The following is a 72,089-nucleotide window of genomic DNA, read 5'->3' as shown; positions in this document are numbered from 1 at the left end:
TCTTAAAATGAAAAAAAGTGAGATTTTGAAAACCACATTAATTCTTAATTATCCTCTTTTTAATTTAAAAAAATGCAATTTAAAAGACCTCTCGTTTCGAAAAATTTAGGATTTCCTTTAAGATCGAAAAATACGGTTCGAAGAGTCGCCACCAATCTTTGATTAGGGTGTAATTGGGCACCCAAAAATGCTTTGTCATTTTAAATAAAAATTAATTTTAATTAAAATAGCAAATTGAGGTTTGCGTTACCAAAAGATGAGTTGGGATTCGGTTACGTGTGAGGAAGGATTAGCATCCCCACGACGACCTAAATCGGTATCTAGTCGATTAATTAACAGCTTTGCAATGAACTTTACAAATTCGAACTTAATTTGATTTTTGATCCCATAAAACAAAGATGTGAATTTAATAATATTCAAAAGCACCCAAATAAATTAAATTAAAATTACAAAGTCATTTTAAAAAGATAAAGAATGTTCGATTATTTATAAATATCGAGACCAGATCTTAAAAGCTATAACAACCTTTTCTCGATAAATTTAAATAGAAAAATATTTCTTTTTCTTCAATTCCCAAAATTTAAAGTGATGGATAGATTTTTAGGCGTCACTAATGGGATACACTTTTATTTTAAAATCATTAAAAGCGGACCTCAAATGCGTTATGACAACCCACTTAAAATAATTTTAAATTAAAAGAGTATTATCCTTAATCCAATTATGAAGTGTATCGAGTGGTAAATATGAGGTTAACATACAAATTATGCAAAAAAGATGTCATATGAGTTACTGATGAATTATTTGCCTACTCATACATATATAAACATATCATCATGCGAAACAAATATAAACAACTAATTAAAGAAAACAAACCTAACAAGTGGACTAAATTAAAATAAATTTAAACTTAAGGACTAAATCTAACAAATAAAGTAATCTAAATAATATTTAAAAACATACATCTATGACATGAACGTAAAAACATAGGAAATATTTAATGAATGCCTTTTTTTGCGTATATATATATAACCTTTATTATTTAAACAACAAAAATCATACAATATATAAAACATGAAAAAAATAATGATAATAATAAATAGAAACACATACATGCGGCATATTGCATATATATTTTAATGTAATTATAACCCTATTCGTATTTACAAGAGGAACATGCACATTCGCTCTTGAAGAATAGCCACTTGTATGCTTTGTTTTTGTGTGTTGCCTTGAAATATTACCAATGCCAGTAATGCTTCGTTTTTTTTGTTGTTTTGCTATAAAATGGATCACTAAGGGAGGGTATATTTTTTAGCTTATGTTCTCTCCATTAATTTCAGTATCTCTCTCGGCTGATTTTTTGTGTTTTTTTTCTTCAAAATCGTTTATGGTTGCCTTTGAAAAAAATGAAAGAAAAATCTCTTGTATTGCTTCGAAAAAATTGGGGGAAACCCCTATTACATCCTGTTTATGTGGGTTTCAGAATACCCAAATTACAAGAAATAATTTTCTTTCGTGTTTTTCCCCTCAGAAAATGGATTTCTTTACACTGTTTTAGTTTCAATCAGATAACCAAACCCTCTCCCCTTTACTATTGAAAAACTGAGAAAAAAAACCCCTTGTGTTGGTGATCTTTTTTTTCTTTTCTCAATTGCTTCCCTTCAGTTTTCCAAACCGTTCCCCCGTGAACCTCTCCAAAAATGGTTTATTACGTTTCCCCCTTCTGTTATTGTTGAATACCCTCCGTCAAAAACCAATGATGGACATGTTTTTGTGTTTTTCCTCCCCCTTCAGTTTCCAGTAGTTTTCTCAATAAAAAACCGATCCTCACCCTAGTATATCTTTACAAACTGCTAAAAACCAACGTTAACTTCTCTCTTTTTTTCTCTGCATGCAACTGCTGTCCATTGGACTCATTTGGGCTCGATTCGGGCTTGTTGTAAAGCCCGGACAAAAACTAGTGTCTACGATGTGTTTGGCAATAAATGAGTCATATTTTTCTAAAAAGATTATAAATACATTATTTAATTAAAATATTTATTGATTATTATATCGTTGAAAATGAAATGTATATTTATTATAACTAATAAAATAACATTTTTATTACATAAAATGAATATATTATATCAACTTGGACATAATTTAAAATGATTCAATAAAATCCTTTATTAACTTATTATCTTTTTTTACAATCTTATCAAATCAGGTAAATCCATCAAATAAAGTAACGATTGAATAATTGCATTCTTCAATAATAAAAAAGCAAAAAGAAATATTATTAAATTAATATTATGCTTGGAAAATAACATAAAATTAATATAATATTTCAAAGAAAAAGAAAAAACAATTTAAAAAATAAATAAATACTAAAAGGGCATAATTTCTAAATCTGAAAGATTAAATCTATTACATTGTTTCGAATCAAACTTAAATTTATAAATTATATACATTTTAAGAATAAAAAAATATAAATATATGATATCACGTCACAACTCCATCTAATATCTTAACAATTAATAACATATTTATAATTATTTTTAAATTAAATGATATACTTATTTTTTAAAATAATCTAATTATTAACATACACATAATTAAATTCGAGACAAAACTAAGTTATCACAATAACTCGTTTAACAAGTTAATAAATTTAAACTACAAATCTCATTGTCTCGATACTCATAACCTCATATTTTAATTATTATGTTCATATTATCTTTACCATTCGATTTTTAATTTAATTTTTTAGAATAGGTATGAATTATCTGTTAAAAATAATGATTCATATACAAAGAGAATATTATCACTGAGATTCATTTATTTATTTTAAAATATTTTGCTGGTCCAAAACTCCAAATTTTATTTTTAAATAAGACCTTGATAACCATGCTTTTCAACTAAGAACGTACTATATAGCAAATTTTAAAATTTTTATTTTTGTTAACTAATCACAAATTAATTAAATAAGAAAAAATATTCTTATTCTTATTTTATACTTTCTCAGTGAAAATTTAAAACTTTATATAAATTATCACTTCTTGATATGATTTTCCCACTGTAATTTTAATTAGGATGATTTACATAATTAGTTATCCAACTATTACTTCCGTTTTATTTTGATCACCCAATTATTAATTTTTTTCTAAATTTACTTAAAGTCACATATTAGTATCATTTTGATCATCTACCATTAAAAAATTAATGATGATGTTGATATGTCATCGTAAGATAATGTCACTTTGTCTTTGAAAATAAAAATAAAAAATTGTCATGTCATTAATTATATTTATCTTTTAATGATAGACGACCAAAATGAAACTAAATCATAACATTAGACTAAAATGAAACCAAAATGATTATTAGATGATTAAATAGATAGTTTACCTTTTTTATAGCCTTAATGCCAAAAATAAGTTTAGCCACCTATTCAAGAATTTTAGTATAGTTTGGACACTTATTTTGGTATTATTCCTTTTGTATATGTCATGATTCGAGGGAAATATGAAAATGAAACGGCGTTAGTTAACGGCTCTTTTATTTCCTGAATAAATTAACGGCTCAAATTTGCTGAACCGACGTGAGGCTAATGGTGGTTGACAGCGTAATGAAAATGTCCAGCGTTGGGGTTCAAATCTCAAAAAAAGATTTTATTTATTTATTTTGAATTTGAATTTTGGTCAAACATGCATCTTGTTGCGAAGGCTATTTGTCGGAGATTCCTAAAAAGAGACGAACATTATTTGTCCATTCTCACACAAATTTTCCAAAATTTGAATTCTTTTCATCTCACCTTTATTTCACAATAAAAATATTTTATTTCAATTTAATTTTAGGAAGGATTTAGGGTTCGAAATTGGGGACCCATTATTCAATATCATGAAATTTTGTTTTTTCCCCCTTCACAAATACTGAAGCTTGTTTTGTGGATAGTGCAAATGTCGAGTGTTTTTTCACGGCACTTTTTGAGGCGTTTTTCTCACTTTTGACTGTAAAAAGTGGTGTTTGGAAGGTGGGAAAATGTAGGAAGGTGAATAGATTTTGAATTCAACTTGAGAAAGTTGGAGGAAATTATGGAGGATGGTGTGCAATTAAATTAGGGAATATTGATGATGCTATTTATTATCTCTCTCTCTGTCTGTCTCAATATATATATATATATTCAATTTATTTAAAATTGATAAAAAAAAAGTATGAAAAAAGAAAGATATCAGTATCAAAGAAATCTTTCATTGAAAGATCTATAACAACAACCAGATAAAATAAGGTGATTATGTTGTGCAGCGCCTAAAAAATAGTTAAAAAACAGCGTGACCTGTTAAATAAGTGATCGGTTATATTATATCATTTATCCGGAAATATTATCAAGTACAATAATATATTAGGTAGCGCTTATATAATGTAATAGGTAGCGCTTATATTGACCTATTTTCTAACTAAACAGGTATATTTAAACCGGTAACATTGTAAATTTACCTATTACATTATAATTATCGGTTTTGATGTTTTTAGGATTGATACAATTTTAAATGTATCGACACTTTATGCGTGCACCTCGTTGTGCTTTCATTTTGGGAAAAAAATATCGACATATATTTAAAGAGTGTCGATACATAATGTAAACCTATTTGCTAATTAACTAGTATATTTTTACCGGTTACATTGTAAATTTACCTGTTACTTAATAATTATCGATTTCGATATTTTTTGAATCGATACTTTTCATAAATGCATCGACACTTATGCGTGCACCAAATTTGAGTTCTTCAATCATAAGTTTATTCTTTAAGAAACTAAAATTGACCTAACTTTATCCTATGGAGATAATAAGAGTATATCATAAGTTTGCGTTGAGAGATGTTTGTTTCTGGGTTTTTGTTCTTTGAGAAACTGATAACATGGTGGGTTTCCCAATGTTATTCTTTTGATACTGCAAAGTTTTTGTTATTTTCTTACTGTGTTTTGCTTAAAATATCCAACTTTTTATATTAAAAAATGAAAATTATGAAATAAAAATGATCACACAAGCATAATTTTTTACTACCGGTTTTGTCATTTCGAGATCGATTTTATCATATTTTTACCTGTTATATTGCTATGGATCGATACATTTTTATAAAGTACCGACACTTTATGGGCGCTATAACTTCTTTTCTTTTAAATTCAAAAAGTGTCGATATTTATAATAAAGTATTGATACTATCATAATATCCGGTAGCTCTTTACCGGTTTTGTCATTTCGAGACCGGTTTTGTCATATTTTTACCTGTTATATTGTTATGGATCGATACATTTTTATAAAGTATCGACACTTTATTAGCGCTATAACTTCTTCTCTTTTAAATTCCAAAAGTGTTGATACTTATAATAAAGTATCGACACTATCAACATATCCGGTAGCGCTTTACCTGTTTTGTCATTTATAGACCAGTTTTGTCATTTTTTTACTTGTTTTATTGTTATGGATCGATACATTTTTATAAAGTATCGACACTATCAACATATCTAGTAGCGCTTTACCTGTTTTGTCATTTATAGACCGGTTTTGTCATTTTTTACCTGTTATATTATTATGGATCGATACATTTTTATAAAGTATCGACACTTTCAATATATCCGGTAGCGCTTTACCTGTTTTATCATTTATAGACCTGTTTTGTCATTTTTTACCTGTTATATTGTTATGGATCGATACATTTTTATAAAGTATCGACACTTTCAATATATCCGGTAGCTCTTTACCTGTTTTGTCATTTATAGACATGTTTTGTCATTTTTTTACCTGTTATATTGTTATGGATAGATACATTTTTATAAAGTATCGACACTTTCAATATATCTGGTAGCGCTTTACCTGTTTTGTCATTTATAGACCGGTTTGTCATTTTTTTACTTGTTATATTGTTATGGATCAATATTTTTTTATAAAAACCGATAAGCTAAGTTTGTCGGTTGCCAAATTTTTTAATATTTCTTCATGATTTCCACCTATTACATTATTATTACTCGATATTTCCGGTAGCACTAAACCAAATTTATCAAATATCTTTTAATATATCTAATAACACCGTATATTAATCCGCCTTTCCGAAGATAATCCCGATAAAACGCGCAGTGAACAAAAGGTGTAACAACAAAGAAATCAGCACATTTGAGTGCAATATTGGGTCAACAAAACCATCAATAATTTCAATTGTTTGTTTCTTTCATCAATATATTTTAGAATATTCTAAATAGGTTTAAAATTATGATTATATGTAACAAAAATATCGTGATTGTACAAGTTAAAGAATATTTAATATAAAAATTAGAGCTTTAATCTAGTAAAACGATAAAAATTACATAAAATGCATAAAACAATATACTTAGTAATATACAAATAGGTAACCATTAATACTCATACTAATAAGAAAAACATAATTTAGTCGCAGTCAATCACATATGCATGAATTTATGTTAAGAGTAGAACTTAAGAAGTTAACATATTCAAAATTTTAAGAGGTGTAAAACATAAAATTTTAGTGGTTACGAAACTAGATAATCAATAAAAAATACAAAAAAAAAACTTAAAATATAAGAAAATTTAAATTTTTTAGAACCGCATTCCCAATCCATCCATAATCGTAATATCATGGATAAATCATGTTTGCTCATTTATTACGTATATCGTGGTAAAATCAAACTTTGTTACTTTTCATTAATTATCTAGATGGTACTCGCCTCACGCCTAGTTGTATAAAATGATATAACGTGCTGGATAGCTAACTCACAGCACACATGATTGTATAGAGAAATATTAAGTGCTCAAAAACTCAGTCTCATCCTACGTGACCATGTAAAATAATATTAAGTGCTCGACAACTAACACATGTCATACTTGGCCACATAGAATAATACCAAGTGCTTGAAAGTTAATTCGGTATGTCATACATATAACATTAATAAATGACACGTGGTTAATAGAAACGGGAGTTACCTCCCTAATAGTCTTACGAACTAAGAATTAATTTAGACAAAATCTACTAATTAGATCCACGTCTCTACCTTGAACTTATGCAAGACCTGGACAGAAACGGTAACATGCCTCACAATAAGGTCCGAGACATTGACGCATGAGTTTGTCAAAGAAGTTGGATTTGGGGAATCATACTTACCAAGACCACTAGACTTGGCCCATCACTTGGAGAATGCTAGAGAGCCCATTCACATTGGCCGTGCAAACATAGAAAGTGAAGATGATCATGGGAGCTCAGTAATTATGGCAACATACAACAAATCAATAGAGATTGTTGAGGATTCTTACCATATCCAATATGAACGCTTATCGAATGAAAGATCCTACTAATTGACGTAATTAGGTAGGATGAGATTGCGTTTTCTTAGTTAAGAGAAGATCTTGTTGATATAATTCCTTGATTTGGGGGCTTTAGGAGATTGTATTCGATCTTGGCCGTTGATATAAATCGATCCTATCCATTGATTATGAAGGAACTCAACTATAAATAGGGAATATCTCCTCCTCATTTGTATCATTCTTCCACTTTCACTTTGAGAGAAGAGTAAATAAAAGCTTTGAGGTATTTGCTCTAAGTTCTATTGTCTCCTTTTAGTTATTATGAGTTGTTCTTTATTCTCTTTGTGTTTGTTGCCTCTCTAGGTGGCTAAGTGTAGCCCCTGTGGTGTTTACGCTTCCGCACAAGTGTTATACTTTAGTGGCCTTAGCTGCCCCTTTGGGTTAAAGCTTCCGCATCCTTTTGAAGTATTGAGGAATTTGTTCCAATTTTTGTCGAGATAGTGTGCTATGAAGGCGTGGTGTAAGGCTTACTTAGACGCAGAACCGACCAAGTACTGTCATTGAGTGTCTAAGATAGTACGTTTCGGAGGTCTAAAGGCATGACAACTGCATATTTTTTAGTTGGAGTTTCTGTGGGCATGATAGATGGTATCAGATCGAGTCATTATGATGAGACAATGAGCGTTTGAGTGTGATCTGTGGAAGCGGTAAACCAAGTAAGTTTAATTTACTTACTGTTTAGCCAAACTTACTATTTTGTTAAGTGTGGCAAGGTTTTGCGTTTGAGCTAGTCAAGAAATATTGAGCTAGTTTGTGACAAAGACTAAGAGATGGGGAACAAGAGAAAAGGAGTTTTGATGGGGAACAAGAGAAAAGGAGTTTTGATGGGGAACAAGAGAGAAGGAGTTTTCACACATAAAGACTAAGAGAGCCATGGTGGGAAATGAGAGGAGAGTCCAATGGGCTCGAGGGCATCATGGGTATCCAAGCATGAGGATGCCATGATGAGTTCGTAAGAAATCCTTGAGGCGACGAAAACACACCAAGAGGAGCTGAATCTCGTGGTAGAGAGGCTCATAGGCACAGCTCAATGCATGTTTGAGCGAGATAGTGCATTCCTTCATGAAGACGATGAGAGTTTTGATGGGGAACAAGAAGAGGGACTGAAAATAGATGAGAGATGTGCTTATTTTATGGAAAGTTTAGCTTTCCACGCGGAGAAGCTCATCAAGCTAGAAGAGTCCAACAACTCTATCAAAAAGAGCATTCAAAAGTTCCTTGATGAGTTGGGTGAAAATACTATCCAAGTGGGTGATTCCATTAGGGTCGAAGTGTTGGCCCTAGAAAGAGTCTCAACATCGTTGGAGAAGAAGGTCGATAAATTTGAGGAATCTATAGAAAAGACCAAGGAGGCCCAGGGTATTGGAGAGTCCAGACTTGAGAAGGTGGAGTCCATGGAGGATAAGTTTAATGACGAGATGCAACATGTTATAAATGAGTTGAAGACATTGAAAGAGATATCAACAACATTGGGAATGAGGGTCAATAGCCTTTATTATTTAGTGGGAGAAGCCAAGGAGACCCAGGGTGTTGTGGAATCCCATCTTAGCAAGTTAGAGTCCATGGAGGATTGAATCAAGGATGAGGTGCAATGTATTCTCAATGATATGGAGACGGTTTGAGGGAGTAATACCGGTGAAGACGAGGTAAAGGCTTTGAGAGTCGAGATGCTAGAGTTCAAGAAGGTGTTGCTCACATATAAAGGAGCAATGAGTGAATGTGGAATGCTCAAGGTTTTCTCGGAAGGACTTGGGGTAGAGCACGGAGATGCCCAAAAACTTTTAGAAGCCATAGTTGTAGCCAAGAAGCTGACCGAGCTTACGAGAGTCAAGTAAACTAGCATTGGGTCGTCCATGCCCAGGGATTGTGGCAATAGTAAGGGAGACCAGAAAATGGTGCAGTAGGGAGATGGTAGGGAAAACTTTTCCAATGGTCGGGAAGTACTACCGACTGATCGTGGCCATGGAAAGCCATCGGGAAAATATTGTATAACCAAGTCTCTTGTGGGGAAGAATGCGAGTAAAAAGGAAATAAAGTGCTACTTCTGTGATGGTTCCCATGTGATTAGGGGATGTCCCGAGAAGAATCCCTATGCAACCATCATGAAGAGGATAGGAGAAGGAGAAGTAGTGGGAATTGGCGCGGTTGCAAGTGCTAAAGCTGCCAAGATAAGGAAAAGACTTGATCCGATTGAGGGGGTCAATACGGCCAAGCAAGGAACAAGATGAGGTGCGACTGTAGATGTTGAAGCAGCCGAACCTAGAGAGAAGTCTGATGCAAAGGCATTCAAAAGTTCCTTGATGAGTTGGGTGAAAATATTATCCAAGTGGGTGATTCCGTTAGGGTCGAAGTGTTGGCCCTAGGAAGAGTCTCAACATCGTTGGAGAAGAAGGTCGATAAATTTGAGGAATCTATAGAAAAGACCAAGGAGGCCCAGGGTATTGGAGAGTCCAGACTTGAGAAGGTGGAGTCCATGGAGGATAAGTTTAATGACGAGATGCAACATGTTATAAATGAGTTGAAGACATTGAAAGAGATATCAACAACATTGGGAATGAGGGTCAATAGCCTTTATTATTTAGTGGGAGAAGCCAAGGAGACCCAGGGTGTTGTGGAATCCCATCTTAGCAAGTTAGAGTCCATGGAGGATTGAATCAAGGATGAGGTGCAATGTATTCTCAATGATATGGAGACGGTTTGAGGGAGTAATACCGGTGAAGACGAGGTAAAGGCTTTGAGAGTCGAGATGCTAGAGTTCAAGAAGGTGTTGCTCACATATAAAGGAGCAATGAGTGAATGTGGAATGCTCAAGGTTTTCTCGGAAGGACTTGGGGTAGAGCACGGAGATGCCCAAAAACTTTTAGAAGCCATAGTTGTAGCCGAGAAGCTGACCGAGCTTACGAGAGTCAAGTAAACTAGCATTGGGTCATCCATGCCCAGGGATTGTGGCAATAGTAAGGGAGACCAGAAAATGGTGCAGTAGGGAGATGGTAGGGAAAACTTTTCCAATGGTCGGGAAGTACTACCGACTGATCGTGGCCATGGAAAGCCATCGGGAAAATATTGTATAACCAAGTCTCTTGTGGGGAAGAATGCGAGTAAAAAGGAAATAAAGTGCTACTTCTGTGATGGTTCCCATGTGATTAGGGGATGTCCCGAGAAGAATCCCTATGCAACCATCATGAAGAGGATAGGAGAAGGAGAAGTAGTGGGAATTGGCGCGGTTGCAAGTGCTAAAGCTGCCAAGATAAGGAAAAGACTTGATCCGATTGAGGGGGTCAATACGGCCAAGCAAGGAACAAGATGAGGTGCGACTGTAGATGTTGAAGCAGCCGAACCTAGAGAGAAGTCTGATGCAAAGGAGAATGTCCAAGCAATCAAGTCAGAAGAATGACTTGGTGAGACTACATGTTCCAAAGTATCTGAATCAAGTAGGAAGCATGGTGCGACTACAAGTTCTCAAGTAGTCAACCCAGGATTGAGACGTGTCAAAACTATAGGTGTCAAAACAGTCGAGTATGGAGGAAAACTAGGTGTGATAGCAAAGGATAAAACCATCAAGCCGTGGGTAAGGAAGGAGCAACTAAAGTGCTACCAATGTAAAGGGCCACATAAGTTATGGAGGTGACCAGATCGAACCAAGCCATCCAAGGAGAAGGATGAGGTCGAGAGTAGCGAGCCTATCAGACTTGGAACGATGGTGTTTTCCAAGGCGAATGGGAGCCAAGTACAAAGAATGTTGGCAGTGTCCGATAAGGCTACTAGAGATCTTGTTGAGCATGTTCGTAGAGAGAAAATGGCTTCAGAGACCGTTATTGGAGAAAATGTCAAATGAGAAGCTTCATGAGGGTGTTCAAACAGAGAAGAACATCCCTTCAAAGGTAATAACTAAGGGAGGGTCGAATGAAAAGCTTACCGAGAATATTCATGGGAAGAACATTCATTCCAAGACGATGAGCCAAGGATCGAAGGGGGTAAACCCATCGAGGGATAAAACAACCGTGAAAAGAACACCCATGGGCAAGGTGGGAGTTGAGCGAAAGACTTCAAGGGGGAAGTGTCATCGCAAGGACAAGCGACTAACTTCGAATAAGAAGGGTCAAAGATAGAGGGGGAATTGAACTTCGCAAAAGGAGAACTAATGCCAAAAGGGAGCACTGAACTTTAAGTTAAAGGGGCGGATGCATCGAGTGCCATTGAACATCAAGGGAGAAGGGTCGAGGCACAGTAGATCAAAGAAATTCAATGAAGGGAGTTCGATGCATGGGGTGACAGACTTTATAGAGAAAGAATGGCTGCCACATTTTAGAGCAAATGTCAACATATAAGGGAAGGTATATCTTGAACACACTCATTTTGTTTTTGAAACTAATTTGACATGTTCAGTGGGTGTAGGTCGGGTAACACCTAACCTTCGTGGTAGAGGAAACAAAGCTTGGGAGGGACCTTTCAGAGTTCTAAAATCGGAGTTACCGATGAGTGTGAGAGTTCGCCCAGTGTTTAATATTGTGGGAACATCCAATACTTTTCTGCGGTGACAAGGGAGTCCAAGGCAAGGCGAATCAAGTTTGGTAGGAGGATACTCCTATTGTGAAGATGTACCCAAGGGCGTTTTAACCCACAACATCAAGTGGAGGCAAGAACCGAAATGAGCAATCAATATGGGAGGCTAAGTCCTTATAGAGGGAGTGCAGCAACGAGGGCGTTGCCAAGTTCAGTGGGGAGAATGTCATGGGTCGCACAATAAGGTCTGAGACATTGGTGCATGAGTCTGCGAAAGAGGTTGGATTTGGGGAATCAGGCTTTCCAAGACCACCAGACTTGGCCCATCACTTGGAGAATGCTAGAGACTTCTTTCACATTGGCCGTGCAAACATGGAAAGTGAAGATAATCATGGGAGCTCGGTAATTATGGCAAGATAAAAAAAAATCAATAGAGATTGTGGAGGATTTTTACCATATCCAGTGTGAACATATATCGAAGGAAATATTCCTACTAATTGATGTAATGAGGTAGGATGGGATTGAGTTTCCTTAGTTAAGTGAATATCTTGTATATACAATTCCTTGATTTGGGGGATTTAGAAAATTGTATTCGATTTGGGTCGTTGATGTAAATCGATCCTAGCCATTGATTATGAAGGAGCTCAACTATAAATAGAGAGCCTCTCCTCATCATTTGTATCATTTAGAATCATTCTTCCACTCTCACTTTGAGAGAGGAATAAATAAAAGCTCTGAGGCATTTGCTCTAAGTTCTATTATCTCCTTTCAGTTATTATGAGTTATTGTTTATTTTTTTTGTATTCGTTGCCTCTCTAGGTAGCTAAGTGTAGTCCCCATGTGTTTACGTTTCCACACGAGTGTTTTACTTTAGTGGCCTTAGCGGCCCCATTAGGTTGAAACTTCTTCATCCTTTTAAATTCTTGAGGACTTCGTACCAGCCTTTGTCGATATTTTGTGCTCTTAAGGCGTGGTATAAGGCTTACTTAGGCTCAAAATCGACCAAGTACCGTCATTGAGCATCAAAGGCCACACTTTTCAGAGGTCTAATGGCGTGACAACTACATGTTTCCAAGTTTGAGTCTCTATGGGCGTGGTAGAAACTTAGATACTAATCGAACAAAGTTAAAAGAAAACTTCCTCCTGCATATTTTGTAGCACTTAAACACTTTTAGTATCAAAATCACGTCTTTACAACATATGATATAACTATATATTTAGAGTAATTTAGATAAATAAAACAAAATAGTAATATAATAGTATCATGAAGCATTTTTACTGAGGTAAGAAATCTGACATGAAAGTCAACTTGATTTAACTATCACTGTCAATTATGGTGCCAAATCCTAAGTACCAAGAAAATCATAGTATTATTTTGATAAAAATAAAATTTGAACTTCACTAAGATAATTTTACAAGAACATACGAGTTATCTTTTGAATTGAAATTGTATAAATCTATTAAATGAGAGGTGTTGGGTTGGGTCGATATTTACTAAGATGAAACGCGAGTACGTTCATAAATATAATTCTAAATCAATAGTATATCTGAAATCTATTAAACATAAAAAAAACTAAAGTTACATATGCATGATCAGGTTAAAATGCTCAATTCAAGGATTCTGGATTAGAATTTTGTGAAAGAAACCAAAAAACAGACTCAACATGTTGAAAACTGTCAAGGTCAAGCTAAAAAAAATCAACTTCAATCAAGGTCAAAGTTAACGATCGATGGTCAACGAATCAAATCGACTTGGCAAGACTTGACTAGTTTGTGTTAAAACCAAATCATAAATAAATATGATATCAAACCAAGATATAATCATGTCAAACCATCAAGAATAAAATAATTACTAGATTTTCGGAAGCATACCTAAATCCATTGTTGGATTCCCTTTAGTATAAACTCTCTAACGGGGATAAAAGAAAATACAAGATATATATTTCTTAGGGACCATAACCCATTTATATAGCTGATTGAATCAGTTATTGTTTGTACTTATAACTTTATCACTCATCAAATTATAAATACAACTTTAATAGTATCTACACTTTTATTTTCATGATACTTCTAATACCTTATGACTTTATAACATAATTGGTCACTCCATTTATTCATATTTTATGATAACAATATACACTATAAATATGTGCCCATAATTATGAAATTTAATCCAACAATCTCCCACTTGGGCAACATATGTTTAACCTATTGAGCTCAAAATTTGTTATCATGAAATAATTATTCTATAAAAATCTCACCCATAAACTATATTCATATAGGATGAAAGAGATATTTATCATATCTATCATGACTAGACCCATCAATGGTCACATATACAAATACAATCAAATGACATAGATCAATCATGGTTCGTAGCATAAAATATTACATGCAATGTGAACCACACATGTTTGTTTCCACTTGATCCTTTTTAAACATAAATGAGGTAAGCCTCTAAACAATAAAAAGAGTGAATAAACTGAATACTTTATTTCTAATAAGAAAATAACAAAATATATAAATGTCTGAAAACTAACACAAGCAAAGAAAACTCCCACTTAAACAATAATATCATCAAGTGATATAACACCTATATGAGCAGTGTGCTCATGAAAGGCCTTAGGTGCTAAACCTTTTGTGAGCGGATCCGTTATCATGGATTTTTTTTCCCAATGTGTTCAATGGATATTTGTCCATTTTTCACTCGCTCTTTCACAACTAAGAACTTTATGTCAATATGATTTGACTTGAAAGAGCTTATATTGTTGTTAGAATATAGAACTATTGACTTATTGTCACAAAATATTTTATGTTTTCTTTCAACATTCTCCAAAATATGCAGCCTAGTGACAAAGTTTCACAGTCATATTTTATGATTTGATGCATCATAGCATGCTACAAACTATGATGTCATAGTGGAAGAAGCTACAAGTGTTTGTTTGGCACTTTTCTAGTATATAGCTCCTCTAGTTAGCATGTAAATATAGCTTGAAGTAGATTTTCTACTATCTTGGCATCCAAAAAATCAGAATCAGAATACGCGATGACCTCCTATGATCTGACCTCCTATAAGTGAATATGTAATCTTTTATTCTTTGAAGATACATTATAACCCTCTTAGTTGTTATACAATGGTTCATACCAGGTTTCTTGAGTATCTTCCTAATATCCCTACAATGTAAGTAATATCCAAAAGCGTACAATCTTGAGCATATATTATACTCCCAACAACTAAAGTGTATGAAATCTTTAGCATTTCCTAAATTTTAAGATCATATTCAGGACTTTAAACAAGACTAAATTTGTCTCCTTTAGCAACAGGGGTGTCAGTTGGCTTCCTATTTTGCATGTCAAACCTTTTATGTACTTTATCGATGTAATTCTTTTGTGATAATCCAAGAATATCCTGAGATCAATCTCAATGTATTTGAATTCCTAAGACAAAAGAAGCATCACCAAGATATTTCATTTCAAAATGCTTAGACAAAAATCCTTGGTTTCATGTAACAAACCTATATCATTTGTGGCAAGCAAAATGTCATCGACATATAGAACCATAAATATATTATTACTCCCACTAAATTTGTGATATACACAATCATCAACCATATTCATCTGAAAACCAAATGAGATAACTAATTGATGAAACTTGTGGTACCATTGACGAGAATCTTGCTTGAGTACATCTATGAATTTAGTTAATTTACAAAATATATCCTTTGGATCTCCTAACTCAAATTTTTTTGGTTACACCATATAAATTATTTCTTCAATGTTTTCATTTAGAAACGCATTCTTAACATCCATTTGGGGTAACTCAATATCAAAATGAGCAACAAATATCATGATTATCCTAAAAGAATCTTTCAATGAAACTGGAGAGAAAGCCTTTGTAAAGTCAATGCCTTCATTTTGAGTATATCCTTTAGTTACAAGACATGCCTTATCATTCTCCACATTACCATTTGTATCCCTCTTGTTTTTATATATATATATTTGCAACCAATTGGTTTTGCACCTTCAAGTAATGAGATAAGTTCTTAAACTTTATTGTCTTACATAGACGTATACGCTTCTTGCATGACATCAATCCACTTTTGAGAGTTAGTACTTTTCATGGCTCAATGAAAGTTTCACATCCCCAAATGTGAAAGTGCTTTAAACTAGGATTTTGACATGTCCAAAGCTCAAAAAGGTTTTTACAGCTCCTTTAGTCGGGACTCTATTTAGAATTTAAAATGTTTTCTTCAAAGCTTCTCCCAGAGAGACTAAGGTAAGGTTGAATGAGATATCATACTCCTTACTATATCCTTAAGAGTCCTATTAAGTCTCTTAGTTACACTATTCATACTAGGTGGTCATGGCATGGTGTACTGTGGGACAATACTACATTCTTCTAGGAAGTTAGCAAATGATCCTGAACGTTGTTCATCTGAGCTATCGTATCTACCTTAGTACTCATCACCATGATCAAATCTGACTTCCTTAATTCCTTTGTTGTGTTGATTCTCAACTTCAACTTTATAAACTTTGAACACGTCCAAATATTAAGATTTCTCATGAATTAGATATAGGTACCTATAACATGAGTAGTCGTCTATGAATGTTATGAAATATGTTTGACCATTCTAGGATGCCATAGGGAATTTCCCACAAATATTTGTATGAATTAATTCTAAGACTACGTAGATCTATTGGCACCTAATCTCTTAGTTTTGGTATGTTTTACCTTAATACAATCAATACATACATTAAAATTTGTAATCAAGGGACCACAAAATACTATTAGACACTAAGCATTCAATTCTACCTTTTGAGATGTGACTTAGGTGCTTATGCAATAATAATGCCAAATTTTCCTTATTTAATTTTCATTAAATATCACGTGATTTCACGTGCAAGGTTTCATTATAGAATGCAATTGTATCTAGTAAATAAATGTTGTCATACGTATTCAAATAATTAGTTTCAATAACATTTGAATTTAAAGACAAAGAAAACTGATTGTTTCCAAATGAATAATAATATTTAGATTTGTCCATTAAAGAAACAAAAACCAAATTCTGCCTAAAAGATGGCACAACGAAAGTGTCTTTCAAATCCAAATAATAATCAGTTCCTAATAGCAATCTAAAGTTTTCAATGGCTTCCACCTCTACTGATTTTCCATCACCCACAAAAATATATCTTTCACCATCATTTGGCTTTTCGATAGTTCAGGTAACCTTGTATAGAAACACTTATGTGAATAATGGAACCAGAATCTATCCACCAAGAATTTCTAGGTACTGAAGTTAAATTAACCTCATAATAGACCAAAGTAAGAATCATACATTTCTTTGCACTCCTAGCGTGATATTTGGTATAATACTTCTTTACGTGTCTAGACTTATTACAAGATAAACAACTTTCTTTATCTTGTTTTTGTTTCTTTTGAGTTGGACCCTTAACAACTTATTCTAATGTGTCTTTTTCTTTCCCTTATCTTTAGAGGCACAGGCCAAATGAGCACTCTTAGTTTTATTTTGCTTCAACATTTCTTCCTCTTGCACACAATGAGATATGAGCTCATTTAGAGTCCATTTCTCCTTTTGGCAATTATAACTTATTTTAAATTGGTTAAACTGCACAGAAAGCGATACCAAAACTATAAGAACAAATAGATCTTAAAAAAGCTCGATCTTAAGTGCCTTAAATTTTGAAGCAATATGGAACATTCCCATAATGCACTCCCTCACATTTCCTTAAACATTATACTTCACATCAAAGATTTCAGAAGTGATGTCATCTCAACCTTATCATTTTTCAGTTTCGTTAAGGAAAAACTTAACCTTAGTAATCTCTTTAGATTTTGTGCCCCTAAAGGCTTATGGAGTGTTGTGTTTCATGATCATAAGACTCATAGGATTTGAACAATCCTACCTCTCAAAATCCATTTTTGCATCAAGGTTGCTTTCCGCAATAAGAGTTGCAGGTTGTTATTCCCTTAATGCAAGGTCTATGCCCATACATTCAAGAACTATAAGTGTATTTTTCATTCCCTAAAGTTTCTCCCATTAAGCATGGGAATAGAATTGGTATTAGGAGAAACTGTGAAAGCAAAAGAACTAGCTAAAAAAAATAATCAACAAGCTCACATAAGCAAACAATAAATTTGAAATAATAGTTAATTCCCATCACAAGATACAAAATATGACATTAACACCAAGTCTTTGGATTGTAATACTAACAGTAAAACGGTATTCCTGTTGTAGTAATCAAACATTGACAATAAATGATGTCGAACAAAAGATTAATCTTTGGACTAGTGTAATTCTCACATAAAAATTATTTTATAATTGTCACATATTTATTATCACACGTGTTACTTGAAATTCGACAAAATATTAACTTTCATTTGGGTCAATTAATAAATACATGAATCACAAGAGCACATAACCATCTTGATATTTTAAATAAATTAATCTACACAAAAGAAGTTACTTTGGCAACATTTTGTTTCAATGAATTTACTGAAATACCAATCATTACGGATGGCAAGTGGGTACAATTTCGTGGATTCCGCACCGTACCCGCTCCAATTGGGGCGAGAATGGGTATAATTTTAGTGGATAGTGGGCGGGTGTGGATTTAGAAAGTGGTACCCGTCGCGGGTAGTGGACGGGTAATGGGTTTGAGACCTTACCCGCCCCGCATCCGCACCGCATCCACCCGCCCCGCATCCGCACGCCCCACATCCGCCCGCCCAACTAAATATCCATTAAATTTTGAACCATTATGAATTTAGGTGTAATTTTAAGAGACTAATTTAAAAATCCTAATATTGTATAAGATATAACTTGTAATTTAACCAAATATTAGGGATAAGTTTATGCATAAATATTTTTCTTTCAAACCTCTTGTCTTCACTCTCCAGCTTATTCAGGTATGTTTCTTCCCTTTTTACTTGAAATTTAATTTTTGTAAGAGTCAATTCCGTAGTCATTTCGTTTTAAGCTCCTCTGCATTTCGTTTTAAGAGTTTAATTTTTATTTGCTCGTACTGATTTTTAATTATTTTTTAGATTCATCTTAATGTTTGTTTTAAACTTAATTTCTTAATGTTCTACAAATCAGTATCTTGTGACTGAGCACCCACGTTTTTTGCTAACAGAGTCAGATCGTTGCTTCTCAAATCTCTATTTTTAACGCCACTGAATAGAATTAAGTGTTTCACTTGTGCTTCTCAAACCTCCATTTTTAAATCCATTGAAACTGACTTTTTCAAATTCAAATTTCAATCGAGTATTTTTCAATATTGGTGTTTTATTATGGTGTTTTATGAAAATGATGATTGTAATACTAGAATATCAGATGTCACAAGTATTGCTTGAAATTTTAGAATGTTGTGCCAAAGAACAAAAACATTATGTGTTTGTCATTTATGTTTCTAGACTTTAATTATGTCTTTTATTATGATGTTTTATGTACTTTAAGATCTATATTAACACTTAACTCAGATAATCATTGGTTTATTTTATTATGTTTCTTAATAGATGTGTTTGTTTTATGTTTGTTGCTTATGTATAACTTAAGTTTGTTGTCAGGCGGGTCTAGTTGGGTACGTCTCCAGTGGGTAGTGGGTGTGGGGATGGATTTGAGAATGTACTCGCGTGGGCGGGTGTGGATTTGAAAATTTTTACCCATCATGGGTAGTGGATTGAAAAATATTAGGTGGGTATGGGGATGGGAGAGGGGGTATCCGCACCCGACCCGCCCGTTTGCCATCCCTACCAATCATAACCAAAATAAGAATTTATTTGTTCCTAAATAATTTTCTTAATAACCAATGATTAAAAATGAAATTTTAATCAAACCAAATTTAATATATATTTTAAATTAAATATATATTCACCGTAGAAAAAAACCAAGAATTAAACAAATTTAATTTTTACGTGCAAAAATCCAATTCAATTACAAAAGCACAGAAAAGTAATTTAAACAATTTGAAACAAAGGCATACAAAATTACCAAAGGTAATCACCAAAACGTAATCACCAAAACGTAATCACCAAAATGTAATCATGCTCAACATTAAAGAATTTAAACAATTTGAAAAGTACCATAAGCTGGGAATCAATTATGTGAAAGCACTGAAACCAATCATGATTTGAATTGAATCATGAAATGAAATCGCCGAAACTAATCAATTATGTGTAATTGCACAGTTTGATTCGAAGTTTCAGCCCATTAAATTATAAACTTTAAAATCAATTAATTTATTCTCAATTCAGCATCGCAAGGCGTGATCTCACTTGTTATAACCAAATTATCAATAAATATAAAATTAAATTATAATTTAATTATGTCAAACCATCAAGAATAAAATAAATACTAGATTTGCGAAAGCATTCTTGAATACATTGTTGGAGATTACTATAAAGTTGAGATCTTTGAATCTTTCTTTGGTTGTTATCTTCATAGAATAAAGAATTCAGTTTAGTATAAATTCTATGGCGGAATAAAAAAATACATGATATCTATTTTTTGGGGATCATAACCTCTTTATATAGCTAATTGAATCAGTTATTGTAAGTACTTATAACTTTGTCTCTCATCAAATTATAAATAAAACTTTAATAGTATCTATACTTTTATTTCCATGATACTTCTAATACCTTGTGACTTTATAACATAATTAGTCACTTAAGTTATTCATATTTTATTATAACAGTATACATTATAAATTTGTGCCCATAATTATGGATTTTAATCTAACAGTTTGAATTATACCGATTCATTTCAGGCTGAAACATTGGGCCTTTACAGAATGGACTCAATTAGTATATTGCGCCATGCAAGCAAGCCCAATAGGCGACCAGTTTGAAGCCAGTAAAGGTCGGGCACGAGTACGAGCAAGGATATGGGTTTTAATTATGTTTCCAAACCTCGCCAATCAGTAAAGACACTTTACAAACAACCAACGCTTCCTTTTATTCAAACTTCACAACGAAAACGAAAATGATGAAACCAAAAACGCCTATTGAGTCGGGATGATGTCAGACGTGGCTAGGTTGTGGGAGATCATGTGTAAATTATTATAAAGGGTTCTTATTATTTAGATATATTCAATTTTGAGGCTCTTATTTTTATGTTTTTTAATGGCAATAATTGATAGATACATTCGATTTCGGAGCCCTTATTTTTATACTTCTTAATGACAACAACTGATAGATATACTCGATTTTGAGACCCCTATTTTTATGCTTATTAATGGTAACAACTGATAGATATACTCGATTTCGGAGCAAATATTTTTTAGAATACTACGCACACTCAGCCACTCCCCTGGATGATGTGTTAAAATAAAATAAAAACGATAGCGGGGTCCTGCATGGACGTCGACTTGGAAACAAATTAGTGACGATGTTAATTTGAGATAGAAGAGAATTTTTCCTTCTGAGCAAAAATATGGGAGAGGAAGTAATTTTAAGAAATTTATGATTTTATACCTATTTATCTAAAAAAATGTTTAACTATAAACAGTGGCAATTTAAACAGAGGCGGAACTACGTAGGGATTAAAAGGAGTCATGGCCCCCTCAAAAGTTGAGAAAATTATTATAAGACCTTTCAATTTTTTTAAAAGTTTTATTTGTTCCCTTAACATTGTTAAAATTTCATATTAATACGCATACATCCTTATATGTTTATAAATGAAATTAAATTGATATTCTAAAAATATAAGAATTTAAATTTATTTATTAAAATATTAATACTTTTTACTTCTAATATCTTGAAACTAATTTTTTTTTGATAATATATAATTGTATACATGTAAATTTAAGGGTAAAAATATATAAGTAGTCACCACACTTTTAGGACACTTGCGTTTTGGCACTCAACTTTTGAAACTTATAATACAGTCATCGAACTTTTAGTTCGTTTTTATTTTTATACCTATCGTTACATTCTGTTAATTTTTACCGACATGACAGTTAATCCTACGTTAACCTTTTTTTCACTGACATGGCAGTCTTATTTTTGTACCTATCGTTACATTCTGTTAATTTTTACCGACATGACAGTTAATCCTACGTTAACCTTTTTTTCACTGACATGGCAGTCAACCCTCCTCCTCCTCCTCCTCCTCCTCCTCCTCCTCCTCCTCCTCCTCCTCCTCCTCCTCCTCCTCCTCCTCCTCCTCCTCCTCCTCCTCCTCCTCCTCCTCCTCCTCCTCCTTCTTTTCACCCATAAAACCAATCATCTTCGTCTTTAGAGAAACTGAGGATTGAGAAATTCATACACAGATCAATTTCTTTGGCAATCATCAATAAAACATGCCCGATATATCTAAGAACCATCGACGTTCGTGGAACAGCTGTTCTGGCGATTTATTCTCACGCTTACTGCTTAGATTGCATTCGCAAGTGGAGTGATTTGAAGAGGAAATGCCCTCTTTGTAATTTCTTTGGCAATCATCAACAAAACATGCCCGATATATCTAAGAACCATCGACGTTCGTGGAACAGCTGTTCTGGCGATTTATTCTCACGCTTACTGCTTAGATTGCATTCGCAAGTGGAGTGATTTGAAGAGGAAATGCCCTCTTTGTAATTCCACCTTCAATTCTTGGTTCTACAAAATCGATCTCTCCTCTCTAAGATTCCTCAAATACCAATTACCTACTCTCTCTGACTGTAGATCGGTTACTACTTGACCTCCGTCCACCGTAATCAATCATCAACGGTGGGATTTTTTTGTTAATGAATTTCTGATTAAATGGAGTAAATAATTGATTACTTAAGTTATTCTTTTTTATTCGTTTGTTTAGGGTTATTGAAAGAATTAGGAGAGAAATTAACCGCGTTTACAAAAGATCGAGGCCATTGCCTTGATGACGATCATTTGGGTGAGCTGGGACTGTGTCACTTCATGTTATTGCTGAAAGGAAGCTTCAATGGCATGCCAGGTACTTTATGCCGACTAGCTTATCTATATGATTATTCTTTTGTTTTTGGGGATTGAAAAAGAAAAAAAGAAAATGGTTGATGGGAAAATTTTAGGTTTCTTTTTGCAGTGTGTAATCAAAGAGTTCAAGTTGTTCATATATATCATGGGATTAGTTCTCAGTAGGTATGTTTACATGGTTTAAGGTTGGCAATTTTTGGAATATTGTCATTTATTTAATTTGTTTTTATGGGACAAATGCACGTTAGAATAAGGACAAAGGACCAAGATAACATGAGCCAGTAGATTAGTTTAATATATGATCTTGATGTGTTCTCTCATTGCTTTCAGAATGTACCCAGAAATGCTTTTGATAAAGAGAAAATCGTGCAAAGAATAGAACCATGGATTCAAAGGGAGCTTCAGGCTATCCATGGGGATCCAAATCCATCAATCATTCTTCATGTTGTGTCCTCACTTCTTTTTTCTGGACATGAAAGAAAGTTCAATGGCTCTTCTTCCACCTCTTCAAGACAGGTTGGTTTGACAATAAGTTCCTTGATCCTTTGCAACCTTTCTTGCACGACCAAATTAATATGTTTTGGCATGAACTGAGGTGAGTGTTACACCTTTACTGAATTTTGTGTTTTTGTTAGAAGAAGAAGGTTAACGAAAGAGGAAGAAGAATATTAACGGATGTAACATGTCAGGTCAATCCTAACTAACAGAAGCTAACAACAGGGACAGAAATGAAAATGAACTAAAAATTCGATGATTGTATTGCAAGTTTTAAAAGTTGGGTGACCAAAATACAATCACCCTAAAAGTTCGAGGATTATTTATATACTTTACCCTAAATTTAATTATTTTTGAATTTTTTTCAATATTGTTTATCTATTTTTCAAATCATGATTTTCTTCTCTTTCTTAGTTTTATACTACTTTCAAATTAAAAAAAAAAAAACTACATTAGAGGATACCAAATAATTTTTCTTCAAATTTTAATGGATGAACATTAAATTTTTTTAACAATCTCACATAATATTTTAAACACTTTTATATTCTTACTTTATTTGACAAACAAAGATAAATTTCTATTAATTTTCTTAGTATTTTAGGTGATCTACCTTCAATTTGAATGTCAAAATCTACTATTATAATTTCATTTCATTTTCTCTCCAAAAAAATAATGAATAATTTATTAAAAAATATATAATAAATCTACGTTTATTTGATAAAATCACATAAAAATGTACAAAAATTAATAGATACAATTATTTATTAAATTTATTTTCGATAATTGACTCCTCCAAAATAAAAATAAATTGTCTAGTTCCGCGGCTCAACTTAAATCTTAGGAACGCTGCAGCAAAGGTGGTAAGAAGGTTGCATTACATATTGCAGGTTTAAAACCCTACTGCTTCAAAATCCTTCTGTTTACTCTTTTCCATGTCTCCAAATTAAATATGGGAAAATTATTTCAGAAGCCACTTATCCCATTGGACTTCACCCTTTAGTCCAAGTTTTCCTTTGAATTCAAATTTGTTCTTAATTTTCATAATTTCCTTCGATATATATTTTGGACTTTAATATTATCAATTTAGTCCTTTACAACTCCCTAAATTTACATAATAGTTTCTACATATCTAAAAATTGTGACTTTGATCCTCAATTATACTAAATAAAAATTTAGCCTCAAATTTAGCTCAATGGATTCACCCTTTAGGCTCTAAGTTTTCGTTTAAATTCAACTTAGTCCTTATTTTTTATAATTTCCTTTAGATTTAGATTTCAAACTTTAATATTATCAATTTAGTCCTTTACAACTCCCTAAATTTACAAATTAGTTTCTACATATCTAAAAATTGTGACTTTGATCCCCAATTATACTAAATAAAAGTTTAGCCTCAAAATTAGCTCAATGGATTCACCCTTTAGACTCTAAGTTTTCGTCTAAATTTCCTTTAGATTTAGATTTCAGACTTTAATATTATCAATTTAGTCCTTTACAACTCCCTAAATTTACATAATAGTTTCTACATTTTTGAAAATTGTGATTTTGGTTCCTAATTATACTAAATAAAAATTTAGCCTCAAAATTAGAATTCGACAAGTATGAAAATATTGGATATCTGCCATGAATGTACTTTCAAACCTCTTGAATGTGGCTGCTTTAAAAGGGGTCTTTAGTTATCATCTTAAGTGCAAGAGGATTGGACTCACTCACTTTTGCTTTGCGGATGACCTGTTCATTTTCTGCAAGGGTTCAATTGATTCTTTCATGGGGGTGCAGGCTGTCCTAAATCACTTATACTCCATGTCAGGTTTAAAGTTGAATGCCAGCAAATGTGAGATGTATGTTGCTGGTATTCCTGCCGAACAAAGCAACATCATCAAAAAAATCATTGGCTTCAATTTGGGTAGCCTCCCAGTCAGATATCTGGGAGTTCCACTGGTTACTAGGAAATTGAATGTGAAAGATTGTCAAACTCTCATACATAAACTAAGGGAAAAGCTGAGTTTATGGGCTAATAAGCATCTTAGCTTTGCTGGGAGGCTGCAGCTCATTCGTTCTGTTTTGCTTAGCATCTCGAGCAATTGGTGTAGGCAGCTTATATTGCCACATACAATTATCAGGAAAGTGGAGTAGTTGTGTTCTCAATTCTTTTGGAAGGGGTTTGATGTGCCTGCTAAAGGTGCAAGAGTTAGCTGGAAGACAATTTGCCTAGTGAAATCTAAAGGGGGATTGGGGTTACAAGATATAGGAAGATGGAATAAGTCTTGCATTGTGCAGCTAATCAGGAAGCATTTGGCTAATGAAGGCTCACTCTGGGTAGCTTGGATGCACTCCTATGTGATTAGGAATGCTGATTTTTATCAAATGGAAATCCCTACAAATGCTAGCTGGAGTTTCAAATACTTGCTGAAAATTAGGCCTGATGTTGCTCACCTTTTCTCAGGTCAGGTTTGTGATCTAAATGCGAAGCGTGTCTAGGATGATTTGTGCGCTACTGCCCCCAAAGTATATTGACACCATTTGGTCTGGTTCCCTGGGCTCATTCCTAAATATAGCATAATAGCATTGATGGCTATGCTAAAGAGCTATGGGGATCCATTCTTGAACTGTGTGGCATTTCCCGTGGAGTTAGCAGCTGGGATGGTGAGCTGGTCTGGGCTACTCGATTTTTTAAAGGTAAATCTCTCATTGTGAGAGTTCTCAAGCTTGCTTGGACTGGCCATGTGTATGGCGTATGGGAGGAAAGGAACAACATATTATTTGGGAGAGAAATAAGATCTAAGGAACACGTGCTGGGAGACATTAAACAGACCATTCGAATCCAGCTGGAGGACATGTCTTTCAACATAACAGACTCGTCCAACGCTATCCTCTGTGACAAGTGGGGCATTCCTTAAGCAGGACTTGTTTCATTGTTTTGCTTTACATGTAATCTGGGTTAGTTTAGATTGCTTTCATGGCTTTTCTTAAATGTGATGTTTATTGACTCTGTATTTTGTAGCAAACGTTCTGCTTCTTGGGTAATGAAATAGAATTATCCAAAAAGAAAATATTGGATATCATGTTTCGACGATACTCCTAAAAAAACTCAAGCTACACACCCATCAAATTGAAACAATTGTAAAATGTAACAATGAAATTAATATAAAGGTGGATTGAATTGCATTCATTTTAAAAGTTGGTGAATAAAAGTTTATAAGCTTTGGAGATTATGGTATAACTTATTGGGTTTGAAATAAAATTTATGATGTTCTTGATAGGGTTTGAAGTAAATTACAAAATAGAAATAATTATGAGCCAATTTAAGATAAAAATATACTTTTAAGGACTAAATTGAACAAACAAGAAAATACAAACTAAAATTTAAATTAATTAAACGACACATGGGGATCAAATTGAAACAATTGTAAAATATAAAGTTGAAATTAATATCAAATTGGACTAAATTGCATTTAGTTTAAAATTTTGTGAACAAAAGTTTATAAGGTTTGGAGATGATGATATAAATGAAATGAAATTTATGATGTGAATTACAAAAAACAATAATTATGGGCCAATTTTGGATAAAATAGACTTTTAAAGACTAAATTGAACAAACATGAAATTATGAACTAAAAGTTAAATAAAGTAAACAACATAGGGACAAATTAAAACAATTATAAAATGTAAAGCTGAAAACAATATCAAATTAGACTAAATTACATTCATTTTAAAAGTTGATGAACAAAAGTTTAACATTTTAATCAATATTTTTATTTAGAAAATATTATAAAAATATATATTGATGGATGAACGTTCGCATGATATATATAGTTATGAACCAATTACTTAGTGTGAAACTAAAAAAGTTTTATACCTAGATTTTTTAGGATCGTTGGATAAGAAAAAAAATCAAAAACTGAAATTAAAAGTAGAATATATTCAATAAAAAAAGAATTTAAAAACTAATAAGTTTTAAATTAATTTATAATCATTAGATTTAAATAAATAAATAAATGATTTGAATTTAATTAAAATTTATAACAATAAATAAATCTTTTCCCAACTCATGGTGATTTTTTTTTTTTACGGTAAACTCGTTTTCTCCATTTTTTTTCTCTCTCATACAGAATTATCCATAAAGAATTCTTTCGATGTTCTCAACTTGATCTAGCTTGACTTTGGAATAGAGAATTAAGTCGTCGACAAATACGACGGGAGAGATTGGAGATCCATTTCGAACAAATTGAAAAACAAAACAGTTATATTAATCATAAATTTGAAGAGGGACGGTGGCCACTTGGCAGTATTGAGTTTCATTTGTAAGATTTAAAAAAGAACAAAAAGAAAAATCTTGTGGGTTTTTTACCCTTAAAGTTAAGAAATTTTGTATCCCAAAAACATCTTTATTTGATTCAAGACCAATGCTTCCTTTAGGGGATATCAGCAGTGAATATGGAACTCATCTTGTTTTTTCCTTCTTTTGCTTGAGGAAAGAAAATCTGAAGTTTTCTTTTTGTATTTTGTCTGGAAAGAGCAGCACATTTACAACAAGTGCATGCATAAACTTGTTAATGCTTTGTTTCGAGTTTGAACCCCCTCTAAAGATCTCATTTTTATTAGAAATTAAAGTTTAATCAAATATCATTCTAGACTATGAATGTTAAATAAATGGTCGACCATAAAAATAATTAAATATAGTAAGGATCAAGAGATAATGGGTAATTAAAATAAAGAAGAACTATCAATGATGAATATGAGATTTTTTATTGATAATATGTCATGTTCATAACATGTTAAGTTGATAACAAGTAGAGTAATATCATATACTTTTTGGGTTAATTTTGGATATGTTTTCATATTAAGTCTAAATGTAAGTTGGGTTCAATTATTACACAATCTAGTTTAATACGAGTTTAAGCCTTTCTCAGGTCGAGTTTAAATTTAAAATTATTAGATTCAACTCGAATTTAAGTCATACTGATTCAAACTAAAATCAGTTTCAGTCGATTTTACAGGTAGATCAAACTTTTACATCCTGTTGTGCGGTAATTCACGAATATTCAATATTAACTTGTACTATTTTCCCTTTCATATCATGCTAATAAATAAGTAAAAGTTTATATTTTTTTTAAAGTTAAAATGAAAAATAAATTTAAAATAATTATACGAAAATTTTTAAAGATTCCACTATTGTGAAAAGAAAAAAATACTACTCCAAATCAATCACCTCCAAATAAAAGAGTAGGGATCACATTAGCTTAATATATGAAGTTAAAAGGTTAAAATTTTAATCTCCAAATTTTAATTATACTTTTATAATTAACAAATTATTTATAAATTCCATATCTCGAAAACCATATATATGATATTTAATTCAAAAACCATAAATCAAATTCCATATATAATATTTTGTATTCTTCCTTTACTATACAAGGAGTATAATATTCTAGAATTCCTTGTCCTATTATATATATAAAATATTAAATTCATAAACCTTAAATTTAAAAGGCTAGCATTTAAGATTCTACTCAATCATGGTATTGACTTGAGCTTCCTTAATATCCGGCACCGGCACCGACACACCGCCGCCGCCGCCAAAAACCTAATAATTGATTCACATCGGGCCCCATGCCTCAGGCCCCAATCACGCCACTGGCAAACACGAGAACAATAAAACACCGTCCCACAACCGCACCTCTCGAACTCATACACCTTCGTCTCAGGCCACCCGCACCCTTCATGACCGCAAAGCTTTAGACCCTTTCCCATCCTCGACTCCTCGAACCATTCTTTCAAAAACACGTTCACTGGGTGCTCCGATTTCAAAGACTACTCCAGTTTTAGCGATCGGCTGACTGCATAATGTCCTGCCATCATGTATGGGCAATAGGCGAGCTCAAGGATTGCGTCCAGGTGGCCAAACCCCGAGTCGCCGATTCTGGTCGGTTTTGGAGCCACCGCTTCCGTTGAAATGTATGATTGCGAGAGAGTAAAGCGCTAGTGCATGGGACTTGCTCGCTGCTCTGCCCATTAAATGCTTCTGATTCCATGTTTTTGAAAGCAGTAAAATCCAATCAACAAGGCAGCACGTTTCAACATATAAATTTTAGTAGTAAAATCCAATCTAATTCTACAGATAGTTAGAGAGTACGGACCATGCCAAGAGTGTAACAAGCTTCGATGTTGCCGGTCTTAAAACGGCGTACCAGAAAACAGTCGGCAGAAATATGCCAGTTTCGAGCTCTCATCACTAAAACTTTTGCACCAACTTTTGATAGCACAACTGGATGATACCATAAACTGCTAATCCTTTTACATCTGTCTCATAAGATATGAAATTCCCTTCCATATGCCCGCAACTCAAATAAAAAGATTAAAGCTAAAGAAGATTTTGACGTACGTTAAGAGGGCGTTGAAGAAATCAGCAGGTGAAGAAGCGGAAGAACCCAGATTGCAAAGGATTAAAAGGACGACTTCGTCTGGTAGTTCATCAAACAGATTGGATCTTTGGGGACAAATCTTTTACCTCTGCTTTCCACCTCATTAATATTGTGAGAATCAAGGTGATACTTTTCATTGAAATCATATTTACCTTTTTAATGAAAACATTTAATAGATCACATAATGATTTCTTTCTTGCAACTTCATCAATATTATGGTGATATTTTTTATGACGACATTTAAAATTAAAACAATTAAGGTTGATCGATTTAGGGAATAATTAGTTTATTAATGTCATGTTTATCATCTACATTAATTTATATAATATATTTTTAACTATTTTTCATAATAATTTATGTTGTAAAATAAAATATTATGGCATGTTTACATCTTTTACCTCGTATGCATAGTAGAGATGAAAATCGGGTCATTTCGAGTTTAAATTATATACAGTTTTGGTTAGATTTAGGTTATATTTGATCTAATTTTGATTTATTTTAAGTTTATGACTAGTCAGTTCAAGTCAATTCAATAATAGATCGACTGATTTTCAGGTTGGATTAATATCAGATTGATCAGTTTTTGGATCAATATCAGATATGTTAATTTTTTAGTCGGGTCAGTGTCAGATCAATCAATTTCTATTTGATTCAACCTTTAGATTTTCAGGTGAATTCGAGTTGAGTTGATATTTGACTTGATTTGTATATTCATATTACTTTTAAATGGGAACTCTTTATTTAAAATTTGTATTCATGTTAATCCCCATATAGGAAGAAAAAAATTAAGTTCGAGGAAGAAACATCATTAAACTTGACATTAATCACCATTGTCTTTTAATCTGATATGTTAAACAAAACAATAAATTTTGCTCTTTTGATCCTCACATAGGTTGAAAGCACAAGAAAAATGATAGGTCTTTTGGTATGCAATATGATTCTATGGTCGTCGATGATTTCTATTTGATTCCATCAAATATTTGCTTCTATCGGATGGTGAGGGAGAGGATTTGAACGCATGTGGATCTAAGGAAGTTATCGACGAATTTATGGTTTTCGGGATCAATAAGTGAGTGAGGTTGAGGGTAAGGTTATTGTTAGGTATGGCTCATAAATATACCAGTAAAGAGGACAGGAGATGAAGCGGAGTGAGCGAACATCAACTGTCCTTACAAAGAAAGTCTCGTTGTGGGGTTACGAATTATGTGGGTTGGGGGTGCGGGGGCGCAAGCCCCGCGGTACGATACAGGGTTAATTTTGTAATTATGTACCAGGGTTTTCTATTATAAATAGAGATGTAACCTAGACCTAAAAGATCATTGAATAAAAACTTCTAGCGCCGCCTAGGCACCGAGGACGTAAGCACATTGCCGAACCTCGTAAAATTCTCGTGTTCTTTTGTTTTCTTTACCCGTTTTCGTCAACAATTGGTATCAGATGTCAGGAGCAAAAATTCGAAGTCGCGAAATTCGATGGTCAGGGTAACTTCGGATTATGGCAAACGAGGGTGAAGGATCTATTGGCGCAGCAAGGGATCTTGAAGGCTTTGCGATCTACAAAGCCGGCGTCGATGGATGAGGAAGATTGGGAAGAATTGCAGCAGCGAGCGGCAGGAACCATACGATTATGCTTGGCGGACGAGGTCATGTATCATCTATCGTCTCCAGACGAAATTTGGAGGAAGTTGGAAAGTCAGTTTATGTCCAAAATCCTTAACGACAAAACTGTATCTGAAGCAGCGGCTGTATGGGCTGAAGATGCAGGACGATCACAATTTGGCGCAACACGTGAATGTCTTCAATCAAATTGTTTCTGATCTGGCTCGTCTTGATGTGAAAATTGAGGATGAAGACAGAGCGATGATTCTGTTGTGTTCGTTGCCTCCCTCTTACGAACACATGGTGACTACTCTTACATATGGGAAAGAGACTATCAATGTTGAGGAGATTACTGCAGCCTTGTTGGCTCACAACCAGCGGAAGCAGAATGCAGGGGAAAGCTCTCAAGCCGATAGCTTATATGTCAAGGGTAATCGAGATCGTGGACGGAAGCCAGAGAAGGCAGGGTCCGGGAAGCGGAATTCCAGATCCAAATCCAGGGATAAGAAGACGATTCACTGTTACAAGTGCAAGGAGGTGGGACATATGAAGCGAGACTGTCCGAAGTTGAAAAAGCAAACTGATGAGAAGCGTGATGGCTCATCCAAGTCTGTGAACGTGGTCGAGGATGATAATTCTGATTGCAGTGAGGGTGATATGCTTTCTATTTCAACGACACAATTGACGGATGCTTGGATTCTTGATTCTGGATGTTCTTATCACATCACACCAAATAGGGAATGGTTTTCGACATACATGCCGGTTAATTCTGGTTCGGTTTATTTGGGTGATGATCGATGTTGCAATATTGTTGGTATTGGTGATGTCAGAATTAAGATGCACGATGGCTCCGTTCGGACGTTGAGTGGTGTTCGACATATCCCAGACTTGAAGAAGAATTTGATTTCCTTGGGCACTTTGCACAAGAATGGTTTTATCCCTAAGGCTGACGAGGATAGGGAAACCATTCGGATTGTTAAAGGAGCATTGACTGTGATGAAAGGCAAGATGACTGCAGGAAATATCTACAGATTGTTAGGGAGTACCGTTGCAGGTGGAGTTCACTATGTTGAGTCCTGTGATGATACGACAAAATTGTGGCATATGCGCCTTGCTCATCTTAGTGAAAGTGGTATGGTAGAATTTCACAAGAGAAACTTGTTGCATGGTGTCAAAAGCTGTAAGCTCGACTTTTGCAAGTATTGTGTTCTTGGTAAACAGACTAAAGTCCGTTTCAAGACTGCGAAGCACACAACTCAAGGGATTCTTGATTATGTGCATTCTGATGTATGGGGGCCTTTCACGGAAAGTTTGGGTGGATCTAGGTACTATGTTACTTTTATTGATGATTTTTCACGGAAAGTTTGGGTGTATTTTTTGAAACAGAAATCTGAAGTTTTTGAGAAGTTCAAGCTGTGGAAAGCTGAGGTAGAAAACCAAACAGGACGAAAAATCAAGTGTTTGCGGTCTGACAATGGTACGAAGTACACAGATTCACAGTTCCTACAATTCTGTAAGGAGCATGGGATTCAGAGGCATTTTACAGTGCGCAAGACACCACAACAGAATGGTGTTGCGGAACGAATGAACAGGTCGTTGAATGAAAGAGCCAGATGTTTGCGGTTGAATGCGGGGCTTCCCAAACACTTCTGGGCTGAGGCTGTTAACATGGCGTGTTACCTTATCAACAGATCGCCAAGGGCATCGCTGACTGGGAAAGTTGCAGAAGAGGTATGGACTGGTCATGATGTTAGTTTTGATAACTTACGGATTTTTGGTTGTCCTGCTTATGTGCATGTACCTGCTGATGAGAGATCCAAACTTGATGCAAAATCGAAGGAGTGCATTTTTCTGGGTTACAAGAAAGGTGTCAAAGGATTCAAGTTCTGGGATCCAGTTGCGTAGAAAGTTGTGATTAGTAGAGATGTCGTTTTTGATGAACAATCCATGTTGCAGCAGAAGCAAGACACGACAGTGGTGGATTTCGAGCAGTTTCCAGTTGAGAAACCAGAAACTTCTCAACTGACTTCTGGTGGTTCCACTACGGATGATTTGCAGGATTATAGCCTCGCCAGAGACAGGGTGAGACGGACGAATATAAAGCCTCCGAACAGATTGGGTTTTGAAGACTTGGTATCTTTTGCACTTATTGTTAGCAGTGATGATCCGGTTACTTTTCATGATGCCGTTACTAGTCAGGAAAACGACAAGTGGATGGCAGCCATGGTTGAGGTGATGGAGTCTTTGAATCACAATCGCACATGGGAGTTAGTTCCCCTTCCTGAGGGTAAGAAGCCGATTGGTTGCAAATGGGTGTATAAGAAGAAACCAGTAGTAACAGAAAAAGAGGGGGAGAAGTTCAAGGCTCGTTTGGTAGCGAAGGGTTTTTCACAGCAGAAAGGAGTTGATTATGATGAAATATTTTCTCCTGTGGTCAGGCACACTTCAATCCGAGCAGTACTTGCATTGGTGGCTAGTTGGGATTTGCATTTAGAGCAGATGGATGTTAAAACTGCTTTTTTGCATGGTGATTTAGAGGAGCAGATCTACATGCGGCAACCTGAAGGTTTCACTCAACCTGGAAACGAGCATTTAGTTTGCAGATTGAAGAATCTTTGTACGGGTTGAAACAGTCTCCGAGACAGTGGTATAAACGGTTTGACTCCTATATGATCAAGATTGGCTACAACCGATGTGAGTATGATTGTTGTGTCTATGTTAAGAGCCTTGATGATGGTTCTTTTATTTTTCTATTACTGTATGTTGATGATATGTTGATTGCTGCGAAGAACATGGATGATGTTATCGGTTTGAAAACTTTATTGAGTCAGGAATTTGATATGAAAGATTTAGGTGCTGTAAAGAAAATTCTTGGAATGGAAATTTACAGGGACAGAGACTCAAGGAAACTGCGGCTATCTCAACGGGGTTATGTTGAGAAAATGCTAGAAAGGTTTGCGATGAGCAGCGCAAAACCAGTTAGCACTCCATTGGCGAATCACTTTAAGCTCTCATCAGAACAGTGCCCCAAGACAGATAAGGAAGCTGAAGATATGGCAAAGGTTCCGTATTCTAATGCTGTTGGCTGCTTGATGTATGCGATGGTATGTACTCGTCCTGATTTAGCTCATGCTGTTAGTCAAGTTTGTAAGTACATGTCTAAACCTGGTAAGCAACATTGGGAAGCAGTCAAGTGGATCTTTCGGTACTTAAAGGGTACTGTGGGACATGGAATTGTTTTTGGGAGTCAGCGGGATAACCCTTTGGTTGTAGGATATGTGGATTCAGACTATGCAGGTGACTTGGATAATAGAAGATCTACGACATGGTATGTCTTTACTCTTGGTGGAGGGCCTATTTGTTGGAAGCCTACTGTTCAATCTATTGTGGCTCTATCTACAACTGAAGCTGAGTACATGGCAGCGGCTGAAGCTGCAAAAGAAGCTTTATGGCTTACTGGTTTAGTGAAGGAGTTGGGTGTTCAACAAGGTGGAGTTCAGTTGCTTTGTGATAATCAAAGTGCTATTCACTTGGCTAAGAATCAGGTGTATCGTGCTAGAACTAAACATATTGATGTAAGGTTCCACAAGATCAGAGAGTTGGTTGCATCTAGAGAGGTTTTGTTTCAGAAGGTACATACTGATGAAAATGCCGCTGATATGTTCACTAAGCCAGTTACGACAGACAAGTTCAAGCATTGCTTGGACTTGTTGAATGTTTCGAGTTGTTAAAGAATCAAGGTAACCCAACCCACATTGAATTTTCCAAGAGGCAGGATATTCGCCAAGGTGGATATTTGTTAGGTATGGCTCATAAATATACCAGTAAAGAGGACAGGAGATGGAACGGAGTGAGCGAAGCGAACATCAACTGTCCTTACAAAGAAAGTCTCGTTGTGGGGTTACGAATTATGTGGGTTGGGGGTGCGGGGGCGCAGCCCTCGCGGTACGGTACAGGGTTAATTTTGTAATTATGTACCAGGGTTTTCTATTATAAATAGAGATGTAACCTAGACCTAAAAGATCATTGAATAAAAACTTCTAGCGCCGCCTAGGCACCGAGGACGTAAGCACATTGCCGAACCTCGTAAAATTCTCGTGTTCTTTTGTTTTCTTTACCCGTTTTCGTCAACAGTTATCGAGGAAGAGGGTGAGGCCAGTCCAAAAATGTCGTTGAGGATTGGTATATATACATATATATATATATATATATGTAATAACATAAATATTTTGAATTGAGTGAACACAAATTATGTTTTAAGGTAGAAACCATCAATAAAATAAATAATTAATAGAAAAAATGCATATTTTAAGATAACCATAAAATACATATACATCTATTCTAATACATAAATAATAATAAAATATGACATATCATAAAAAATATTAATTAAATAATCTATACCATCTTATTTATATGTGGAATAACTAAAATAAGAGTAAATTGAATGTTGAGTGATTAATTAGAAACTTTTAAGTTTTATTAACTAAAATAGAAGTGAACATAAAGTTAAGCAGTGATGTTTGTAATTCACCCTGTTTTTCAGCATTTCCCAATTACTACTATTTCCCGGTTCTCTATAAAAACAACAATTTCAAAGGAGGTTCTCCTCTAAGTCACCTAAATTAGGACTAATAAACGGTGTGACATGTAAAAAGGTTATAAGTTAAAAGTGCTACCTACAATGCTATAAATTGGAATTGAAAAAGTTATCAGTCGGAGTAACATAATATGTTACACTAAAATGTTATATAAGATAAGAAAATGAGTTATAAACAATGAATCTTATGAATACTATTAATATTTTACGTTATACCTAAAATGTTATCAAAGTTTAAGTTGATAGAACATTAGATTTTCTCACAATAATAAAATAAGTTAAAAACTGAAAAAGTTATAAATATATATAAGAAATACGGTTGCACCCAAATGTCTTGGTTTACTAAGAAGTAGGTTGCGATATATAATGTTAATATTTGTATTAATAAAATAGGTTGCACCCAAGAAAGTCATGGTTCACTAAGAAAATATGTTTGCAATTTGGAATCTTAATATTTTTAATAAGAAAATGCGTTGCGCCTAAAATATTATCAAAGTTTAAGCTGATGGAGCCTTGTATTTTCCAAAGATAAGAAAATAAGTTAAAAGCTAAAAATATTATGAATGTATATAAGAAATACAGTTGCATCCAATTATATTATGGTTCATTAAGAAACATGTTGCGATCTGTAACGTTAATGTTTTATTAATAAAATAGGTTGTTCTCAAGTATGTTATGGTTCACTAAGAAAGTCGGTTGCGAACTTTAATGTAATGTTAATATTTTTTTAATAAAATAGGTTACGCCCTATAATGTCATGATTCACTAAGAAATATGTTACAATATGTTATGTTAATATTTTTATTAATAAAATAAATTACTCCCAAAAAAATAAAAAAAACAGTTCAAAAATTTAAATCTTGATACTTAATATATTATTATGATAAGATCAAAATTTAAAATGATCGACACTTTTAAAAATTGAAAAAAAATTGATAAAAAGATCAAAATTTAAAATATCGATACTTATACAATGATATCGGTACTTTTAGATATTGAACTAGTCAATGAATATGATCGATAGTTAAAATATCGATACATATGTTATGAGGTTTGATATTTTTTTTATATCGATACTTATGTTATTATATTTGTGGAAAAGTTTGATACTTTGTAGCATTCTCATTTTCATGTTTTTTAATTCGAAAGTATCGATTTTTTTGGAAGTATCGATATTTATTATGAGTGAATTTAGAGATAAATTATTTAAGAAAACAGTTTGAAATATAAAATATCGATACTTAATCTATGTTGATCGATACTTTTGCATAAAAAGACGCTACCTATTATGTTATCATGAAAAACATGTTTTATTTTACTTTTCTCATAATATAAACGGTTTCATACTTATAGTTTAAAATGTTAACATTTAAAAAGGGCGTTACCTAGTACGTTATCATGAGCAACATGTTTTGTCTTACTTTTGCATAATATAAACAATTTCATACTTATAATTTAAACAGTTGACATTAAAAAGTGTTACTTAGTATGTTATCATTAGCAACATGTTTTGTCTTACTTTTGTATAATATAAACGGTTTCATACTTTTAACTTAAACGGTTGACATAAAAAAGGTGTTACCTACTACGTTATCATGAGAAACATGTTTTGTCTTACTTTTGCACCATATAAACGGTTTCATACTTATAACTTAAACATTTGACATTAAATAAGGCGATGCCTACTACATTATCACGACCATAACAAAATAAGTTAAAATATTAAAATATTATGAATATTTATAATTTTTTTTTTGAAAATATCGATATTTGTGGAAAAAGTATTGATACTTTGCATCCTTCTCATTTTCTATGTTTTTTCTTTAAATTTGAAAGTATTACTACTTTTATCAAAAGTATTCATACTTTCGAATTAAAAAAATGATATTTAAATTTCAAATTTAAAAGTAACAATACTTTTGGAAAAGTATCCATACATTTGAATTTGAAAAAAACATGGAAAATGGTATTTTAACTTTTGAAATTTAAAAGCAATAATACTATTGGAAATGTATCGATACTTTGCAACCTTCTCATTTTCCATATTTTTCTTTAAATTCGAAATCGATACTTTTAGAAAAGTATCCATACTTTTGAATTTTTTATAATAGAAAAATTAACATTCCAGATTGCAACTTGCTTTCTTAGTGAATCATAACATTTTTATGCACAACCCATTTTATTGATAAAAATATTAACAATTCATATCGCAACCTATTTTTTAGTCACATACATTAATGACACTCAACCCATTTTATTAATAAAAGTTTTAACATTCCAGATCGTAACCTATTTATTAGTGAACCATGATATTTTTTGGCGCGACCCATTTTTTTTAATAAAAATATGAACATTCCAGATCATAATGTATTTCTTAGTAAACCATGATATTTTTGTGTGCAACCCATTTTATTAATAAAAATATTTAACATTCCATATCGTAACATATTTATTAGCGAACCATAACATTTTTAGGCGCAACCATATTTTTTATATATATCCATAACATTTTCATTTTTTAACTTATTTTCTTATTGTAGTAATGTCTAAGACCCCAACAGCTTAAACTCTGGTATCATTTTAAGCGCAACCTAAAATGTTAATAATATTCAAAACATTTACTGTTTATAACTTATTTGTGTATCATTTATAATATTTTAGGTGTAACCTATTGTGTTACTGCAGTGATATCTTTTTCGGTTCCGCTTTGTAACATTTTGTGTTCCGCTTTTAACTTGTAAGATAGGTTTACCGTTTACACCATTTTAAGATATTTTAAAATAGTTACAATCTAATATATTACATATAAGTTAACATTTCCAATCCCGTTTAACCAATTTTGTTAAGGATTTGTTTTTTCAAATTTTTTATTGCGCCGTTTTTTAACCTTATATTAATCTACCGTTTCTTAGAATTCCCTATAATTTCAATATTTATGCTTCCTTTTGGTGTTTTTCCCGAAAAATCATCTTTTTAATTTAATATTCCCGATCAGGCACCGGTCAGACTATATTTCCCAATCTAACACCCTTTGTAGTAAGGCGCGCTATACGCTGATTTGGTGCCACGTGGGGTAAGGTGCCCCCCCTGTGGCGCGCCTTATGCTGACATGGATACACGTGTGTATGGCACGGAGCAGGGGCCGCGCCATACGCCACGTAAGATATAGCGCCGGGCAGGGGTCGCGCTATTCAATTATCTGAATTATCAAACATGCATAATGCAAGGCGCGGTGCAAGGACCGCACCTTGCATTATTTTCCCAAACTTCTCGGCTTTAAGGCATCCTCTCTCGGCTATAAATAGTCGTCTCCCGTAAACTCTCTCACCAACAATCCTTTGAATTAGTAAATAACATCCGACAATCATCTTATATTTGATTCAGAAGTTTGCTCGATCTTTCGTTATAAGGTAATTTTGTTATAATATTTATTTTATAGTTATATATGATTATTTGAAAAAATATTATACTAATTATTTTCAATTAATTTATGTGTTTGTAGAATTAGAAAGTGTGAGCATACGTCGAAATATTTTTGCGGTGTAGGTAATAATATAAAATTATACTATTTAAATTATTTACATTTATGTGTAAAAAATTTATTCTGTTATATTTTTGGTCATATATTATTTATTTAATCAGGTTTGTTTTAGTTGTTTTTTACAGATATAATATTGTTGCACTTTTAAACTCTAAGAATGACGTGACTTTCAGCTATTGTTTATTATGATGGAGAAATTCGAGAAGATGAAACCGGCGTTGTTTTCGTATCAAATGAGCGTGTTAAAATATCATTCAAGAGAAACATAACTCTTGAGGAGCTGATAATGAAGATTTCGAGGAAGGTTCATGTTGAAAGTAGTAGAAAAATGTAGTCGTTGCAGTACAGATTTCCAGCATCATTGTTGCCATTAAATTTATGCACCGTTCGAACTATCGAACAATGATGACGTTGAAATGATGGCTGATTCTCAAAGTAATTATTCATACGGCGATATTGAGATGTATGCAAAGTTTGTTCAAGTGTGTGCTGTTCGGGGTCAGCCATTAAGCTCACACTATGGGCTGGCTGAACAAGTTGACAGCTCGACTACAGTAATGTGTAATGATTTTAATGCCATAATGGGAAATCCACATCATGGTGCCGACACATCAACTTCAATGGGGAGACATTCATCCGCAACTCCTTACGATATGTACCGAGGTGGGTCCACGAACAATCCATATGGCAATATCGCGTCCAGTTCGAGGAGAAGGCATTCATCTGCAAATTTCTTTGACCTTAATATGGAGATGCCATCGATAGAACAATCCGTGCAATTTCCATTTGACACAATGGCTTCAAGCTCCAGGGGGAGGCATTCGACTACGAGCTTTTTCGATCTCAATCCAGATATGCCTTCTAGTTCAAGGGGAAGGCGTGTCAGTAGTAGGTTCTTCGACCTAAATGTGGAGAGCATGGACGAACCATCATCTCCACCAGAAGAACCGCTTCGAGAGCCTGGTGCAGATGATGCTGAGACTGGACTATTCATTCACCTAGAATCACCGCAATTCAACTCTGATGGTAATGATGATGTAGATGAAGTTCCAGCAAATGTGGCACAAACTAACCCTCCAACACACATGTATTAAGCTGATTATGATGCAATGTACGGGCCAGAATTTGCAGATATGCCTCATCTCGGTGACTATGGATATTACTCATCAATAAATAATGGTGAGTTCTCTTTAGGCATGGAGTTTTCAAGCAACGAAGAAGCGATGATGGCTATCAAAAATTACAATATCCGTAATTCTGTTCAGTCCAGAGTCGACCGCTCCACGACCAAAAAATATGTATGCTACTGTGCCCGACGCGAAAACGGATGCAATTGGATGGTTCACGTATCGAAGAGGAAGAGGAAAAACAACAGATGAGAACTAACAGTATACAACGGTCCTCACACATGTTGTGCTGGAGGGGTTAACCAAGATCATCCCAACTTGGACTCTGAAGTGATATGCCAAGCCATCATGCCCATGGTAAAAGCAAGCTCTCATATAGCTATTGCAGTGTTGATTTCAGATATACAATCGCAGTATGGGTACAATGTCTCATACAAAAAAGCTTGGTTGGCAAAACAAAATGCCATTGTCAAACTTCATGGAGAATGGGATGCATCTTACAACGAATTTCCAGGTTGGTTTAGGTTGGTGCGGACGTTGAATCCTGGGACAATTGTGGACTTCGAAACCTCCTATGCATACCATAATGATCGAGTTCTACGTGATCGATGCCAATTCTACCGGGTTTTTTGGACTTAGCCACAGTGCGTTAATGCTGTCAAATACTGCAAGCCTGTTGTCCAGATCGATGGGACTTTCTTGTATGGAAAATACAAGCAAGTTTTATTATTGGCAGTTGTCCAAGATGTCTATCGCAATATTCTTTCAGTTGCTTTTGCTCTTGTCGAAGGAGAAGATACATATTCTTGGGCTTTTTTCCTCCGAAACCTACGTGCACATGTTATCACGAGGGAGAAAATCTGTGTCATTTCAGATCGCGGAGCTGGGATCAAAGCAGTAATGGAGTCTTTGGGTCCAATATGGAAACCACCCTTTGTCCAACATAGGTATTGTCTCCGACACATTGCTGTGAACTACCATGGAAGATACAAGAAGAATGATGAGCGTCAATTAATTGTGCGCATGGGTAAGTGAAAACAAGTTAGTAAGTTATGCATTTTTTGATCATTTTAATTTTGCAAAGAAATCAAGTTATTAAGTTATACATTTTTTATCAGGTTACGAACTACTTCCTCGAACGTTTAAATCAATGCTTCAAGATTTAAGGGTAAAGAACGAGGAAGGATACGATTACATTAGCCTCATCGATAAAGAAATGTGGACGAACGCATATGATGGTGGATATCGATATGGACACATGACGACCAACTTGGCTAAGGCAATCAATTCAACCTTAAAGGGTGCACGTCACTTACCTGTAGTGGCTTTGGTAAAAACTATATATTTTCGTTTGGGGGTGCTTTTTGCGAAGCTCGAGGGACAAGCTGAAACCTGGATGTAAGGCGGTCATGTCTATCACCCTAAATTAGTTGCAGATATATAGAAAAAAATACTGCATCAAATGGAATGTCTGTAACAAGCTTCTCTAGAAGTCATGAAATATTTCGTGTCACAGAGTTGCCGCAACCTCTTCAAGGGATTAAAGCTGTGTCGTTAAGAGTAAATCTAAGGGACATAACGCGACTGTGGGTTTTTCAAGCTCTGAAGTATCCATGCTCTCATGTGATAGCAGTTTGCTCACATACACATCAAGACTATAACCGTTTTGTGGATCCCGTACACCTACTATCTGAAGTTTTTAAGGTATACAAATTTGAGTTTCCCCCCATAGGTAATGACAAAGACCCTAATGAGGTTCAAGATTATCTTCAGATTGTACCAAATCTGAGTTTATTAAGGGAGTGTGGTTGTCCAAAATCCAATCGAATTCATTGCGATATGGATATTCGAGAAAGATCTAGACAAGACAGAAGATGTGGGCACTGTAGAAACCCAGAACACACTAGAAAAACATGTCCACTTCTGTTGTTAAGGTATACAAATTTGAGTTTCCCCCCATAGGTAATGACAAGACCCTAATGAGTTCAAGATTATCTTCAGATGTACCAAATCTGAGTTTATTAAGGGAGTGTGGTTGTCCAAAATCCAATCGAATTCATTGCGATATGGATATTCGAGAAAGATCTAGACAAGACAGAAGATGTGGGCACTGTAGAAACCCAGAACACACTAGAAAAACATGTCCACTTCTGTTGTCATCAAGTAACAATTGATGAGGAAATGATGTAGTTGTTTATCAAATAATAATTCTTGTACTTTACTTTGCATTTACTTCAAGTTAATATTATTTGATAACCGCTGATGAAGATAAAAAAAATGATACAATTATATGAGATTAGACGTTGGTGTTATATTAACGAATAATTGATATTAACGATACAAAAAGTATTAAATGATAAATGATAACCAAATTACAATAACTTATATTAAATGATAAATTACCAAAGTAAGTATTAAATGATAAATAATAAAAAAATTACAATAAAAAAGTCCAATAAACAACTAAAATAAAAAAGTACTAAATACAAGTATAAAAAAAATAAAATCTATCGATGCCTATGACGCGAATGTGTTCCGCAGGGTGGTGGCTGTCGGTCTCGAGGAGGATTTCTTCGTCTCACTGGTTGTGACTCCTCGCTGTCATCATCATCATTGTCGTCGTCGTCGTCGTCCTCCTCCTCCTCCTCCTCCTCCTCCTAAGTAGGTACATTAGGTTGATGAGGAGCTAATGACGATGAAGCACCTCCATAGAATAAGGACCCTCGAGGTGTATGACTGACTATCCCACCGACCTGTGAAAACTAGGAAAACTCATAAAATCCAGACATTGCTGAGTGTGAAAATTGTACAGGAGGTGTCTGTGCTGCGGCCATGGGTGATGAGGCTGAACCCGCCAAATATCCAGTATATGAACCCCAAGTCAGATCTACAAACATAGACCTATAATAGCCTCCAGGAGGGTTCATCTGTGACGGTGGCGGCAGCGGGGTCATAAAACCAGGTGAAGGCAGCGGTGACATCTGGTAATGGAAAGGCGGTGGCAGCATCATATATGGCTGTAGTATGTAAGTCGCTGGATACGGTGGCTGCTGTGAAGGTCTTGCTGGTGTAGCTGAGGATGAACCAGAATCACCTGCTCTCCGTCCACGAGTCGGGGGACGATGGTGCTGTGTCAGTGAACATCTCTGTCGACGTCGCGGAAAGGTTTGCCCTCGTGCATCCTCGAGAAACAGAAACGGTTTCCCGTTACTGTTGAACCACTCATAATAACCGTCAGCAACCATCAAGAGGTTAAGTAAAATGGGCTCTCTACGGGGAAGGCACCGATGTTGATCCTCCCGTAACACGACTCATGCATGATGCCTCACCAGCCAATCTGTATCTGTCTTGCCGTGTCTATCTGTGCTATACAACTCATCCATATTGCGAGGTGCTTCCAAAATTGGTTGAAAACAACCAAATTGTTGGAGTACGCGATCAGTGGAGTGCCACTCGATGGTCGCATAACATATCAAAGGGACTATCGCCATCCAAACATCTGATGACCCCCTCAACTCAGGTGGGATCACCGCCCTCACATCATCAGTAGAATATGACACCCATTCAAACTAAAACAAATATATATAATTTTTATCAAAATAATAATCTAATTATATAACTATAATCTAAAATCGATTTTTAAACATTAAAATTCATACATGTGTGCCAGCCTTCTGATCGATTAACACCCTAATTTTTTCTAAATCATCAGGTAGCTCCTGATGATTTTTCCTATCAATAGACCACCTATTTAAGAAAAATAATTTCTTATTCACTGTATAAGATTATTAATATACAAAATTAGTTTTATAATTACCTCAGGAGTAGCGGAAATATGAATGGGTTCTTGACAACGGGACATAAAAAGGGCAATCGATACCATGCCCAAGACTGCAGCAGCAGGAGACATCCACCGATAGCATTACGCTTGTAGTCAATGGCTCGACACGTCTCCCTGTACAGGCAAGCCAAAATTGTCGAGCCCCAACTGAGTAATCCGGCAAGATAAAAGTCGCTAAGATGTTGTAACCACATACAGTGAACTTGGTTGCGTGATTTATCCGGCATCAGCAACCCTCCTATCAGTTGCAGTATGCATGCCCGTGCATACTGTTTAACTTCATCGTCAGACGCGTCCTCGCTCAACTCCCGAAAATTGGCATCTAACCAATTTAATATGCCTATCTCTCAACTCTAAACCAACCTTCTAATCCCGTTCCTCAACCTCCTAATAGCCTATTAGGATCTTGCTTTAATATGCCTGAAACGTCGGAGAGAAGAATTATACCATAGGTACATAGATTCTTTCCAATCTTATAGAATTAAGGAAGAATGTATTTCATCTCTACAAGCCATGATAGACTTTAAATTTGAATACCTCCCGATTCTTAGAACATGGAAGTTTGATAAACTATTCTCTCTTAGATCTGTTGTCTTTCATCAATTAGTCTGTATTTTCTATTCTAATGCGGTATGTATTCAAAACGAAACTCAATGTGGAACTATAGGAATTAGATCCTACCTTTTAGGACAATATATTCTTATTGATTCCGCAACTATAGCTTCAAAATTTGGGTTAGATGACTATGGTGTCTATGACGAAAACGAAACTGTGGATTATTCATATCTCCCAAGCGCTAGTGTTAGTACCCTTCGATCTCATCACAATCGTTTTCTTCATTTAATGATCTCATGGTGGTTTCGACCATCATCGGGTAGGTACTCCACTCTTCGTGTATTAAGAATAAGATCAAAAAAATCTTCCACAGATTATCTTTAGTGTTCTAGTCGATACCGTAAACATTATCCCATCCAAACATGTTGAAACATTAGTTTGTGGTTGTCTTCTTAGCAATCTCTTTATCAAACTCGGTTTGGATATCTCTCTTAACAATCCTATTCCTCTCCAAAACCCAATCAATCTCACATCTTTGAAGAAAGCAGATTGGAAACAAGACGAGGTAACCAGTCAATGAGTTTTTAGACCCGAAAAGCAAACTCCGGGAGCTAGTTCCTCACGAGCTGCTCCTAACTCCTCTCATGCTCCTCTTCCTCCTCCTCCGGCTCCGGATCTGGATTCTGACGATGATCTTGAATTTCAACAGCTTATGCAAGACATCGATGATCACGTACCCGATGACGAGCCTGCACCGGAACCAGCTCCACAAGAAGATCAAATGCCTCCATTTTTTCGTTAGTTTTTGGAGACATTTGATTTACGGTATGCTTCCATCGAATCCCACTTGACTGCTACTCACGAAGCAGTAAATCAACGCTTAGACACTTTGGAAGCTCGTCAGATGGAGTTTCAAAGGGAGCTGCTTGCACGCATGGATGCTCTCTCTCTTGAGATGCAAGCCCGATTTCCTCCTCTGCCTCCCGATCCTTTTATGGATGATTAGACTTATTTTAGTTTGATTGTATTTGGGATTAAACTTAAAACTTGGATTGATTAAACATTTTTCTATTTTTGGAGTTGAATGATTGGTTGTTTGAACTTATTATAAATATTTAGTTTGGTTTAATGCTTGCATCATTTACATATTAGTTGCATTATGACCAATTATGCCATTTCACATTTTATTATGAATATTGATTATGAAACTAATGGCTAATCTCTCTTTTGATCTTTGATCTTAGTAGCTTAATCTTTAAGTTTCTAAATATAAATTGGCTAAGTTTTTCAAAACCTTGTGTCAAGTTATTTTAGAGTCTTTTTGATTTAACAAAAAGGGGGAGAAGTGTAAAATGTTATAGTAAGGGGGAGTAATTTCAAACTTGATTTTCGAAATAGTTTTTCAAAGAAAATCTTAAAATTACTCAAGTGTTTTGTTATATCAAAAAGGGGGAGATTGTTGAAAACATTTTGATATTTCGATATAACAAATTAAGTTAAATGAATTTTAAGATTTTACAAATGATTTTCTAAGGTATATTCGAATTAATTAATCGGATATCAAATTATTACTCCAAGTCTTTCAAGATCAATTTTAATCCTTATTAAATGTGTAAAATTGTGATTTGCACTTAAACTATTTTTGAAACAATTTTCACAAAGTATTTTGAACCAAAATCAAGCCTTAAATCAATTTTTCAAAGGCATGCACCGATGCATCAATCCATGCATCGATGCACCATTGAATAAATTGAACATCGAATAGTGCATCGATGCACTTGGGTTTTATTAAAACATCGAATGTATTTCATGCATCGATGCACAAGCAATACACCGATGCACTCAGGCTATTTTCAAACATCGAATGCATTTTATGCATCGATGCACACTTGGTGTACCGATGCACTAAGTGTTACAACGGTCAAAATATTTGAATTTTACACTGATGCACCGATGCACTATGGTCATGCATTGGTGCACCGACGCTCCCAACCAGTTTTATTAATTGTTTTCACACAATAACGGCTCTATTGACTCCACTAATCATCCCCAACGTTCAGAAGTGATTCAAGGTGTATTTAAACAAGCTTAGAAGCCATTGATCAAAACAATAAACAACAAGCAACTAGAATCAAGAGAGAATCAAAGAGAAAGCATCAAACCTCAAGTTTGAGCATTTCAAGCCTATTTTTCATTCAATATTCATTTTGCTTTCAAGAACACTATTTGTACTCAATTGTATTCATTCTTGAGTGTTATTTTCTTTGTTCTAGAATTGTGCAAACAATCTACCTTGTGAGGATTTCCTTGTAAGTTTGCAAATTTGTATTGTTCTCTTTGGGAGAGAGTGTTCTCAAGAATTTGGGGTATAATTCTTGAGGATTTGTAAGGTTACTCTTTGTCCTCAAAAGAAAGACAAATGAGTGAATTTGTGGAAAATCCTTAGTGTGGATAGCTAAGGTAGTGGACGTAGACTTTGGTTGAGAAAGTCGAACCACTCTAAATCGATGTGCAATTACTTTCAATTTTCTGCAAAAGCTTCCACCAAATTTTTAATTGCCAATTCACCCCCTCTTGACCGATTCCGTCAATCGATTAACTCAACAATATACCTTAATAAGAGAATATAAGAGTATTTGAGAGAAGTTGAGAGGATTTGGTGTGATGAAAGTGATTGAGAATAGGGGTATTTATAGGGAGGAATGGGTGTGAACGGGCGGGGGTAGGTTGGTAATTAAGGGTATAGCGCGGGGCAGGGGCCGCGCCATACACACGTGTATTCATGTGAGCATAAGGCGCGCTTTACCCCACGTGATGTCAAATCAACGTATAGCGTGTTGCAGGGGGCGCGCCTTACCCCACGTGGTGCCAAATCAACGTATAGCGCGTTGCAGGGGGCGCACCTTACTGCAAAGGGTGTTAGATCGAGAAATATAGTCTGACCGATGCCTGATCGGGAATATTAAATTAAAAAGATGATTTTTCGGAAAAAACACCCTTCCTTTTTGGTTGATGAGCACATCTAATTAATGCGATTATATAAAGACTTTTTTTGTAAACCAAAAATAAATAAGCGGAGTAAATGTGTTAGAAATGCATGGGTTTCGAACACCGTGATTCATCAAAACACATTATTAATTAAATTGTGTTTATTAAATAAATATAAAAAATAAATTACATATTTTATACCTAAATTATTACATTTATTCTTTTCAGTATATAAACATTAATTTTTAAAAAAAAATTATTAACAACAATGTTTATATGACATGACATATCAATTTTTATTATTTTTAATTATAACATGGCCTTTTTATTTATCTGTCAACATTTTTAATTAATTTTATTTAATCAATTAGGTGGTGAGATAAAAAGATAGAAATCATTCTACTCTTAGTATGAATTAAACTTAGGCCACTTACATGGGATACAAATCACTCAACCATTAAATTAAACTAGTCATTTGGATAAATTTTTATCACATTTTGTATTTTATTTATATAACAATATCTCCATAAAATCAATATTTTTCGATGATTATAAAATTTCAATATGAAATACTTTAAACTAATAATCGAGAGTTTAGCCACTTAATTGTAAATGGATCTATTTTTATGATACTAGCTTAATACTTACTTAGAATCTATAGGGTGAATAATGCATAAATGTATATAAGCCTTTCTTTCTCCCAAGTTTTTTTTCTCTTCCAGAGTGTGCCGTTCACTTTTTCTTTCTTCATTTTGGCTTGACCAACAGTAAATTCATTCTTAGTATTGATTGTTGATCGTTGATATTCCTTATTTTTTATTTTTATTATTTATTATTTTTTTAATTTTTAATAATCTTGCTTTTATGGTACTTTTGTTTTTGTTTTCATGGCATGTTTTTTTTCCTTTTTGACATATTTTCGGTTTTTTTTATCAATTGGTTAGTCATTTTTTTATGTTTATCTTTCCTCATAGTTGGATTCGACAACACTTCAATTGATTATAGCGGTGTATATTTATTATCCTGATGATCTCTCATGTTTTGGACTCTCAGATTGGATTTGGATACGCATTGCATTCGTGGAAAAATTTCTCACGTCGCTCAACTTTGATTTGCAGTTTGTCAGTTGTCTTTTAATAGTTTGATTTTCTTTTGTGGTTGTTTACCGATGCAGATAGATTTGTTCGTATTTATCTTTCGTTCGAGCTATTTGGTTAGATTTTGAACATTTTCATTATATGATCCTTATTTGATCTCAAGTGGCTAGTTTATTGTGTTAATGGTTATAAGAAAATGTCTAAATCATGTGTTTAATTTACTATTATGATTGTAAACATTTATTGTAATTTTAGATATTTCATCTATTTAAAAAAACTAGTGGTTTATAATTTAAAAAAAGCTTAATACTTATATCATTATAAAATTATAAGGCTAATTTTCATTTTATTTAAAAATAAAAATTAATTAAGTAATTTATTATATATATTTATAAAATTTATATGAAATCGTTATGGAAAAGTATATTTATAATATTATAAAAATATTTATTTAATTTTTAAAATTATATTATTTATTTATTTTAAATGATATTCATTACGTATTTTAATAATATTAATTATTTACTTAAAATAATATTATTTTTAAATTATATATTTAATTTAAAATAATATTATACAAAACTAATGATAGTTGGATACTAAACATATAATTTATCTTAAATTTTAATTTTTTTAAAATAAAATAGATAATTTAAAAATAATATTATTTCAAAAAACAATTAATATGATTTTAAAAATTAAATAAATATTTTTATAATATTATAAATATACATTCTATAATGATTTCATATAAATTTTATAAAAATATATAAACTATTTAATTATTTTTATTTTTAAATAAAGTAAAAATAAGTCTTTTAATTTAATAATAATATAAGTAAGTATTAAGTTTATTATAATAAAAAATATTCACTTTATAGTTGAGTGAGTAAGTATTAAGTTTATTATAATAAAAAATATTTACTTTATAGTTGAGTGATTAAACTTTCAGACATTAATTTAAAGTATCATATATTTGAATCATATAATTATCTAAAAATATTAATTTCGCAGTAATACGTTATATAAGTTAAATACAAAATGTGATCAAAATTACTTAGGAATACACTTTTAGATAAAAGCCTATTTTGACTGCAAAAACAATATCAAATAAGTAAAAATATAAAACAAATTACGGTGAAAACGATGGTTTCAAACCAACCGCAAAAACTAGGATTTATAGCTTTTTCATTTTCAACTTTGTGTTTGAGAGCAAATTATAATTTTCCCTTATTAATATATGAGTTCCCCTCAATTATATAGTTACATTTTATTTTAAAATTTTAATATTAATATATCCTTAAAAAATAATTTATTACTTAATAATTTATTTTAATTATTTAAAAGTAAATATAATTTAAATTTTATATTTAATATAATTTATTACTTAATAATTTAATATTAATATCTTTAAAAAATAATTTATTTCATATTTTTATTATATTTTAAGTGTTATATTTTATATATCATAGTATTAATAAGTGTAAATATAATTTAAAATATATATTTTTAATTTACAACATAATGTCTACAATGATATTTTATATTTTCAAACCATTTTTTAACAATAAACTCAAACAGTTAAATTTTAAATTACACTTCTAAATAAAACTTTTAATTTTTTTTTCTAACGCAATTTTAAAAGCCACTTTTTAAAAGCTTTGTCAAACTAGCCCTTAAATGACTAATTTAGTTTAATTATTGATTGATTTGTATCTTATATAAGAGTCATAAGTTCAATTCATACGTGAAAAAAGAATGGGTTTTTATATTTTATCCTCATAAGTGATGAAATGTGTCACACACCTAATTAGTTGAATAAAATTAATTAAAAAATAATGATAGATAAAAAAGTGATGTGTTAATTAAAAATAATAAAAAGTTGACATGTCATATCATATAAATATTACCACCGTTAATGATTAAAAAATAAAATTTAAATACTAAAAAAAACAAGGTTCATATAATGAAATTTACTTAAATAATTAACTTTCGTGGTGTGTTGCGGTATGTAAGATGTATCGTAGAATTTTCTGTTAGAAATAAAATTAAAACGTGTTAAATAAATTCTCAAAGATGGCTGTAAGAACAAATTAGGCTACGTCCCGCATTTCAGACATATGGTTAAGACTTAGTTAATAACCACTATTGGCTCGAAAACAAAGGCAAAATAAAAACCGAACTTAACGGTCATCATGAACAATGTCAGCCTCTCAAACACCCAACTTTCACTCCCACACAGGCACACAAATATTTCTCACCAATCTCTTTCTCTTTTGTAATTTTCTCAGAAAATTTCTTCTTTTTCGGTTTTACTCTGTATTGCAATTTTCTTTTCAATAAACTGGAAAGTGTTCATTCCTCGTTTAGGAAATCTGGGTTGTTTCCTTTGTATGATCTTAACTTGCTTTTGAAATGGTAGAAATTTTCCAGGCTTCGGATTGAGAGATTAACAATGGTAAACCCAAGTTTACATAGTAATTTTTTTCTTAAGTAAATTTAACACTAACGTATGGGTATGGATCTAGTTACTATGGTTTCACTTATATTTATGAATCAAATAAAGACTTGGGATATATAGATGGATATAAGCAAGGAACACTTATGTTCATGGATTTAATTGCGGTTGTGGTCTTTTGTTTTGGTTGCGTTGTGTTTATCGCGGTTACGAACATAACGAATGATAATGCGATCATTAAGGACATCATGGTTGTATAATAAGGGTTTCGACGACAGCACCACCACTATATAACGGCCGCTATTTTGATCGCAGACTGCTATTTACATCCCTGCTTATGTTACTCAAAATTTTGTTTTTTTCATAAAATAATCCTCCAAATATGCCCAAAGCTTACCCCTATGCTTATGCTTGACACTGGTTAAACTCAGATTTTGCATGTGTAGTTTTTGTTAGAAAGAAAAACAAAGTATTGGATGTTGTTGTTTTACAGAAAATTTTGGTTTGAAAGATATGTTAACGTGTTTATTACATATGTTATAGGCAACTTCTGTGAATATTACTGTCGGATCTCATGTCTGGGTTGAAGACCCGGACGAAGCCTGGATTGATGGGCAGGTTTCAAAGATCAGTGGAAAAGATGCCGTGATTCAGACCACTAATGGTAAAACGGTATGCAAACTACCTATATTAAGCATTCCATTTGAATTCAGACCGAATTATCGGGACTCGATTGAGTGTCAAATAAGGATACGTTTTCGATACAAGTTATTTTTTCAAATATTTAGAACATCAATATCTCCTTCTCCATGTTCAACATCTAATCATTTATCATGTGTCTGGGATTGACGTTTCTCTTGTTGATCAACATAAAGGTCACAGCAAACTTATCAAAAATATATGCAAAAAGACATGGAAGCTCCCCCCGGTGGAGTTGATGACATGACAAAGCTATCTTACCTACATGAGCCTGGAGTTTTGCAGAATTTGAAAAACAGATATGAATTGAATGAAATTTATGTAAGATTCTCTCTTATTTTCATGAAATCACAGATGTTATATATACTTACATATGTATTGTGTATATATATATATATTAATATCTATGTGCAGACTTACACAGGAAACATTCTAATTGCTATAAATCCATTTCAAAGACTGCCTCACATCTATGGTTCTCATATGATGCAACAATACAAGGGAGCCCCTTTTGGAGAGCTTAGCCCTCATGTTTTTGCAGTTGCAGATGTTGCATACAGGTTATTCTTCTTCAGTTTATAAATGTACAACTTTTTTCTTCTTTTTTTTTTCCGGGTATAGTTGATGAACAAATTTAAAGAGGAATATGAACAACAATCAGGGCCATGGTTAATGAATCAAAAAGCAATTCAATTCTGGTGAGTGGTGAAAGTGGAGCAGGTAAAACGGAAACAACCAAAATGCTTATGCGATACCTGGCGTATCTTGGCGGTCGAGTTGCCACAGAAGGACGAACAGTTGAACAACAAGTTCTTGAAGTATGATTCAATGATTTCATATTATCACTCATCAGAAAATGTCACTCTGATTTCTTGCTTGATATCTGATATGAACATTATATTATCTGAATCCAGTCTAATCCAGTCCTTGAAGCATTTGGCAATGCTAAAACCGTCCGAAATAACAACTCCAGGTAAGAACGGACCTGGAAATCTGTGTATTCTTACGTTTTGTAATCATGTTTAACAAAAAAAGTTAATAATCTGTGTTGTAAGAAGATGGGTATTAATTTGAATTTTTTGTAAGCAACTGGTGATTAAACTATGACAATATGATGGAACTTATGGGGATATCTTATGAACAGAATAAACTAGCAAATTGCAAATATAGGCAACTTATTCTATCAAATCTTTTTTGCTGCGTTAGAAATCATTGAGCTCATTACATCTTATCTCATGCATACATGCATATAAAGTTTATTGATTTGCTTCTTTGTAAACGAAACGATGATTAAACAATGACAAAAGGACACAACTTATGGGGATGACGTATGCATTGAACATGCTAGCAAGTCCAGGCAATTTAGTCTATCAAATCTTTCTTGTTGCAAAAAAATCAATGAGCTCATCCCATTCATGTAAGTACATACATACTCCTGGCAACACTGATCTATCCTAAATCTCATACTGGTGCAGTCGTTTCGGTAAATTCGTTGAGATCCAGTTTGATAAGCATGGAAGAATATCAGGAGCAGCCATCAGGACTTACCTTTTGGAGAGATCTCGTGTTTGCCAAGTTTCTGACCCGGAGCGCAACTATCACTGTTTTTATCTTCTTTGTGCTGCACCACCAGAGGTATTTTTGTTGGTTTCTTGTGCGATCATCTCCATAATTTGAAATATTAGGCATTTTAATTTTTTCAATGAGTGTTAAATCACCATTTTACAGGAAGTTGAAAAGTACAAGTTGGGAAAACCCGAAAGCTATCACTATCTTAACCAGTCCCGTTGCATCGAACTAGTTGGTGTAAGTGATGCCCAAGAATATCTTGCTACAAGGAGAGCTATGGATATTGTAGGAATTAGTCACAAAGATCAGGTATATATATATATATATATATGTAACTCTTACACCTGCAAGAATTCGTCTGGTTTCTTATGAAACAAAAACTGGATTGATCATCATTGTATCCCACTTGCAGGAGGCAATTTTCCGAGTTGTTGCTGCAATTCTTCATCTTGGAAACATTGTATTCACTAAAGGAAAAGAGGCCGATTCGTCGCTTCCAAAAGACGACCAGGCTAAATTCCATCTGAAAAACAGCAGCAGAGCTTCTGATGTATGTGCTTTTTTTTCTTATGTCACAAAGGCCTTTTTTAGGGTATTTTAACTGCCATACTTATCAAGCCACTGAATTTTCACTTCATTATCAGGTGTGATGTTAAGGCCCTGGAAGATGCATTGTGTAAACGTAATATGGTCACACCCGAGGAAATTATAAAGAAAAGCCTTGATCCGCAAAGTGCGACAGTTAGCCGGGACGGTTTGGCTAAAACAATATATTCACGATTGTTTGATTGGTGAGACAAGCTTGCATACATAACAATCTCATATGATCAGATGAGAAATGTTTTGCAGGTTCTGAGATAATGCTTCTCTGCTTGTGTGCACAGGCTGGTAGACAAAATTAATAATTCAATCGGACAGGATCCGAACTCAAAATTTCTAATCGGAGTCCTAGACATATACGGTTTCGAAAGCTTTAAGACTAATAGGTATGCTCTACTCTTGTAGGCTTCATCTTGTTGTCACAACTACTAGGATCCTCCGGTTCATGAAAAAAAATTAAAAATAAGTAAACATATCTGTCTGACACTTAAACCTAAGTCTGAGTAATATTCGACATGTCTCTCCGTGCAGCTTTGAGCAGTTTTGTATTAACTTCACAAATGAGAAGCTGCAACAACATTTCAATCAGGTAAAGTCTTGAACCATGATTTGATCATTTCAGTTATATGAATTTGATCCAAAACAATAAAAGTTATGTGAATCTCGTATGTTCTTCAGCATGTCTTCAAGATGGAGCAAGAAGAGTACACAAAAGAGAAGATCAACTGGAGCTACATAGAATTTGTTGATAATCAAGATGTCCTGGATCTTTATTGAAAAGGTTAAGCCACCTATGTATTACGTTTAACCATTAATGTTACATGAGGTGTCAACGAGATTTTTCCTTGCTTTTATATGTACCAAACTCCTCATATGGCTTAACTCTTTTCATTCAAACCTGAACTATGTATTAACATAGTTCGTAGTATGCTGCAAAAAGCTGGTTTGGTATTCCATACTGCTTTATTTTCTGCTTCATTTGTATTATCCTTAACCATTTTGCTTAATAATACATATTTTCATTTTTCTTTCTTGGCAGAAACCAGGGGGAATCATTGCTCTTCTCGATGAAGCTTGGTATAGCATTAGCCTTTGATGTCTTATTCTCAATGAAATTCACCCGCAATTAATTACATAACTTCCAAATACTCAGTAGTTTCTATATTTTTTCAGCATGTTCCCGAAATCAACTCATGAAACTTTTGCAAACAAGCTTTATACGACGTTTAAGAACCACAAAAGATTCATCAAGCCGAAATTGTCTCGCACAAATTTCACCATTGCTCATTACGCAGGAGATGTATGTTTCCATAGCACAATGTTTACGAGTAAATAGCTGGATCTTCTGTGCCATTTTTTAGATTATATTTTAAATAACGTTTCATTTTTCAGGTCCAATATCAATCTGAGCAATTTCTGGACAAAAACAAGGATTATGTGGTTCCTGAGCATCAAGACTTGTTGAGTGCTTCGAAATGTTCATTTGTATCAGGCCTTTTCCCAGCACTTCCAGAGGAATCATCTAAATCAGCCAAGTTTTCCTCTATTGGTTCTCGCTTTAAGGTCATTTTGCGTTTGTTGTCTTACCTGCTACCAACTGAATAAAGCCTCTTACAATGTCATTTTGCGTTTGTTGTCATAGACTGCAAGAAGTTTGGGGAGTAACACTGGTTTGATAAAATGCTGCAGATACAATTACAGTCACTAATGGAAACGTTAAACTCTACGGAACCACACTACATCCGATGCGTAAAGCCTAACAACCAACTTAAACCGGCTATATTTGAGAATCAAAATGTCATGCAACAACTTCGTTGCGGAGTGAGTTCAGAGTTCTCATTTATTTTCAATTCTCAACTGGTTTTGCAGAGGGATTCTTGTTTCCTCTTAATATTTTCTGTTCTTTTTACGCTAGAAGTTGGCTCTTGCAGGGTGTTCTAGAGGCAATTAGAATCAGTATGGCTGGATATCCAACTCGTAGACCGTTCTTTGAGTTCATTAACCGGTTTGGTCTTCTTTGTCCTGAGGCTCTGGAAGGAAAGTAAGTGAGCTCTTTCGTTGTAAAATCGCAATTATCTGTGGTGAAACCGGTGTAATCCTGTTTGGTTATGAACTTTGCTGTTTTGCAGGGTGTTCTAGAGGCAATTAGAATCAGTATGGCTGGATATCCAACTCGTAGACCGTTCTTTGAGTTCATTAACCGGTTTGGTCTTCTTTGTCCTGAGGCTCTGGAAGGAAAGTAAGTGAGCTCTTTTCGTGTAAAATCGCAATTATCTGTGGTGAAACCGGTGTAATCCTGTTTGGTTATGAACTTTGCTGTTACAATATTGCTCCACATAATTGAACTAATGTGTCCACTCTTCACTTCAATTACATCGATTATAAGCAGTTACGATGAAAAGACTGCATGCATGAAGATTTTGGAAAAGTCAGGACTTAAAGGATTTCAGGTAATTCAATAATTTTTCATATAGCAGTTGGAATTTTTCAAGCTCGTGCAATTTATTGTGATGTTGCTGTGTTGAAGCATCAATAATTGAGCTCAAAACGGTGGTTTTTTTCTTTTGCAGGTAGGTCTAACAAAGATCTTTCTAAGAGCTGGTCAGATGCCGGAATTAGATGCACGAAGAGCGGAAGTACTCGGTGGGGCCGCAAATATTATACAGCGCCGCATTCGTACTCATATATCTCGCAAACGATTCCTTGCATTGCAAAAGGCCGCTATTGATCTTCAGTCTATTTGTAGAGGTAAGGGTTGACAAAGAAACAATCTACTGGCATGAGGTGGTGAATTGTTGGTGTATGCTAAAGTCTTCCACCTTTTCCTTTGTTCGTGATATGAAGGCTGGAAATAGTTGAAATAATACATCAGAAAATGTTAAATCGACATCATTCTCGAGCTAATTTTCACACAAACATGAATAATCTGTAGGAACATTGGCCACCAAAATTTATGAAAACAAGAGAAGGCAAGCAGCAGCTGTGAAAATTCAGAAGAACACAAGGAGGCATCATTCTAGAGTAGCCTACAACAAACTCCACATATCTGCCCTTGTCTTACAGACATGTTTGCGTGCAATGGCCGCTCGTAGAGAATTTCGATCCATGAACTTAAATAAAAATGCAACTTTGCTTCAGGTTATACTCTCAATCATATTAGGTTGCTTCTTTCCTAGTCTATCTGTTTGAGACTAGTCCTTATCCTATAATTCAGAGAAAAATGAAAATAAAAAATCGCAGGCTTGGTGGCTCTGTAGGAGAGCTGTCAGATATTACAAGAAACTTACGAGAAGTTGTATTGTGACGCAAACCCGGTGGAGGGGAAGACTTGCACGAAGAGAGCTCCGGAAGCTCAAAATGGTCTGTCTTGGATAAACTTTCTTTTACAGCTATACATCATGCATGGTGATGGTTTCTTCAAAAAGTATTTGATTTTTATCCGTTTAAGCATCCTATTTTGCCTTGTTTATGTAGGCGGCGAGGGAAACTGGTGCCCTGAAAGAAGCAAAGGATAAGCTCGAAAAGAACGTTGAGGAACTTACATGGAGGTTGCAGCTAGAAAAACGTTTAAGGGTAATAGTTTTGTTTATGCTAAAACATGACAAATTGTGTTTCATGGTGCATTAAGCTAATGCAAATCATGTTTAGTTACAAGCAATAATGTACATAGTACTGTGTTCCGACTTCAGCGTCAACATTCTTCAATTGTATTCAGTTTTATAAATATGTATGTTCATGGAAAGCCTTGAAACTATGTTTGCAGACTGATCTAGAAGAAGCAAAAACTCAGGAGATCGTGAAACTGCAAATCACAATGCAAGAAATGCAGCAAGCCATCGATGAAACCAATGCATTGGTTGCTCAAGAACGAGAGTCTGCGAAGAAAGCTATTGAGGAAGTTCCCCCGGTTGTTCAAGCGAAAGAAGTTTTAGTCCAAGACACAAAGAAAATTGAATGTCTAACAGAAGAAGTGGAAAGCCTAAAGGTATTATCCTCCAAAACCGAATATATCTTCATATAACAATGCAAGAATTTTGTAGTATCCATGACCCTATGGTTCTTATCACCTTTGTTTCCCACAGGCCACATTGGAATTAGAAAAACAAAGAGCTGATGAGGCAGAAGGAAAGTACAATGAACTCCGGGAATCGAGTGAAGAAAAACGGAAAAGACTGGAAGAAACTGAGAAAAAAGTTCAACAACTTAGTGATACAATTAGAGGGTAGCCTACCAGGGATAATTGCCTTGTTTACTATAAATGGTCATGTTTTTGTGTCAAGACCATATGATACATATGCTTTTCATGTGGTTGATTGAACTCAGATTGGAAGAGAAGCTCACTAATATAGAATCGGAGAATAAAGTACTGCGGCAACAGGCAGTTTCTATTGCTCCTAATAAGTTCCTTTCAGCACGTTCAAGATCGATTTTGCAGGTAGTTTGAATAACGAGCTTGTATATAATTTGCGGTTGAACTTTGAATGTCTCGTATGATTGAGGAGATTCACTGGTTGTCTAATGATTGACAGAGAGGTTCGGAGAGTGGTCACCTGGAAGCAAGGGCATCCGTGGTGAGTAAAGTTCTTGTAACTTGAAACTATTAGGCCTTGGTGTTCTTTGTTGTCTGAATTGTTTTTTCGCGGTCAATGTACTTTCAGCCGGATCTTCACAGCCCATCAATAAACCTTCGGGAGACTGCTGAAGTCGAGGAGACACCACAAAAATCATTGAATGAGAAACAACAGGAAAATCAGAATTTGCTCATTCGATGTATAGCACAAAATTTAGGCTTTGCAGGGAACCGACCTGTTGCAGCCTGTATCATATATAAATGCCTTCTGCAGTGGCGATCGTTTGAAGTCGAGCGAACTAGTGTCTTTGATCGGATCATCCAGACTATAGGGAATGCTATTGAGGTTGGAATATCAAACTTTTCACCCTGATGTTTTTCCATAAGTTTCTTATTAGAAACCTCAGATTCTTGAACTGATTGTTGGCACTTTAATTTCAGACCCAGGATAACAATGAGATCTTGGCCTATTGGTTATCCAATGCCTCCACACTTCTGTTGCTACTGCAACGCACATTGAAAGCTAGCGGTGCCGCTGGAATGACTCCAACACGGCGTCGATCATCATCGGCTACTTTGTTTGGGAGAATGACCCTAGTAAGAATTATCACTGATGTCAATCCATACCCTTCAATAACTTTTGGTTTCTGTAATTAATCCATGGATGGCTTTTATTGTCTTAAAGAGTTTCCGTGGAGCACCACAAAGCGTCAATCTCTCCTTAATTAATGGCAACATCAAAAGTGGGACGGATAATCTCCGGCAAGTCGAAGCCAAGTACCCAGCTTTGCTTTTTAAGCAACAACTTACAGCATATGTGGAGAAAATATATGGAATGATTAGAGATAATCTAAAGAAAGAAATTTCACCACTGCTAGGATTATGCATTCAGGTATTATACATATAATATATAGAGACACACAAGCATATATATCAGAATCAGATTAAGTGAAGGCAATGATGAGAAGGAAACAAGAACCATGAGAAAGAAACAAGAACCACTTTTTTTTAACTCTAATTTAATGATATAGGCACCGAGAACATCCCGAGCAAGCTTAGTTAAGGGATCGTCGCGATCCATTGCAAATACTGCAGGCCAACAGGCTTTGATTGCTCACTGGCAAGGGATTGTGACGAGCCTTGGAAACTTCTTGAACACTTTGAAAGCAAATCATGTTAGTTACAGCCCAACTTTTCTCCTTTTGTTCATATCTATAGTTCCCTTGTTTTGGGGAACTTAGTCGAATGTCATTTGGCTGAAGGATTAACATTTGGTCGATTCCTTTACAGGTGCCCCCTTTCTTAGTCCGAAAGGTTTTCACGCAAATATTTTCATTCATCAATGTTCAACTATTCAACAGGTTACAGTTCAGGCTGCAATTTTAGATCTTCATAGTTGGTCTTCTGCATACACTTTTGATTTGAATTCACTATCTTGTTGTAGCCTTTTGCTGAGGAGAGAGTGTTGCTCCTTCAGTAACGGTGAATACGTTAAAGCCGGATTGGCTGAACTGGAACACTGGTGTTACAAAGCAACCGACGAGGTACCTTCAACTACCTCTGGAATCACTTTCGAGTTCTTTGATATGCACTTGCAAAAGAAACTAAACACATACTATAAATGCAGTATGCAGGTTCAGCTTGGGATGAGCTCAAGCATATTAGGCAGGCCATTGGTTTCTTAGTATGTTCCTATTGTTGCAGCATTTTCTATCTGTACGTCCATGACTAGAGTTGTGCATTAATAATATCATTGGTACTGTTAATTCTGATTCAGGTAATACATCAAAAGCCGAAGAAAACGCTGGATGAAATAAGTCACGATCTCTGTCCGGTGAGATACGATACGAATGTAACCCGGAATGAGATATAAATATCCCCTGCTGAATCTCAAGTCTCAAAGTAACTTGATTTCCATTTGCAGGTCCTCAGCATACAGCAGCTGTATCGTATCAGTACGATGTATTGGGACGACAAGTACGGTACGCATAGTGTGTCCCCAGATGTAAGTTCCCCAAATGCAGGTTTACCGGGGGAAAAAAAAAACAAGATTAAAGCTACATCCTGACATAGTTGAGCTTTGCTGGTTTATCTGAATCCAGGTAATAGCCAATATGAGAGTGCTGATGACAGAGGATTCGAACAATGCTGTTAGTAATTCCTTCCTGCTGGATGATGACTCCAGGTTAGCAGATGTATTCGAAATATCCGAAGACATTGATTGGAACATAATCCGACATTTTTGTAACACAGAATTTGTGTTGATTTTTGCAGCATTCCATTCTCTGTGGATGACATATCGAAGTCAATGGAACAAATAGACATTGCAGACATTGAACCACCACCGCTTATCCGTGAGAACATAGGATTTAGTTTCTTGTTGCCACGTTCGGATTAATAAAAAGATATGATGCTTGCAATTGCAACGGGATTGGTTCTATATTTCAATCCGTCCAAGATCTAGAAGAATTATTTGTCGTATAGCTCATTCATTTGCTCCCTGCTCGGTATAACTGTCGAATGTTGTACAATTCCCAATTTTGCAGTGTTTTCAATTTCTTTTCTGCATTATTTTTAATAATGTGAGGTATCTGTTTACATTTTTTTTAATTTATTGACAATACACTGCAATTGTTCGAACCTAGAACCTCTAATAAGAACAACTAGACCCTGTTCTAAGCTGGCCTTGGAACAGATCTTTAGTACTTTGGTTCAGAGTGAATTACTACAATTCAAGTTTAATAATAAATATAGATTTTAATAAAAACAAAGATAGAGATAATATCATATCTTTACTAGTGGAGAAGATAATAATCTCTTTATATCTACCAGGTAATTTATGAATTGTGGATGAAGGATTCAAAAAATTAATAAACATTGTGAATCGATCAATAATTACATTCTTTTATTAAAAAAGAATATGTTGTGAGCGCATAATCCAGGACTTTGAAAGCATCATTTTCAGAGAATATAAAAGACTCTCAAATGACTTTTATTCAATTGTGAAGGTCCAAATTGACCTTGCATATCCCAAGTTTATTTGAACCCATCAAGAACACCTTACGAATCTGTTTGAAACACTTAACAATCACTTGTGATTAGTCACAAAGAAGTCCCTCTGATGAAACTAATCTACATTAATCTTAATCCATTCTTCCTACGACTTAGTCTGTATACTCATTCTCGTAACATGCTCGTTTCCTTTAAATTCTTGCATCCCAATTTCACCAGCCATCATAATCTCCAAATACAATCGCATATAAAATACTTTTTTTGTTGCATGAATCAAGTGATTTCAGTGATTAAGGGTTTGTTATTCTTACTAGAGGTTTCAGGTTCAAATACCAGTAGGAGATGAGCGTTCATTTTCAATTAATTGAGAGTACTTGAATAAATACTAACTTGTATTCACTTATATCATATTTATAAAAAAAGAAAAACTTTCTAATTATGCATTTTCTATAAGTTCCACGCTATAATCACTATTTGACCACTGTTACTTACAATTGGGGCCAAAACGATTTGAACATTGATCACTTAGGAAACTAAGCATGTGCCCAACCATTCAGCCAAGACTAATACTTGTACTAAAATACACAACATGATGTATATATATATTTTTATCTTAATATATAAATACTTAACTTAAATTCATAATATATATATCTATATATATATATATATATATATATATATATATATATATATATATATATATATTAACTTAAGAAATATTTTTTTTATATAATAACTAATATGAAGAAATTCGGATTTCAGGGTAGGCACTACCCACGGGATATCTATGTATCAACTGTTGGATATATGTATGAATTGATATGTATATATAATGTATGTATGAATTGATATGTATATTTAAAGTATGTATGTATAATTAATATATAATGTAAGTATAATTAATTAATATATAATGTATGAATTGACATATATGTATAATGTATAATGTATGAATTATTTATTAATGTATAATGTATGTATGTATAGATGCATGTTAGGATTTTAGGCACCATAAATCAACCGAAAATATAACCAAGAGGGGATGAATTGACTTTTGGAAAATTTGGGAATTGAGGAGAAATGATACATAAATTAGGCACAATGATTTATATTGGTTCAATTTCCTTAATAAAGTTTACATCCACTACTTTAGCTCCACATTAAGGATTTTCCAACAAATTCACTAATTTGTTATTTCTTTTCAATGGCTAAACTAGAACCACTCTCCTTTTAATGGCTTAAGAGTAACATTTGTAAATTCTCTAGTTTTCAATGGCTAAACTAGAACCACTCTCCTTTTACAAAGGTTAAAGATGTGTAAACAAGAAAACCTCTAAAAGTATGTGTTTACAAAATTAAGCTCACAAAAAATACTCTATGTACAAGTGAAAAGGAGAAAATAAGATTGAAATTGAAAGAGGTTTTCTATAGATTTAGATTGCTTGGATAGGTGTTGTAACCTTCTTTAAGTGTCTTCAACTTGTTTTTATATGTTTGAATGAGTTTATAGCCGTTGAGGATATTTTGGAGCAGTTAGGGATTACATTTCTACAAAATAAAATTGCCCAAAATAGGGAGTATTAGTACTTGAGGCTAGGAATATCGATACTGCCTTCGTAATATTTAAATAAAATAGCCATTAATGACCGTTGGACTAGGAGATTATCGATACTAGCGTTATGGTATCAACACTACTATCTAAAGTAGTATCAATACTCTTTTAAGTATCGGTACTATTTTTGCCTATTGGAATTTGAACACCTTTGAAAACAAAAGATATTATCGGTACTAGAAGATGAGTATCGATACCTCTCTTACCTTTGATATCGATACTGCAAGAATAATATCGACATTGTTCATGCAATATCGATACTGCATGAACAATATCTATAATATTTTCCTAGAAAATTGTTTTTGTGTTCATATTCTTGTTTAATGGACTTTGAATTATTTTTGAAACATTCGAATAAATTCAATCAAGTCCAAAAATATTTTACCCTTAATATGTTATATCAAAATAGATTCAATAATCTCCCCATTTTTTATATAACAAAACATTTTAAAAATGTCTTTGCCAAACTCACCCTTAATAAAACATTTAATGAAAAAGAAAAATGTTTTGAAAAATATTTGAGCTCCCTGTTTTTCATTCTTGAAATTGAATTTTTCAAACCTATACTTCTCCTCCTTTTTGTTATAAAAAAAATAATTCAAACTTTGAGGTACAAAATAACAATGGAGAGTAAGTAGAGAATTGTAACATAAAATGATTTTAAAAATCAAAAGCTCCCCCTGAACAAAAGCATTCCATGAAAAATATTTGACACAAAAAAATAATTTAACACTTAAAGAGTATTGAATTTCAACAAATATAAACAAACATGTTAGTAAAACATGAAATTCGATATACATCCAAGTCTATTATGCGTTCTCATGAAATAGACTTTATAACTCATATGCATAAAGCATTACAAATGTTATGAATTTGAATATTGATATCAATTTTTAGAGAGATATCATTTAAGTGAAAAACATATGAATAAACATTCAAATTAAGGTCAAGAAAAATAAAGATACTTAAAAAAATTGAAAAAAAAACAACTTGACCAAAAATCATTATGATGAACAAAAACATTTATGAAAATATTTAACAAAGAAAGTTGTTCATTATAACATATTTTCAACACATGAGAGAACAAAAAACAAGTACACATTTATGCTCAACACTCATGCATGCATAAAACATAGAATAGACAATCAAATTAAAAAATCAAAAAGTTTTAAGGTTAGAGATTACTCATCCTTTTTCTTGTGTGACTAGAGCATTTGAAATTATTTACCTTTATAACCATTTCTCCAACACACACCTACAAGAGACATTCATTTGAAATTTGGTACCCACATTTCTTTGGGTCCTAGACGGTTAGTTCCAATGTCTCTAGTTCCCTTAGGAACCCATACTTGTCTAATTTTAAAATGTTTTCTTTTCTTTATAAGACAAGTATGTGAAACATGACCATGGAAATGTAATGTGAGTATTTTACCATTTTTAAAATAAATGAATTGTTTTGAGAAATGATTTCTTTTTCTTTTGTTAAACATTCAAGCTTAACTTTCAAATTAAAATTTTCTTCTTCTAAACTTTCAATTTTGATTTTTGAAAGATCAAAATCATTTTTCAAAATCAAATTTTGCTTTCAAAACCAAATTATTTTTATTTTTAAATTTGGAAATCAATTTCTTATATTTGGATTTCATGGTCTTAAATTTCAAATATAATTTGGAATTCATGGTCTCAAATTCCAAATACAATTTGGAATTCATGGTCTCAAATTCCAAATACAATTTGGAATTCATGGTCTCAAATTCCAAATACAATTCATCATAGGCTTCTTGTAACTTTTTAAAGCAATAAGAATCTAAATCAAAAGAGTTAGAACTTACCCTTGAATCTTCTTTGACGACCATTAAACATAGGTTAACTACTTTATCTTCATAATTGGAGTTGTCTTCATCACTCCAAGCAGTCACAAATGCTTTCATTTTTCGCTCGATCCCTTCTTTTTTTAGGAGGGGACACATCAGAGACATTTCTTCTTTCTTGATTCATGCTTCACGTCTTTACCTTTGGAAGACATTAATCTTTTGAAGAGCTTGTCCATCTCTTCATCTTCATATACCTCTTTACTTGAGTCTTGATTACTCTCATTGGTGGACTTGAAGGTGATTCTATTGCAACGACCCTTTTGGAATAAGTCTACTAGTTGCAACGATAAGGTTTTTAAAAAGGTTTTGATTGGAGTCACCACCAATCATTTTAAAGTGAGATTGGAACACTAAGAAAATTGAGTGATTTTAATAAAACATTTTATTTTATCAAAAATAACAAATTTGGGTATGCAAAACTAAAAATCATGTTCGGGAGTATGTTACACAAGAGGGAAGTGCCCATAAATTGGTACCTAATCAATTAACCTATATTTAGAATTAAAAATTTTGAGTTTGAGGTTTTATTTAACTTAAAAATCATTATGGATGTAAAGTTTGAAAAAGGATGTCGGTTTACTAAGACCAATAACGAATACCCTCGAGCATGTTAATGCGAGAGTTTTGTTATTGATCTACGTAAATGAACATTGCTAGGTGGTCACCCTCTGACCATAACGTGGAGGATACACTATTAACTCCTTGATAAATGAACATTTCCTTGTTATTTAAAATTAGATTCAATTAAACAATCATTTAAAGACCTAATTATGCTAGGTGGGTTAATTAAGGTTTCCTAACTTAAAGTGTTAAATTATGAAAATTAAAGAACTTAGAGGACTAAACCTAAAAATAAAGTCTATAATATTACTCGTAATTCGTTTTAACCAATTATTGAATAGAATAATTGATTTGAACAATTGGACATTTTAATTCAAAAACCCAAACCGAATTATTCCCTAAATTAAATAACTAAGGTAAAATTAAACTTAATATGAAGACAATATTTATTAACTTAATTAATTATGTCTAATGAATCTAATAAAAATGATTAAATTGAGAATAATCTAAAATTGAGGTTCTAATTATTAATCCTAATTCATTAACCAATTTTGAAATCGAATAATCGATTTAAACAATTGGGCATCTTTATGCGAAAGTCCAGATCGAATTATTCCTTAAATTTAAAGACTAAGTGTGGGGAAATCTAATTCCAAAGGTTTAACTTTACAGTCTAAGTTTTCGCGTTTTTTGTGAGTACTAAACATGGACGCGAAATATGTGCAAGTATACACAATCGATCAAGTAATATAATGATGAGTGAGTATTGTCTCCAGAGGGATTGGTGGAAATTTATGAGTTTAACCAAAGAAAAGAACTACTTAATCTAAGTATAGTCAGTGTGATGGTATGTACCAATGAAAGATGCCGAGACAAAATGAAATGTATGTTGGTGGGGATGGAGTGATAGTGTGATGTGGCAACAAATAGAGATGTAGTGGAAAAATAGATGGAAATGTTGTGGCAAAATAAAGCGTGTGTAGTAAAATAAAGTGAAAATATAAAAACAAAACAAAAGGTAAACACTAGTTTTGACTAAAATGCCTTGATAATCCTCGCACAACAAGATACTATGGGAATGAATGATAGGAGTCACTTGGGAAACTTAAGTCTAACTTCTCAGGATGATATCACTTCTATATTTTACTTTCCCGACAGAGTTTACTAAAGGTGCCATATGCTATATCTAGTCAAGGGACTCTACAGGTTGAGAATGCCATGGCAATACCTATTGGCGTTAGCAGGTGCAGGGATCCCATCAGTGCAACAAAATATGTCACAGTAATACCATTCAATATTCACACTAGCATCTACCCTCTCGACCGAGCACTAATCCTTTTAGTCGATTGAAATCATAGCCTTATGTTTAAGGGATGATTATGCTTAATTACTATCTAAAACCCATTGCTTATGTTGATCCTCCTTAGTTTCTCTCGAACACTAAAGATAAGCTACTTAGTTTCTCTCGAACACTAAGTATTTTCCTAAGAAATGACTACTCTCATAGCTCCTACAACCTTAGGTCATTAAGCACCATAAACAAAACAAATAAGATCATAGAAAAAGAACAATCATCCATTAAAGAAAGAACTTAAACATCCATAGTGAACTCCCACCAAATAAAGCTAGTTCATGGTGGGGTTCAAATATTCCATGAAATAAATCATAAAATCCATTCATTCCTTGTAACCCAAATCAAATGAGAAATAACATCAAATGATAAGGAGGAAAAAGCCTTCGACGTTCACTGTCGAAGCTCTCCTCGACCACCACAAACCACATTAGCTCGCCAGCTCCTCTCGGATGCCTAGCTCGCCACTCCTTAGAGCTCATTAATAGAGGAACACCACTAAAAAAATAGAAGGAAGAAAATGGTGGAGAAGATAAAGAAAATGGAGATTTCTAACTGGTATGTAACCTCATCTCTTTCTCCTATGTGGTGTCTTTAAATAATAAAAATATATAAGGGTATTATTGGGTTTTTGTATTCAAAATAACCATCATACCCCTAGAGTCACTCTTTATTCGTGAGGGCTATCTTCAAAGGTGGTAGTGGTCCCCAGGCAGTTACAACCATCAGATACGTGCCTTGTCCGCTGTCCTTTAATAAAAATATATTTTTGTCCTTTTCTGTGCTAGAAATGCCAAGTCATTTCATTATGCTTCAGCAACGTGTGATGCCACGACAATTTTATCCATCTCGCCTTTTTCTTATTATTTTATGCACATCGCTAAAAACCACACCTTCCTCCTCATACAACACCTTACCAAAATAAAATAACACAACCACAACAAATGTAATTATATGTAGCTACATGCATCTAAAATGACCTAAATGAGCCCTTAGACCAACAAGAACTTAAGTGAAAAAGGCCTTAAAAGTAGCCATTTTACAAAGTTATCACTAAGTCTCTAATTAAGGATTAAATTAAAGAACAAATCTAAATCTAAAGGACTCAACCTAAGATTAAATTAATTTTAAAAAAATAATATCAATTATGAATATCAAAATAAGATAAATAAGATAACTGAAAGCATGCACACAAAGAAATCCATATTTAATAAAACTATTTATACAAATTTAATTTAAACTAACAATTATTTACAAATTATCAAATTCACTAGGCAAAATTAACATCAAGGTTAGTTGAATTATTAAAGGATTAACTCACAACTAACACAAAAGTTCATGGACCTAATTCAAACTAATTATACAAATTTTAGAATTCGACTAAATTAAAAAATAGGTTAAAACTAAACATGAAATTTCGATATTAAAACAATGACCTAAGTGTAAATAGGCAGTAAAATTTGAGTGACTAAAACCTAATTATTCCAACCTTAAAACCTAAAATACTCTACAAATATAACTTTGGAATATTACAAAATAGGCACAAGACTTAAAAGTAAAATTAAAACAATCCAATAAGTGACCAACATTTAAAAACGCGATAAACCTGGGAGGACATAAAAGTAATAAGACCATAAAGTTTCGATGGTTAAAAACTAATTAACCCTAAACCTTTAATATATATTATTAATTTAATATTAAACCTAAACTAATCCTAAACGTATCCAGCCGCCTCTCTTTTGTACTTTCTTTAATCTCTCAATTCTTCTCCATTCGATCAAAAACACTAATAACATGAAGATCTACCACCGTCGGCCACCATCATCGGTGGTCGGACTAATTGGAACTAACCCAAAACCTTCCTAAAACACTTGATCTCCTTTTATAATCATGAATTAAACCTTGAAGCCAAAACAACCTTAACTCTTCTAAATCAAACCTATCATTCTTCTCCTCCACCGTAAATTGACTCTACTTGAAACCTCAACCACCACAAACGATGGTAAGACCACCCAAACGCTTAACCGAGACCTAAAATAATGTAACCTATAAATTTCTCTCATCTAAACCATAAACTCAAGTCATAGAGGAACATGCAAGACCTCTTTCTATTCTAAAGAGACCCAATTCTTTACCTTTCTCTATTTGATGACGGACTGACCCTGGTAAATGGCTCCTAAAGCCCTTCTCTTTATTATTTTTTTCTTATTATGAAAGAATGCAAACACGCATCACACATTACTGAAAAAACCATCAGAAAACCTTGAAAGAGTATTCTTTATATTTTTTACTGATAATATCATTAGGTTTTATAAAAATATTTTCTATTTTTATTTATACTCCTTATTTTTACAAAGGATTTACATAGTAAAAAATAAAAATTCAAATATGATTCATTTACTTTTTTTTATCTCAAGTGCTCCGAGTGAGAAAATAGTTATTGCCTGGTCATCTAGAAGTAGTTAAGGAAGATATGACCATAGTCATTTTAGCTAGCATGGCTTTCAGAAGGATGCAACCTATTTGGGAGAGGAGCCCGTTGGTTCCTTTGAAAATGGTATTAATGCTCCCACTTGGATGATGTTAGGTGCCTCAGCAAATGGTACTTTGCTGGACAAGTCACCTGAATAAGCCTTTGATATTCTTGACCAAATATCAAAGAATGATTACCAATTTCCATCTTTAAGGATAGGAACAGGGCGAAAGGCTCAAGGGACCTTTGAGTTGGATGCTAAGGACTATGTATTAGCTCAATTGTCTACTATCACCAACATGTTGAAAAATCTTCAGTGCCCTAGCGAAATAAGGGAGGTAAAGATGAGAAAATTAACATGTATTTTATGCCGTGGCAATCACCAGGAGAGTAAATGCCCATACAATCAAGAGTCCATCAACCATGTGAGAAATTTCAATCGAGGTAACAACAACCCTACTCCAACATCTACAACCCAGGATGACGTTAGCATCTTAACTTTTCATGGGGAAATCAACGAGCCATCAATGCTAGTCACTCCACGAGGTAGCAAACTATGAACGAACCCCTAGTCTTCCAACAAAATATGCTGTGGTAAAACTCTAACAAGGGGATAACATCTTCATCACCAACTCGTGGGAAGCTTCTTTATAGGATTTCATGGCAACTACTAAGGACTTTATGGCTTCGACAAAGGCCTTGTTACAAGATCATTCTAGGACCATTAAAAAAGTCAGTGAGCTTTGTTGCAAATCCATAGCTCATCATTGAAAGTCTTGGAGAACCAAGTTGGACAAATTACCGCAAAATCGTCAACCAGGTCATCTACTTAGTGACACTAAAGTACCTAAACCACATGAAAATGAGCAATACAGTGCACTCACTCTAAGGAGGTGTACTCAAATCAATCAATAAGATAAGTTTGGGGGAAATAAGATAGTTGAGTCAAACCCTACAATAGAGTAAGAAGAGGCACTTGTAGAAAAGGAAAGGATGAGGCTTCAACAAGTGAACCTACTAAGGGAACAAATACAAATTCCACAACAAAAGTTGTCCCAAACCAGCAGTAGAGGAAGTCAGACCCCCACCGTCATTCCCTCAAAGACTAAAGAAGCATAATGATGACATTCAATTCAAGAAGTTTGTAGACATCCTCGACCAACTATATAGTAATGTCCCACTATTGGAGGCCATTAAACAAATGCCTACATATGCTAAATTTCTCAAGGAAATCATTACCAAGAAGAGGAAAATTAAGAAGTACAAGACTGTTGCCAACTCTGTACTGAGCAAGCTACCACCAAAGCAAAAAGATCCGTACAACTTCACCATTCCATGTTCTATAGGAGACCACAATATTGGTAAAGCACTACATGACATTGGATCGAGTGTGAATCTAGTGCCCAAGTCTATATTCTTGAAGTTCAGGATGAGAATGCATGACCTACCTCCGTTATTTTGTAACTAGCCGACCGATCCCATCTTTATCTTGAGGGGAGGATCGAAGATGTCATTTTAAAGGTCAATAAGTTTGTGTTCCCTGTCAATTTTCTTATACTTAATTATGAGGTTGACACTAATGTACCCATAATTTTGGGGAAGCCTTTCCTAGCCACTGATCACATTCTTATTGATTGTGAGAAGGGTGAGCTCACTATGCGAGTGGTTGATCAAAGTGTGACTATGAATGTCTTCCGTACTCTCAAGTATGTGGATAATTCTAAAGAATGCTAGAGCATTCTGGAAATGGATTCAATGATAGAAGGGGAAGCTGAGCAATTTTTCTATAACAATTTCATACAACTTGAGGATTTTGAGAGGCTCTCTGAAGAGGAAAACATAGAATAGCCCGATGATTGTCCATTAGAGGTGTACTAGTCTAGCTTACTCATAGCTAGACCAGGTACGCGATTTGATTCTCTTGATTTTGATGAATTTATTCCTCCAAAGCCCTCGCTATAATATGCACCTACCTTAGATAATGCCGATTCTATTGAACCATAAAGAAGGCTCAACACTGTTATGAAGAAAGTGGTGATAAAAGAGATCATAAAGTGACTTGATGCTAGAATTATATACACAATATCCAATAGATCGTGGGTGAGCCCAGTGCAATGTTATGAACCATAATCGTGGTAAGTAATGAGGACAATGACCTCCTATTCACACATACCATCACTAGAAGGATGATTTGTATAGACTATCGCAAGCTCAACAAGGATATTAAGAAGGACCGTT

General features: G+C 33.9%; 2 pseudogenes; one reads left to right on the top strand and one right to left on the bottom strand.

Annotated features, from left to right (window-relative positions):
- Positions 1-28,814: 28,814 nt before the first annotated feature.
- LOC120144447 lies at positions 28,815-29,891 on the bottom strand (annotated as a pseudogene).
- Positions 29,892-52,439: 22,548 nt separating this feature from the next.
- LOC120144875 lies at positions 52,440-61,363 on the top strand (annotated as a pseudogene).
- The last annotated feature ends 10,726 nt before the right edge of the window (positions 61,364-72,089 follow it).

Source organism: Hibiscus syriacus, unplaced genomic scaffold (assembly GCF_006381635.1).
Source record: "Hibiscus syriacus cultivar Baekdansim isolate YM2019G1 unplaced genomic scaffold, ASM638163v2 tig00110890_pilon, whole genome shotgun sequence".
Taxonomy (NCBI): domain Eukaryota; kingdom Viridiplantae; phylum Streptophyta; class Magnoliopsida; order Malvales; family Malvaceae; genus Hibiscus; species Hibiscus syriacus.
This window is presented reverse-complemented; position numbering and strand designations above follow the sequence as displayed.